The following is a 72089-nucleotide window of genomic DNA, read 5'->3' as shown; positions in this document are numbered from 1 at the left end:
AGACCGCACAGCAACTCCTTCCGTGGAACGAGGGGCATGGGGGAGTGCGGGTGGCAGGGGTGTATGGACAGTTGCAGGTGGCTGGGGGAGCAGGGGGGGCGGAATGGAAAGGGGGAGGGGGGGTATGCATGGACTGGGTATGTGCAGCCGAAGTGGCCAGGGGAAGGTAAAAAGGTGGCGACAGGACTTGGTAATATGGCCTGAACCCTTGCGAAAGGGGGCGGGCCCGGGGGTTGTTGCGGGGGGGGCATACTGGAACATAGTGGGTGTATTTGAAAATTGGGGGGGGGGGATGGGGGCCAGGGGCATAGAAATATGGGGACCAGCTGGGCTGCTGCGCTGCTAAAGAGTTGAAAGGGGGGGGGGGTTGCTGCACATTAACACCCTCCCAAGGCGAAGGGGTAGGACCCCCGCTCCTAGATGCAGGGGGGGGCATCGGGAAATAATGCGCTGGGAGGGACACTTAGGGCCCTAGATATAATGGACCCTGCAGCTGATCCTACACTACTGGGGGAACCCTGGTGGCTGGAAAGTAATGGTGAGGGTTGAGGAGGAGGAGGCCCCCCTGCTACTGAAGCAGTGGGGGCGGAGGGGGGTGATGCAGGGATGTGCAGGGCTCCCTGTGCGGTGTCCGGGGCTAAAATGGCCGCCACGACCCTGTGGGCGGGGCCAACCGCCGATGCAGGGCGCGGGCTGGCTGTGAACTGTGGGGGGAAAGGCGCTGAGTTGCGGCCGCCCGCGGTGCCGCCGGAGAGCCGGGCGGCCATCAGCTGTGGAGAGGCAGCAGGGGAGGATAGGGAGCGGGGGCCGGCGGAGGGCGCGCATACATGCACGCGAGCGGGTGCGGGATCGCGGCCTGCAGCATGGCGCGACCCGCGCCATGCTGGGGGAGAGGCCGCGAATGTGACCGGCCTGGAAGCCTACATAAAGCGGCGAGGGGGTGGCGCTGAACGGCGAGCCTGGGCACAATGCAATGCAGGGATGAGGGAGGGGGAGTTGGACAGGGGGGGGGATAAAACAAGCAGGGATGAGGTGAAAAAAAAAAAAGGGGGGGGGAGTGGAAAGGAGCTGAAAGGAAAGAAGTAAGGGAAAGAGAAGAATAAAAAGATAGATAGGATGTGAAATAAAAAGAAGAATTGGACAAAAGAAATAAAGCTATATAAGAAACTGTGTGATACTTAGCCAGCCTGTTTGCAGAAACTGGAAAAGAGGAAAATGGCTCCTCTGACCAGGCTATTTATATGGGTACCCTGAACACTCCCACAAATCCTACGATAGGCCTATCTCCCCCAAATGACCACTACCATAACCACACCTTCGCCCAAGCCTTAACCCTTAACTAACTAACAAAACTAAATATCAAACAGGGTGCTTATCTACCCTCAAACTTAATTAAGTATTCGGATGCATGAACAGGCAGAGACAGTGACACCATTTTGGATACCAGTAGTACAGTTCAGTATCATCTATAAAGTTTGTGCACCAACGAAAGGCTGTACAGTGAATTCTGAGCACTCACAGGGACATTGTGCTTTCTATCTATTGAATTTATAGTTGAACCATTTGAGATTCTGCCAACTACAACTGCAACTTGGTATATTTAGTTTAACTACCTCTAACACATAGAGGGAGCAGGTTGGCATTCATATGTTTAGCATGAGGTTTTATTAGAAGTATACAGTATGTATAGAGTGAACCTAAGCTTATTAATGTGATATCCTGTATGTGTACCTTTTGCATTGCAACAATATTGCATGTTCTAATGTTCATTTAGAATTGTCCTAGTAGAATAGTGATTCAGAGTAATAAACCCCCATTTCTTTATATTGGTCTGGTTTCTGCGCTGGGTTCTGGGGGTTCTCCTGTCTCTCTGCTGTGATAGGAGGAGCCTGAAAGAGGAACTGCACTGATCTACGCCCAAGCAGGTTCCAGAAGAAAAGCAGGTACGATCCACTCACTGACATCCCACCATATTGGGGGTGTTACATTTTGGCGTCTACGAACAGGATCGACCATGGAACTGCAAGAAGGCAACCCAGCTGCAGACGACAACAGGATCAGGGAAATGACTGACAGGGTTGCAGGACTCAACCAGTTGCTCACCGAGATGAGAAAGGAAATAAGAGACCTGAGACAGGAACGGGCTGTAACCAGACGTGAGGAGTGGTGTGCAGAGTGCGAAACCAACCCCAATGGGATGTTTACTGAGAGACCGGAAGACGAGTAATTAATCAGTTCGACGCTCGAGACCTATATGCCGACGATGTAAACGAAGCAGTCACATTGAGTGGAACTGTCGACAGCCCTCAAGAAGAGATGTAGGTCCAATTGCAGTAAGACAGGACCAAGTTACAGTGTCTAATGTACTGTATACTGGTGACGATCAGCGAGCCAGCCCAAGAAGATTTTCAGGTCAAGTCGTATAGTTCAATGTACCACGTGGCTACGGATTTATAAAGCGAATCGACACTAAAAGGAGAGTATACGTGCATTATACTGGCATTCAGAAGGCCAACCAGAAAAAGTGCTTCCGGAGCCTGGAAAGTGGTGAAATGGTTGAGTTTGAATTGGCGAATGGAAAGAAAGGCATAAAAGCCGTTAACGTGACTGCTCCAGGTGGTGTTCCGGTACGAGATAGCAAATTTGCAACAGATCGCAAGCAACATTGGCGTTATCCATGTCATGGAGTTACTCTACTTAATACTCAGCAACATGATCAAAACAGCGATGGTGGAGAAAGGACAAGAGCAGTTGAAAGTGCAACTGATAGATGGAACGATCATCTTCCACAGTCTCACCGGAGGTGTCGGCACCTACCATATCACCAGATGATACCAGCTGAACACAGACAGCAAGAACCCAAAGCCCCAGTGCAGAGTGAATCGTTGGGGAGAACCCCAGAGCAGAGTGAATGCTTGAGACAAACAGACGAACGGCATGTGAAGGAACCTAGTGAAATGGTGCAACTGAGCCTACAGGATGTAGTTAAGCCGCAACCCCCTTCAGAGCCGGAACATGAGAGCAGACTGAAAGTGAAAGATACAGATTCCAGTCTGGCTGACCCCAGTCAAGCAGATTCAAATACCACTGACCAGGAAAGAGACACTAAAGAAGTTATCCACATGGCCACGGCAGAGGGATCGAGACCCCTTAAACTCAATAGTCTAGATTTTCTAATGTCACAGTCTTAATCTAATGTCCCTGTAGAAACCCCTAGTGTAGCTAAAGAGGTTGTGACATATCTTTACCCAGAGAAACATGGCCCAGATAGTAAGTACACCACTATAAGCGGTGAGGAGATCACTTTCATGATGCAGCAGGCTATATGTAGGTCCAGAAAGAGTCACAAAGGTGTGTTACCTGCTCATTGTAGAGTCTAAACTGCTGTTTTCAACTTTGATGTGAATGTTATGTTGTTGATTATGCAGTGATGTTCAAGAGACTATTCTTTGCTGGACTTTGCAAATGTGTTTATTGCGTGAGGACACGCAATATTTAAGCCGGGAGGCATGTGATACCCCCAAACCTGCAGTGTTTTCTCCAGCATGGAAGGGGTTAATGGCCAGGAGTTGGGACCCTGCTGATCCCCTGGAGATGGTTCTGCCAGCCTTAAGGAGGGAAACTAGAGAGAGGCTGTTGGGGGTGGAGCTAGAGAAGCCCAGTGAGTTCTGCACAAGACTGAGAGAGGAGCGTGGCAGGAGCCATGGTGTGTGCTGGAGAGTGCTGTGACTGAGGGCACAGAGAGCAGGGATCAGCAGCTGATCGGGGTGACTGTGAGGAGAAGACCCCTCTCATGTAAGGCAGCAGGACAAGAGAAGCTGACAGGACACATATCTATTAAAGCTGCTGCAGCCCAAAGGAGAGGAGAGAGTGTGCATGCTGCAAAGACAAGTGCTGGCATCTGGACAGGTAGCCCAAGCATTACAGCACATGGCAGGTATAAAGCACCCCAGTAAAGACTGAGATCAGTCAGCACATAGCAGTCTGTGATCTCAGGGCATCCAGCTTACTGCTGTACAGTGAGAGAAGCCTGCAGCAGGATATACAGCAGTAGTGCATAACACAGAACTGTGCAGGATATACAGCAGTAGTGCATAACACAGAACAGGCAGAGACAGTGACACCATTTTTGATACCAGTAGTACAGTTCAGTATCATCTATAAAGTTTGTGCACCAACGAAAGGCTGTACAGTGAATTCTGAGTACTCACAGGGACATTGTGCTTTCTATCTATTGAATTTATAGTTGAACCATTTGAGATTCTGCCAACTACAACTGCAACTTGGTATATTTAGTTTAACTACCTCTAACACATAGAGGGAGCAGGTTGGCATTCATATGTTTAGCATGAGGTTTTATTAGAAGTATACAGTATGTATAGAGTGAACCTAAGCTTATTAATGTGATATCCTGTATGTGTACCTTTTGCATTGTAACAATATTGCATGTTCTAATGTTCATTTAGAATTGTCCTAGTAGAATAGTGATTCAGAGTAATAAACCCCCATTTCTTTATATTGGTCTGGTTTCTGTGCTGGGTTCTGGGGGTTTTCCTGTCTCTCTGCTGTGATAGGAGGAGCCTGAAAGAGGAACTGCACTGATCTACGCCAAAGCAGGTTCCAGAAGAAAAGCAGGTACGATCCACTCACTGACATCCCACCAAATTGGGAATGTTACACACACACCTTGACTGTAATAACATGCTGCACCCCCCAAACTGACATTACAAACATGCTGCACCCCCATCTGCCTAACTGACATTACACACATGCTGCACCACCATCCCCCTGACATTGCGCATAAGCTGCACCCCCTAACTAACATTACACACATGCTGCACCCCCATCCCCCTGACATTGCATACATGCTGCACCCCCTAACTGACATTACACACATGCTGCACCCCCGACATTACACACATGCTGCACCCCCATCCCCCTAACTGACATTGCACACATGCTGCACCCCTGTCTCCCTAACTGACATTGCACACATGCTGCACCCCCGTCGCCCTAACTGACATTGCAGACATGCTGCACCCCAGTCTCCCTAACTGACATTGCACACATGCTGCACCCCCGTCTCCCTAACCGACAATACACACATGCTGCACCCCCATCCCCCTAACTTACAATACACACATGCTGCACCCCCATCCCCCTAACTTACATTACACGCATGCAGCACCCCCATCCCCCTAACTGACATTGCACACATGCTGCACCCCCATCCCCATAACTGACATTACACACATGCAGCACCCCCATCCCCCTAACTGACATTACTCGCATGCAGCACCCCCATCCCCCTAACTGACATTACTCGCATGCTGCAGCCCCATCCCCCTAACTGACATTGCACACATGCTGCACCCCCATCCCCCTGACTGACATTGCACACATGCTGCAGCCCCATCCCCCTAACTGACATTGCACACGTGCTGCAGCCCCATCCCCCTAACTGACATTGCACACGTGCTGCAGCCCCATCCCCCTAACTGACATTACACACATGCAGCACCCCCATCCCCCTAACTGACATTACACACATGCAGCACCCCCATCCCCCTAACTGACATTGCACACATGCTGCAGCCCCATCCCCCTAACTGACATTGCACACATGCTGCACCCCCATCCCCCTAACTGACATTGCACACATGTTGCACCCCCAGCCCCCTAATTGACATTACACACATGCTGCACCCCCATCTCCCTAACTAACATTGCACACATGCTGCACCCCCATCCCCCTGACATTGCTCACATGCTCCACCTCATCCCCCTGACATTACACACATGCTGCACCCCCATCCCCCTGACATTACACACATGCTGCACCCCCATCCCCCTGACATTGCACACATGCTGCACCCCCATCTCCCTGACATTGCACACATGCTGCACCCCCATCTCCCTGACATTGCACACATGCTGCACCCCATCCCCCTAACTGACATTACACACATGCTGCGCCCCCATCCCCCTAACTAACATTGCACACATGCTGCACCCCCATCCCCCTAACTAACATTGCACACATGCAGCACCCCCATCCCCCCAACTAACATTGCACACATGTTGCACCCCCATCCCCCTAACATTGCACACATGCTGAACCCCCTTCCCCCTAACATTGCACACATGCTGCGCCCCCATCCCCCTAACTAACATTGCACACATGTTCCCCCCCATCCCCCTAACTAACATTGCACAAATGCTGCACCCCCATCCCCCTAACTAACATTGCACACATGCAGCACCCCCATCCCCCTGACATTGCACACGCTGCACCCCCATCCCCCTAACTGACATTGCACACATAATGCACCCCCATCCCCCTAACTTTGCATACTGTACACACACCTTGTCAGAAAACTCTGTGCAGAAACTGCAGCTGATTTCCCGGCCCCCTCTTCTCTGGTGCCTGCCTTCTGATGCTCTGGTCTCTTGGGCAGAGCGCAGCAAATACGGAGGAAGAGCCGTGAGTTGTCTGTCACCTCTGCAAAGGACCATGGGAGGAGTGGCCGTGGCTGGGCATGCGCAGTATGCCCTCCTGCAGCCGTGGCCATCTTCCTTGTCCCCTGTAGCCAGTCCAGCTCATTCTGATCTTTGGCTGTCACCCGACTGGGTGACTACTGAGCTGCCCAATCGGAGCTGAGCTCCGATCATGGCAGTGGCAGGACGAGGTGCAGATCCGTGGAATGCCCCTAGGCATTCCAGATGCCCTTGGCATTTGCTTAGAATGCCTATGCCTAGGGCCAGCTCTGCATGTAGTCTTAGGGGTCAATCTAACTAGCCGCAAGGGGTGCGAGTTGCCGGTACAACGGCATTAACACGCCGGCAACTGACCGGCACCTCGCACCCTTCGCGCCCCGCTCTGAGCCCGATTCGCGGAATTTCGCTCGAAGCCCTATGGGGATGTGAACAAAATTTTGCAAATCCAGGCTGCCGTAAAGTGCGGCCATTGCCGCAAAAACTCACACCGGCGAGATCATCTCGGCTAATAAGATCGACCTCTATGAGTAAGAAGGTGTTTCATGTGAGGTTTCAGAAGATGCCTATGTTTGGCTCCAGCTTCTACAACCTGCATTCTAGTGCATGAAACATCAGTAGCAGGACAACCACTCGCTAAGGAAGGTCATGGCCTGAGAATCTTCTTGCCACTGCATGGGGTGTATGGAATGTTGGCAATTTTAAGTTTTTTGGCAGTAATTTTCCCCTTTTTATTAGAGGTAATTTTTTCTTTAAGCATGTGTTTTTTGTATACACAAAGTGGCCCTATACCCACACTCTCTCCATCCTGTCTCCAGTGTGAAATGGCGCCCGATCACGAGGGGGGAACTTTAATATGCAATCCAAACACACGAGATCCGATGCTGAGAAGATGACATTTTGCCTCATTTTGAGATCCAAACATGGTGGGAAGACCCAAGCCCCGACTCGGTTTCACTCATAAGCCCTAAGTTTGGGTGTTCAGATTCCAGGAATCCAAACCTGCACATCTCTAATATGAAGTGATTTTACCATATTACAGCCTGTACTGTTCAGAGTGGAAAGTGAGATAAAGTGCATTATTTTTGTCTGTTAGTGCTTGTATGGTGATTCTATTATTAACATTGCTAATATACTTGTCCTTGTTTTGTAAGATAACATGAAAGAAACACAAACTGTGCTTAGAGTAACACCTGGACAAACTGTTAATAACCTACATCCACTAGGAGGTATAAATAAGTCACTACCTTAGGCTCATGATATTTTACTGGCAGTGACCCCAGAATGTTTCGCCTCTTGGTACTCGCTGCTTTTGTTCTGTTGGGTAAGAGATATTTTGTACTTAATAATATGCACTGGATAACACAAATAACAAAGGTAACAAACCTCTATAATCAATACAGAACTACAAGTTCCATAACACCCTGCTAGATACTTGTACTGTAGTACTACTGCAACTGGAGAAAGCCGCAGATGGTTTTCTTGTTTTTTGTTTTTTTGGGGGTTTTTTAAAGAGAAAACAGGGTATTTTAGTAAATTTTATCTGCACTATAAAGAAGGGTTTATAAAAGAATATACATATTGAAAGTTTATATAAAAGTAATATCTGAATGATGCCGTTTGTTAGATTTAAATGATATCTCCTCGGTAGGAGAGAGGTGGCTTTATGTTTTTCAAATGTTTCAAATTATTTGATTTTACTGGTTGACATCAACTGATGCAAGACACCAGTAAAACCTTGGACAGGGTAGTGGCAGTGCTGGCCTGTCTGGCAAAAGCTCTCAGAAAAAAACCTTCCATTGGCCTCAGCCAATGTGCAGCAAATGATTCCTTTGTGGGGCACTCTTTTATAATAAATGAATTTATATAATTGACATCAGGAAATATACATAATTACAATACAACTTTTAATCAGTTTCCTCTTTAAAGATATTGAGGATTATTTTGACTCTGATTATGAAAATATGATAGAGTCACCCATCAATAAGCACACATAAATATCATATCCATCAATAAGCACACATACAGTATACATCATATCCATCAATAAGCACACATAAATATCATATCCATCCATAAGCACACATACAGTACATATCATATCCATCAATAAGCACACATAAATATCATATCCATCAATAAGCACACATACAGTACATATCATATCCATCAATAAGCACACATAAATATCATATCCATCAATAAGCACACATAAATATCATATCCATCAATAGGCACACATACAGTACATATCATATCCATCAATAAGCACACATAAATATCATATCCATCAATAAGCACACATAAATATCATATCCATCAATAAGCACACATACAGTATACATCATATCCATCAATAAGCACACATACAGTACATATCATATCCATCAATAAGCACACATAAATATCATATCCATCAATAAGCACACATAAATATCATATCCATCAATAAGCAAACATACAGTATACATCATATCCATCAATAAGCACACATACATATCATATCCATCAATAAGCACACATACAGTACACATCATATCCATCAATAAGCACACATAAATATCATATCCATCAATAAGCACACATACAGTATACATCATATCCATCAATAAGCACACATAAATATCATATCCATCAATAAGCACACATACAGTACACATCATATCCATCAATAAGCACACATAAATATCATATCCATCCATAAGCACACATACAGTATACATCATATCCATCAATAAGCACACATAAATATCATATCCATCCATAAGCACACATACAGTACATATCATATCCATCAATAAGCACACATAAATATCATATCCATCCATAAGCACACATACAGTACATATCATATCCATCAATAAGCACACATAAATATCATATCCATCAATAAGCACACATACAGTACATATCATATCCATCAATAAGCACACATAAATATCATATCCATCAATAAGCACACATAAATATCATATTCATCAATAAGCACACATACAGTACATATCATATCCATCAATAAGCACACATAAATATCATATCCATCAATAAGCACACATACAGTACATATCATATCCATCAATAAGCACACATAAATATCATATCCATCAGTAAGCACACATAAATATCATATCCATCAATAGGCACACATACAGTACATATCATATCCATCAATAAGCACACATAAATATCATATCCATCAATAGGCACACATACAGTACATATCATATCCATCAATAAGCACACATAAATATCATATCCATCAATAAGCACACATAAATATATTAGACATTCTGTAATTGTGTATGAAATAATTATCTTGTGGTGAAGACCTGGGAAAGCAGAAGGAACTGGACCTTCACATCGTACCTAACCATTTATCTGTCCTTTTTGTGCCTTTTTGGTTCTTTCTGCCAGCTCATTTATAGCAGTGTTCATGTATTTTCCCCCAATTGTTTTTCCATGAAGTATAAATAATAATCACAGGAGATAGGGGCTGCAACATTGTATACATGACTAGATGTTTCATTTATTTATTATTTATTATCTATTATTTGTTTCTAATATATGATACTGAATTGCTGGCATTTATGGTTGAGAGAAAGACAGCGATAAAACAAACTATCTCTCATATAACTAAAGTATATCGAGAATATATTTGTCCTGTATGTATATACTATATCTGCAACATTTATCAAAACTGTTTTTAGAAGCATTATAATGTTTAAATTATAATTTATGTGTATGTTGGTTGCATATAGAGCTACTACATAAATGAATTAATGAAGAAAGGGAGTGAATGTAGTAACTGCTAAATCTGCCTATTTTACCCATTAGGGGATACATTGTGAATGATTATATGTGATCACAAGGTAATTATATCATACACAATTACAGAATGTCTAATATATTTAAGTGTGCTTTTTGGTGGATATATTTATGTTTGCTTATTGATGGGTGACTCTATCATATTTTTATAATCAGAGTCCTAATAATTCCCAATTTCTTTTAAAGAAGGATCCGATTAAAAGTTATGTTTTAATTATGTTAATTTTCTGATATCAATTATATGGTATTTATGGGTGTTTATTGATGGGTGACTCTGTTATATTTTCACACTCAGAGTCAAAATAATCCCCAATCTCTTTAAAGAGGGAACCGATTAAAATGTATATTGGAATTATGCATATTTCCTGATATCAATTATATCAATTCATTTATTATAAAAGAGTGCCCCACAAAGGAATCACTTGCTGCACATTGGCCGAGGCCAATGGAAGGTTTTTTACTGAGTACTTGATATTCGATTCCAGTGAGCACCTCCAGCTATATACAAAATTTGGTAACTAATTATTAGAATGTACTAAATTGCTGATCTATAAATTGAATTACATTTTTGTACTGTGCAGGATATTATTTGTGTTTCTTGTCAAACTGTCTGGCAAAAGCAAAAACAGAAAAGTGTGAAGAAATCTTCACAACAGGCACTTAGATGGGCACTATTTCCACAGCAGCTGTAATAAATGAGTGTAGTCACACTCAATAGAAGAAATACACAATAGATAGATACAGCGCTTAATAAATGTAATCAAAGTATATTATAATTTATAACCAGATGAAGTGTAATAAAAAAAAATGAATTTAATCTAAATATTAATAAACATATATATGAATATCACATTAATACATATTAAAAACATATAATGACCAACGATGAATGTACTACCCTTACTCCGATTTATTTACATACAATGGATCTGGATTGTTAATAGCTTTTTCCTTTTATGGCTCCTTCACAGTGACAATACAAGGTAATGATGAATTCCAATTAGGATTAGTCTCTAACCAACTCACGATGTATAGCGGTCCAATTCTTTGGTGGAACAGCAATCCTGCTCTATAGTATCCCTTGGAGTGGTGAAACTTTATGGTCCAAAGTTTATAGGAAGTGACTACAAGAGTCCATAAGTCACTTGGGAAATGCCCAAACAGGGGCTGTGTAGTCCACGGAGTCTATTCCAGGAATAAAGCCAGCAGTAGTGCAAATAAAGGTCCAAATGTATCTTCTCAGAGTGGGTGGGTACTCAACAGCTAACGCGTTTCGCTGGGTAACTCCCAGCTTTATCAAAGGTGATTGAATGTATAATTCTCAAGATATTTATACAAGAGCAATATGGCCACTAATTGCAAACACATGAAACCAATTACACTTCATCTGAGTAAATACATTTAAAAAAGAAACATTCTAGCTTTTAAAATAGATTCTAATAATGAGGCAAACCTTATACTAGTGTAAAAGTGTAGGTTTAAACAGTTAGTAAGGGTATTTAGCCCAAATATACCTGTCTACCGGCTCGCGTCTGTCCGCGCTAATCACGTGGTGTAAACATCCAATCACGTGACTCCCGATAACAGGTCACGTGATCACCCGTCCATAAAGCTAGTACACTCCTACGACGTCACTTGTGACGTGTGGACGGCCGGAGGGGGCAGACCACGTGATCGGCCATAAAGACAGGTCACATGTTCTCTCATTCACAGGAATAAAATTATCCTATACCGCCATATCATATGGTGGTCCGGATATAGAGAGCAACTCCACATATTGTTATCTCCAAAATTTAAATCACGCCAGTACCTTTTTTACAGTATATAAATCTCATGAGATTGCAGACATATTTCATCACATGACCATATTTCATCACATGATCGCCATCTCACCATTTTCCTGGTGGTATTTGCCCTTAGTAAGAATGGCGGATTTAGTGTAATACCGCCGACACAATATTCAGAGGAAAGGAATACTCTATTGTTGCTATTTTATAACATTCATATTTATCAAAATGGATTAGTTCTGATAATGATTATAAATCTTTAATACATCATTAGATATACATTATTTATTTTTAAAAATAATTTAAAAAAAACTGAAGTTAAAAATTAAACCCAAATGAAAGGGAGAAAGAAACAAAAAAGAAGAAATGGATCATAGATAAGAAAGAGATATCATTAGAAAATGTAAACCATTATGTCCTCACTATTGGAGGTATATTAGGGTCAAAAAAGGTAATATACATTTTCCAAAAGCACATTATTTAAATTCAAGACATTTATTAATTATCCTATATTGTATATTATAGAACCACATTTAGTTCCACAGATTCGTTTAAGCCATTTGGATGAATTGTATCTAGTTTGAACATCCAAAACATTTCTTGGATACAGAGGCGCTTAAACCTGTCTCCCCCTCTTATGATCGCTGGTATATGTTCCAGTCCTACTAATGTCAGACAGGTCGGATCACCTCTATGTTTTTCATCATAATGTTTGGATACACTGTGGCTCAGGTTCCTATTGAGGATATTCCTACGATGTTTCATGAATTTGGTTTTGATCTTACGAGTGGTTCTCCCTACATAGCGTAAATTACATCCGCATATGAGTAAATACTGTAAATAGAAAACTCGGTGTTACAATTAATAAAACTCCTAATATTTATCCACTCTCCTTCACCACTAGCAGACACCTTAGTGGATTTCTTTACATGTTGGCACGTAGTGCATCTACTGCCTCCACACTTATAGAAGCCTTGAGTAGGTTTCAACCAGGATATATATGAACTACATTCAATGGTTTATTTATATGCATTTTAGATTTTAAATGGCTTGGTGCCAAAATGTTTTTTAAAGACTTATTTTTCTTAAAAATGAAAGTAGGTTTAGCCGTTATGCAACCTTGTAGGATATTATCCTGCTTAAGAATGTTATAGTTATTAAATATTATACGTTTAATTTCCAAATGTATGCTAAATGGTTATCATCGTTCATTTTACTCTGATTTTATTAGTTCTTGGTTGTAAGAGACTTTCTCTCCCTACTATAATTAACTTCCTGGATTTAACCTTAGAGGTAAAGGGAGGTACTCAAAACAGTTGGAACAAATGCGTACCTCCACTATAAAAGTGGACACAATACTACATGGCAAAAGAATATCCCCAAGGGTCAATTTCTCCGTTTCCGGAGAAACTGTACAGATTTGGCTACTTTTGAAGTACAGGCAGAAGCTATGGTGCAATCTTTTTTATCCAGAAAATATCCTAATTTCATTATTCAGAAAGCATTAAATGAAACAAGACTAATCCTAGAGAAAGTCTCTTACAACCAATAACTAATAAAATTCCGAATAAAACGAATAATAATAACCATTTAGCGTTTATCACAACTTACAATAGTCAACATTCGGAAATTAAACGTATAATATTAAATAACTATAACATTCTTAAGCAGGATAATATCCTACAAGGTTGCATACCGGCTAAACCTACTTTCATTTTTAAGAAAAATAAGTCTTTAAAAAACATTTTGGCACCGAGCCATTTAAAATCTAAAATGCATATAAATAAACCATTGAATGTAGTTCATATATATCCTGGTTGAAACCTATTCAAGGCTTCTATAAGTGTGGAGGCAGTAGATGCACTACGTGCCAACATGTAAAGAAATCCACTAAGGAGTCTGCTAGTGGTGAAGGAGAGTGGATAAATATTAGGAGTTTTATTAATTGTAACACCGAGTTTTCTATTTATTTACTCATATGCGGATGTAATTTACGCTATGTAGGGAGAACCACTCGTAAGATCAAAACCAGATTCATGGAACATCGTAGGAATATCCTCAATAGGAACCTGAGCCACAGTGTATCCAAACATTATGATGAAAAACATAGAGGTGATCCGACCTGTCTGACATTAGTAGGACTGGAACATATACTAGCGACCATAAGAGGGGGAGACAGGTTTAAGCGCCTCTGTATCCAAGAAATGTTTTGGATGTTCAAACTAGATACAATTCATCCAAATGGCTTAAACGAATCTGTGGAACTAAATGTGGTTCTATAATATACAATATAGGATGATTAATAAATGTCTTGAATTTAAATAATGTGCTATTGGAAAATGTATATTTCCTTTTTTGACCCTAATATACCTCCAATAGTGAGGACATAATGGTTTACATTTTCTAATGATATCTCTTTCTTATCTATGATACATTTCTTCTTTTTTGTTTCTTTCTCCCTTTCATTTGGGTTTAATTTTTAATTTAAACATTTTTTTCATTATTTTTAAAAATAAATAATGTATATCAGAACGAATCCATCTTGATAAATATTAACGTTATAAGATAGCAACAACAGAGTATTCCTTTCCTCTGTATATTGTGTAAGCAGTATGACACCAAATCCGCCATTCTTTCTAAGGACAAATACCACCAGGAAAATGGTGAGATGGCGATCATGTGATGAAATATGGTCATGTGATGAAATATGTCTGCAATCTCACGAGATTTATATACTGGAGAAAATGTACTGGTGTGATTTAAATTTTGGAGATAACGATATGTGGAGTTGCCCTCTATATCCGGACCACCATATGATATGGTGGTATAGGATAATTTTATTCCTGTAAATGAGAGAACATGTGACCTGTCTTTATGGCCGATCACGTGGTCTGCCCCCTCCGGCCGTCCACACGTCACAAGTGACATCGTAGGAGTGTACTAGCTTTATGGACGGGTGATCACGTGACCTGTTATCGGGAGTCACGTGATCGCATGTTTACACCACGTGATTAGCGCGGTGGACAGACGCGAGCCGGTAGACAGGTATATTTGGGCTAAATACCCTTACTAACTGTTTAAACCTACATTTTTATACTAGTATAAGGTTTGCCTCATTATTAGAATCTATTTTAAAAGTTAGAATTTTTCTTTTTTAAATGTATTTACTCAGATGAAGTGTAATTGGTTTCATGTGTTTGCAATTAGTGGCCATATTGCTCTTGTATAAATATCTTGAGAATTATACATTCAATCACCTTTGATAAAGCTGGGAGTTACCCAGCGAAACGCGTTAGCCGTTGAGTACCCACCCACTCTGAGAAGATACATTTAGACCTTTATTTGCACTACTGCTGGCTTTATTCCTGGAATAGACTCCGTGGACTACACAGCCCCTGTTTGGGCATTTCCCAAGTGACTTATGGACTCTTGTAGTCACTTCCTATAAACTTTGGACCATAAAGTTTCACCACTCCAAGGGATACTATAGAGCGGGATTGCTGTTTCACCAAAGGATTGGACCCCTATACATCGTGAGTTGGTTAGAGACTAATCCTAATTGGAATTCATCATTACCTTGTATTGTCACTGTGAAGCAGCCATAAGAGGAAAAAGCTATTAACAATCCAGATCCATTGTATGTAAATAAATCAGAGTAAGGATAATACATTCATCGTTGGTCATTATATGTTTTTAATATGTATTAATATTGATATTCACATATATGTTTATTAATATTTATATTAAATAATTTTTTTTTATTACACTTCCATCTGGTTATAATATACTTTTATTACATGTATCAAGCGCTTTATCTATCTATTGTGTATGTCTGGCAAAAGCAGCAACAAAGTCACTGTTTTTTTCATCTACCTTGAGACTTAATTCTGAGTTGCATGTAATGCCAATGTTCAGTGCCAGCCCTAGGCATAGGCAAACTAGGCACATGCCTAGGGCATTTGGAATGCCCAGGGGCATTCCAAGCCTAGGGCTGGCTGAGATTTGGGGCAGGCATGGGCACCTGCTGGATGCTGGCTGGGCAGAGACTCTAGCTACTGCTACTGCACAGCGTCTATGATTGGAGCTCAGCTGACAGCTCCAGTCAGGCAGCAACCAGTGGGCAGCAGCGGGACGACCATAGTGCTGGCGGGGTTTTGCGGGGGTCGGGCGCCTGACCTGCACAGGTGCTCTAGCTAGCTTACCGCAATTGGAGCTTCCAGCTCTGATCAGGCAGCTTATGCAGCCAGCAGCAATGGGAGCAGAGACAGTGGGAGCAGCAGGCAAGAACAAAAATGCTCGCTGGAGGAGGCCTGTTGCTCATGCCCAGTTGCAGCTGCTCCTCCTCCCATGGGCTTCTGCGGAGTCTAGAAGGCTGAGCCTGCAGCCTGCCAGCCACCCCCACAAATCGCAGTCAGGATTCAAAACAACTGCACGGGGGATACACAGACAGCCAGTCAGCTTTAAAAAGAAAGTTTTATAAAAATGTTTTGATTAAATTCAGCTCAGCATGTAGTGGGGGTTGCTGAGCAGACTGCTGTAAGGATGCTGGTACTGTGTGCTGGTCAGGCGAGGGGTGATTGGTGATGCTGTGTCCTGTGCTGCTAGGAGAGGGCAGGGGAGTTCTGTATGAGGGGTGCTGGGTGAGGGGAGAGGGGAGCTGTACTGTGATGGGTGAAGGGTGCTGTGCAGTGAGGGGAGGTGGGTGCTGTGAGGGGAAAGCCTGGGGTGCTGTGCTGTGAGGGAGAATGTGTCCTATAGATTGTCAGACGCTTTTCACGAATGAGAGAAGATCAGGAGGCTACGTAATAACGGACAACTGAAGAGGAATTTGAAACAGAGAGAGGAACATCAATAACCTGAAAAGAAGTGTCCTGGGGAAGACAGAAGAAGTATACAGTTGAAGAAAATATGGTGTTTTATTCTAAATTATTTTACACAAGAAAGAAATTGCTGACCTCTTTTCAGGATTCCACGGGGGGGAGGGCACCAATCAAAATCTTGCCTAGGGCACTAATTTGGCTATGGCCAGCCCTGCCAATGTTCACATAGTTTAACTTTTTTTTGCTACTGCGCATGCATACAAATACCTAAAAATACCTATTGTACATGCGTTACACAGAGTTTACGTGCAAAGGTGCTGTTATGATCGAATCAAAATGTCAAAAATGTCTTGGAAAAGTGATAGGTGTTCTTGAGCCATTGGTGAAAGTGGTCATGTACACGCTCAACTGTTCACGGATTGAGAAACTGCACTTCTCATAGAGCTGGTCCAAGATTTGATGACACAACTGGTCTAACGGTTTACCAACCGATATTACAGCGCCTACAGACACTGCCGGTTGTCATTTCAGTCCTTGCACATTTGGATGCACGGATGTACATCAGGTAAGGACTTTGTAGTGGCATTCATATAATGGCCCGTATTCAATTAGTTTCGCCTCCGTGAAAAAGTTTTGAATGCCCGACTTTTCGCCTACATCGCATGTTTTGGACTCAGAAACTTATCGTGCATGTCCCCGCTAAACGCCCTATTCAATTACAAACCAGGCGAAAATGGCAAGCGGCGAATTCAGAACAGGCGGAAAGCGCAGTCAGAATTGGGGAAATCAGCCAGAACCCCCCAAAAAGATGCACTAACATTGGGGATTAATGTAGATGTGTCCGAATAGCCCTAATAAAACTGTTTGGGGTACTGAAGTTGTTTAAAATCCTTGTTATTAGCGTCCTTGTAAAAGTGGTGAAGAATGGCATTAAGCAGTATTTTTTTGGTGAAAAAAAGTAGACCTGTCAAATTTGGGGTACTTGAAAATGGGTGCTAGCATATTTTAAAGTCTCTAAAGTGAAGTTTTAAAAACGTGAAAAACGCACCTGTTGCAAGCACCTGCAATCGTAAAAACACCTGACCCATACTTGTACTACCCCAATAAGTCTATTTCACTAGATGTTATGCTTGTCCCTCCACTTTGTACCTTTTCGCCCCCAAAATGAAAGTTATTTTTTAGGGTGTTCTTAAGTATTTTCCATTTTTTTTACACAGTTGTCCTTTGGGGGGCTGTCCCAAGGGTTTTGCACCCCAAAATAAAAATTTTGCACTTCTTTTCACCTGCTGTTCAGAGGCAAATCTTTTTCGCCTGTTACAGTGCATTGACTTTCCGTGTAGGCTGGAATTGAATTTGGAGATAAGTTCCGACTACACGAAAAGCCGCGATCGGCGATACTTTTTTGCGGGAAACGGCTTTTTGTGTCTAATTGAATACGGCCCAAAGTCGCAAACAGGCGACCGCCAATAGACACAGCTGCACCACATCTCCGCACCCTCCTATGAATCAGGGGGTTGGATTTGGGATCTCTGAGTCAAAATCCCAACGTCGGCATCCCGGCAGGGTTACGATACCGACACCTGTTGGTAGGTATCCTAACTCTTCTCCTACACCTACCCCACCCTCCCCACTGCCTAAGCCTAACCCTCCCCCCCACTGCCTAAAACTTGCTCCCTCCCTGCACCCTAAACCTAACCCTCCCCCTAGCCCCAATACTTACCTTCAGGATGCCAGCGGTCGGAATGCCAGCGGTCTGGATTACGGCGCCACGATTTTGACAGGTGTCAGGATTGTGGCTCTGGTATTCTAAGCGATGGCATCCCATTTGCTTGGATTATAAATACATCCCGAAGCAGGCCCCGGTGCCTAAAATAGTCTTAAAATGGCACTGGAGAAAGGAACAGACGCAGAATAAAACTGCCAGGTACCGGCTACTCAAGGCAAAAGCTCCACTTGGAGAAACATTTATGTGCATGATCCACAGTCACTGGTACAATAGTGTACAGTACTTCAGAAGTCATTCTAACCCAGGCAGCAAGTATATTAATATAGACAACAAGGTTCACACTAGGGATGTGCCCCGGACCAGTTTTGCTGGATTTGGATTTGGCTCTGATTCGTCGTCCGTCTTTGGATTCGCAAAACCTGGGTGGTGACCCACAGCTATACGAGCGTCCAGGAGGACGCTCCATTTTAATGGAGGTGGGCCCTGATTCAGAGTGAGCGCTCTGGTCAGAGCGTCCGGCTCTGAATCAGGGCCTTGATCTACAAGTCCGGCATTCTTTGCAGATTCGCTTTGTTTAATCTCCTCCTTCAATTTCTCCAGCTGATTTTCCAAAAGCCTATTTAGGGGAATCACCTGACTCAAGCTAGCAGTATCAGCACTCACTTCACATGTGGCTACTTCAAATGGTTTGAGCACCTTGCACAAGACAGAAAGTACTCTCCACTGTGCTGGGCTAAGGTACATTCCCCCTCCTCTCCCAATGTCATGGCTTGTTGTATAGCTATGGATTGCTTTTTGCTGTTCCTCCATCCACTGAAGCATATAAAGGGTGGAGTTCCACCTTGTTACCACCTCTTGCTTCAGTTGATGGCAGGGCAAATTAAACTGTTCTTGCTGGTGCTGCAATCTCCTGCATGCTGCTGCTGAATGCCGAAAATGTCCCAAAAATTTTCTTGACACAGACAGCATCTCCTGTAACATCCCTGTCATATTTTTGAATACCCTGCATCGCTAAGTAGATTGTGTGAGCAAAACAGGGGATGTGTTGAAATTCACCCAGCTGTAATGTTTTCACAATATTTTTGGCGTTGTCAGAAATCACAAATTCTGAGGAGAGTCCAAGTGGGGTAAGCCATGTTTCTATGACATCTCTTAGTTTTTCTAAGAGGTTGTCAGCGGTATGCCTTTTATTGAATCCGGTGATACACAGAGTCACATGCCTCTGAATGAGCTGACGTTGTTTATTAGATACTGCGTCTGCTGCTGCTGAAGGCAATTCACTTACACAGTGGGCTGTCACAGTTATGTAATCTTTGGTTTGCCCACTACCCCTTGTCCACATATCTGTGGTAAAGTGGACAGTTGTTACAATGGCATTTTGTAGAGCATTAATTAGGTTCTTCTTACCGTCCTGGTACAGCCGAGGAATGGCTTTTCGGGTAAAATGAAACTGAGATGGAACTTGGTACCAGGGAGACAGGACCTCAATTAACTGTGTAAAACCCACTGCATTAATTGCGGATATTGGATGCAGATCTAATACTAGCATAGCCGTCATGGCGTCAGTGATGCGCTGTGCGACTGGGTGAGAGCTCTCATACTTGCAAAGGATTGTTTAACAGTTAATTGTTTTGTTAAACTACTACTTGTAGTCTTCTTGGTCCACTTCTGGGATGAAGATCCACCCCCAGCAGCAGTGGCAGCAGCAGCAGGCCTAGTGCTCAAGGATTCTTGTGAGGAGTCCTGGAAAGGGGATGAGTCACCTAGTAAATTGGATGCTGGACTACCTCTGATCATTACTGAGGATATTGAGGTTGAAGGTGTTGGCGGTGGAGATTGCAGATGCTGGGATCTAGTAGAGAGAAGGGAGCTAGCTGATGCTGGACTGCTTGTTGTTATTTTTTTTAGCACCAGTTTCTGATGTTATAAAATGCTTGTCATGAGCTTGTTGCAGATGATGTAATAGCATGGAGGTTCTTAGATGCTTAACGTCCCTACCTCTACTTACTGTAGTTCCACAACGGCTACATATGGCTTAACAAATGTTGTCAGGATTTGGGTAAAAATAATGCCAGACATAAGAGGTGGATTTGTTGGTCCTATGCCCAGGCATGACAATGGCCTTCTTCTTATCATGGCCAAGAGCTGCTTCCACCTGTGCCTGACTTACACAAATAACATCCTCATCCTCAATATCTTCATTAGTGCCCACATCAGCTACAGAAATATCCCCCTCATCCTCTTGCAATTCAATGTTGGCATCCTCAGTTTCTATTTCATCAGCAATACTTATGCTGCTCATCCCCACAAATACAGAAGGAGCAGAAACTGTGGAAGGCGGCTCCTCTGAAAGGTCAGGCTCACACATAGCACTCATGGACACACTTAGACTCTCCTCAGGAATTTCTGACATTTGTGTTCCTGAACGCACAGTTTGATCTACTGCCTTAGTGGTTTTCAGTATTTTTACACTTCTTCTAAAAGGTCTTTCATTGTCATCATGAGAGGCAGAAGGTGCATCACCGACAGGTGCAGAACCACCACTAAGAAATAAAGGCCAAGGCCTGAGCCTTTCCTTGCCAATGTGTGTGGTGAATGGTATGTTGCCAATTTTCTGTCTTTCTTCAGTAACCTTTAGAAGTTTTTTTTGTGTTTACCCATGTGAAATCTCAATTTTTTTTATTTCATATACCCTAATTTTTTAAAGCCTCTATGCCCTTGAGCATCATCTTTAGATGATAGTGAATGACTAGTATCATCATCATTACTGGTTCCAGCAGCTGCACTGGTAGCATTTTCTTGCTGCTTCTGCTCTACACGGTTGGTTGTCATGATCCATATTATTGAAAACACACAGAGGGCTACTGCCCAATTAGTCACGGTGCTTATACACACAGAGGGCTACTGTCCAATTAGTCACGGTGCTTATACACACAGAGGGCTACTGCCCAATTAGTCACGGTGCTTATACACACAGAGGGCTACTGTCCAATTAGTCACGGTGCTTATACACACAGAGGGCTACTGCCAAATTAGTCACAGCACTTTCACACACAGCTACTGCCCAAGTAGTCACGGTGCTTATACACACAGAGGGCTACTACCAAATTAGTCACAGCACTTTCACACACAGCTACTGCCCAAGTAGTCACGGTGCTTATTCACACAGAGGGCTACTGCCCAATTAGTCACGGTGCTTATACACACAGAGGGCTACTGCCCAATTAGTCACGGTGCTTATGCACACAGAGGGCTACTGCCCAATTAGTCACGGTGCTTATACACATAGAGGGCTACTGCCCAATTAGTCACGGTGCTTGTATACACAGTGGGCTCATGCCCAAGAAGTCACAGTGTCACAGTGCTTGTATATATAGTGGGCTAAGGCCCAATTACTCACGGTGCTTTTATACACAGAGGGATAATGCACACTGAGTCATGGAGCTTGTATAAAGTGGGCTAAGGACCTGATTCAGCCCCATTCGCTAAGGTGCGATCGCTCGCTGCTGGGTGATTGTTGCTCAGTGCGCATGCATATAATTCGTAGTGCACATGTGTAAACCAGTCATTGCGATGGGGAATCATGTGCTCTTAGCACAAAGCCAGAGCGCTACTTTGAGTGACAGATAGTGCCATTTGTGGGTGGTTACAGGGGAAGGTGCTTGTAAACGGGGAGTGGTTTTGCGGACGCAGGCATGTCAGGCCAGCAAAACGCTGTTTAAAGGGCGTGCATAATTAGCAAAGTGGCGTCATTGTACACGTCACCTGCATGTATTTCAGCCAGCACTGATCGCAGTGCTTGTGGCGGGGTAGGGCTACCTCAAAGGCTGCGAGCAGCTCCCATGGCTCTCAATGTTACCGATTAATCCAACAATTCCAGGAGATGACATGTGTTGTGAGGGGAAAGGGGGCATCTTTATACACAGGCGAGCGCTCAGTGCTGTAGCCCGCTAAGACATAGAGGGCATCCTTACACCACGCAGTGCAAGTGTGGAATATGAATATCCGGCCCCTTTTTGCCAACGAGCGCCCGCATCTTGCGAGCAGGTCTGAATGAGTTCCTAAGGCCCAAGCAATCATGGAGCTTGTATACACAGAGTGCTAAGGCCCACAGAGTCCCGGTGCTTTTATATACAGAGGGCTAAGTCCCACGGAGTCACGGTGCTTTTAATTTATTTTATACGCAGAGGGCTAAGGTCCATGGAGTCACGTTGCTTGTATACATAGAGGGCTAAGGCCCACGGAGTCACGGTGCTTTTAATTTATTTTATACACAGAGGGCTAGGGCCCAAGGAGTCACAGTGCCTGTATACACAGTGGGGTAGAGCATCAAAAAATATGTTGTTTTTTTTTACTTTTAACTTTCTTGAAAGTTTTTTTTACTTTTTTAAACTTTTTTTGTACACACAGCCACTTGTGAGTCATTCTCAACATTTTAATCAGCAGTGTATAGCGCAGTGTGCCCCCTATACAGTCACTTTACCAGCACAGCCACTTGTGAGTCTCTGGACACAGCCACTTAAATAGCAGAGTATAGCGTAGCATACATCAGCATGCAGTGTGCCTCCTATACAGTCACTTTGCCATCACAGCCACTTATGAGTCTCTGGACACAGCCACTTAATTAGCAGAGTATAGCGCAGCATATGTGCAGTGTATCCCTTATACAGTCACTTTGCCAGCACAGCCACTTATCCCTGTCACAGCCAGTACATAAGCAGAGCAGTGCACAGCGTGCGGAGTGTGGAAGTGAATGGCGCCCAGTCCCGGTCTCAGTGCCTTATGTAGAGGCGAACGCTCACCTCTCACGAGAATCTGGCACTCTCGCCTCTTGCGAGGATCCAACGTCAGGAGGCTGAAGTTCAGCCTCGCAGTGGGATCCAAGTCGGCGGGAGCACGCGAGCTGTGCCGATGTTCGGAGCGGTCCGGATTCCACAGAATCCGGACCGCTCATCCCTAGTTCACACTGCAAATGTTTACCAGTAAACAACTGAAGCATCTACCTACCCAGGCGGGGAGTTTGACTTGGGCGGTACACCTGTCAAACCGTAACGCAGGTGTCCTAAGGCGAGCTCAGGGAGGACAGAAACCTCCTGTGGAGCAGAAGAAAAGCAAGTTCCTCATCCTAAAACTTCCCCTCATGTACTCACCAATAGATCAGCTTCAACTTTGTATGTTGAACAAGTGATTGTGCTCAATATTCTATGCAGTACATACATTATATACAATACGCATACAGGGCCTGATTCAGAGCCGCTCGTAAGCGGCCGCTCGTTCGCGCCGAGCGATGTTCGCACATCTGCTCATGCGTATGGGTTGTAATGCGCATGCGCCAACCAGTCAGTGCGGTCGGAAATCGTGTGCTCGCAAAATAGCGAGTGCCTGCTAATTTGAGTGACAGAATGAGGCGTTTGTGGGTGGTAACAGGGGAAGGTGCTTGAAAACGGGGAGTGGAGATCCGAACGCAGGCGTGCCAAACAGTCAAAACGGGCGTTTTAAGGGTGTGCGTAATTAACAAAGCAGCGTCATCGACCACGTCACTTGGTTGTCTTTTAGCCTGAACTGCTCGCATGATTGCGGTAGGAAAATGCTACCACAAGAATAGCGAGCAGTTCATATGCTTTTCGATGAACTCGATTAATCAAATAGATAGCGGAGATGACGTATGATGCGAACGGCCATGGGGCATCTTTACAAAATATCGAGCGCATGTTTCGGACGCTCGCTCAGACATAGAGGCGTCAACAGACCGCAAAGAGCGAGCGCTCAATTTAAATAGCCGGCCCCTTTTTCTGAACGAGCGAGCGCAAATAGCATCCGGCTCTGAATCAGGCCCACAGTACACTCTGGCATCAGTCGAGCCAAACAGCCCCTCTCGGCTCGCAATGTCCCAGGCAGGGGTGTAACTAGATATTTGAAGGCCCAATAGCAAAAGTTTGTAAGGGCCCCAATGTACAACCTAATGGTGAAAAATGTATATAACACATGTAACTTTAAAATGGAGGATGGGCCCCCTCAACTCTGGGCCTCATAGCAGCTGCACCCCTTGTACTTAAGGTAATTATGCCCATGGTCCCAGGTGACATGACTGCGACAAGCGTCCTTTTTTTGCTCAAAGGGCCTGATTCAGAGTTGTACACTAATGCCGGCGCTGCTGAATATGTGTGCACAGCTGCTATGCAAAAATATGCAAATGTTGCAGCTGCCGGGCGATGTATTGAGACCCCCACCTGCGGCTTTGCACACCCAAGCATCAGCATAACATGTTGCAGCATTGCGTATAAAGATGGAGCATGGCCGCATGGCCGCAGATAATTCAATAGTTGCAGTACTGAGTGAGTCTATGGTTCCACAGAATGGCCAAGGGAATTGAGACGCTGGAGCCATGTACCTTGCATAGAGGCTTACAGTCGCAGGGTGAGACACCCCCCCGAAATGGTTGCGACACACCTGCTTTCCTTCTCGGCACTCCCAGTTACATCTCCAAAATACTGCCTGACTGTCAATCACATTGCGAATAAATAGTCACTGCAAGTGACTAGTATTGTACCTTGATGCATGCGCAGTGCAATTTAGACAAATGTGTAGATGGCTGATAATCGCTCAACTTTGGAAACATCGGCATAGCGTACAACTTCAAATCAGGGCCAAAATGTGCATTTTATTTACACAATGAAAACAACTGGAAGCGACAAAACTACTTTCCTAGGCTGCACTGATTCATTTCTTGTGTGACATTTACAGTGCTGCATGCTGGGGGGGGCGCTGTGAGCCCCTCAGCCCGGTGCATAGCCAGTGGGGGGCACGATCAGTGTGTTCGCTCTCCCCACAGGCATAGGAGACTGCTGTGGCTGCTACTTAGCAGCCACGAGCAGTCTCCCAGTGCAGCCCAGCACACAGCAGCGTGTGCTGGGCTGCTTTGATGTAAGAGGGAGGGGGGGGACGGCGCTCCCCCCGCTCCCCTCCCTTCTCGGCGCCTCTGGACATTTGTACATTTGTGTGCAGCTGAGTCTGACTCTGCTATGAAGCAGCAGCCGCAGCTTTTTCTCACGCCAAGTTCCATTGTGCTACATCTACTACTTTGTATGTGTTTAAAACGAATTCCTGTGCAGTTAAAGTCATTGCCCATCATCTGTAGTGCACTAATTCAGCAAGATCGCAACTGCGATTACGCACACAATCGGATGCATTTTAGTGCGCGTGCATGAACACTCCTATGCGATCGGGGCTGTGATCGCAGTGACTACTCAGACCCACTGCAGAGTGATTGACAGGAAGTACCATTTGAGGGAGGTTACAGTGGGGTTGGTTTGCGAAAGAGAGATTCCATGTTGGCGGCACTCGGAATAAATACACAGGCAGGCTGGATTACCAACGTCTCGATACTTTGTGTCGCATTTTCGTCAGGGTGCTGACCCTGACGAAAATGCAAAACAAAGCATTGAAACGTTGGTAATCCAGCCTGCCTGTGTATTTATTCCGAGTGCCGCCAACATGGAATCTCTGCATACAGCATCACATATTAAATTGGCCTACGTAGGGCACCGGTTTATGTAAAGTATATACACTTTTGCTTGATTTGGACTGAGGAGTGCCCCTTCCTATTGTTGTGTGTGTGTATATATATATATATATATATATATACTGTATATATTTACATTATATATCATATATATATATATATATATATATATTTTTTTTTTTATTATTAGTTTTTTTATATGCACACACACAGCCCCACTGAGACAGACTCAGCAGCAGCATGGACAAGCACCTCTCTCTGCCCAGGACGTGCCCACCCCACCCCTCCTCCCCCCTCCTGTCTTCCAGCCTGAGCTGGATAAGTTACCTAGAGACTGGACTCCGTGGAAATCGCGGGGACCGACTGCAAGATGCCGGGTGGTCCGATGGGCTATGGGCTCAGCAGCAACTGACGGTGACTAATGTCAATATGTAGGCGGAGGCAGAGCCGTGATCTGCCCTCACAGCTCTACTCCGCAAAGGACCATGGGAGGAGTGGCCATGGCTGGGTATGAGCAGTATAGCCCTCCCGCGGCCATCTTCCTGGTCTCCGACTCGAGTCCTCCTGTAGACGCCAGAATGAGCTTCTATGCAGAAGCTCATTCTGAGTAACCTGCACTGTGCAGAGCCGTAGAATGCCCCTAGGCATTCCAGTTGCCCTATGCATAAGCTTAGAATGCCTATGCCTAGGGCCGGCTCTGTGCAGGGACATACATTAATTATCCACCGCGATGCCATACACAGCCTGAGCTCTCACTGCCTACTGGAAGGTTAGCAATTTCTGAGACAGATTTTGAGCAAGTGTGTATGAGGCTCCAATTGTACTCAATGTTACTGATGGTTCCACAGATTTGCAAAGTATTACGGATGTGTATAAGGTAAAGTGGGTGTCCTTATGTTTGGCTGCAACGGCATTACGATTGCAATCATTAGCATATTTTCACAATGAGACTGCGTACATAATCGCAGTTGTGATCCTTACTGAATCAGGCCCTTTGTGTGGTGCTTCCCTGCATCATTGATGAGAATAAGTCACAAAATGTAAAGATGGCACTCTATACCTCTCAGAGCGACTCAGTCGCACCAGGTATTTTGCGCCATATAACGTATTGAGGCTAGGGGGTAAATTTACTAAAGTGAGAGTTTTTAGAAGTGAGATTTAGAAGAGATGTTGCCCATGGCAACCAATCAGATTCTACTTAACATTTAACTAGCACCTTCTAGTAGATAATAGCTAGAATCTGATTGGTTGCTATGGGCAACATTACTTCTAAAACTAACTTCTAAAAACCATACTTGTCGACTTTCTGGCTGCTCCTTCCAGGACGGAGCAGCCAGTTCAGCAGGACAGGGGAGGGGGGCGTGGCCGGACAGGTGATGGGCATTTGTCGGCGTTGCAGGGCCACGCAATCGCGTCATTTTGGCCTCACCCTCGCTACCCAATGCCGATAATGCAGGCATTGTGGAGCAGGGGGCGGGGCCAAAATGATGCGATTCAGTGTGAATCGCCTCACCGACCCCCTCCTCTGCAGGGGTTTAACTACTAATTGCGGGGTGGAGGGGTCGGGGGGATTGGCGGCTTCCGGGAGGCTTGCCTGCCTTTCCAGGGGGCCGGGACCTGCGCCCGATTTTCGGGAGGCTCCTGGCCAAGTCGGGAGGGTAGGCAAGCTTGCTAAAAACTTACACTTTTGCAAATGTACCCTTTGATGTATGAGGACACATCTGTACTAGCAACTAGATACAATGTAGCTTTATATTAGCACAAGGTATGTGGCAGAGGCTATATATTCAGTATGATAAAGTATAAAGGTTTTACGATGTGATATAACATGCATATCACAGCCTCTTTAATAGCGGGCCCTAGGTGCCTCAGTCACACAGCAGCAGCAGTGTATCATGTCATTCTGGGGTGGGGATAATTTGTATTATTGGGCAGGAGACAGTCTATGGGCCTGACTCATTATGTAACCCTTTTTCTTACTGGGTCAATAAAATGTGCCTCCACCCAAGCTTTATTTTATAATGATTCTCAAGGGGATGGCTTGGGTCGTCCCCCACCAACACTTTAAGTAATAAGACACTTTCTTATAATGTTAGGGCAACTCACAAAACAAATATTATGACTAAAAGAAATAATAGTTTTTTGTCTGGAACACTTCTCTGCGATTCACCTAGGATTAATAATGGTATCAGACGCACAGACACACCTGCGTTCGCCTGACCACCCCCGTCACTACCCACAAATGGCAATTCCTGTCAATCAACATTGGCAGGGTCTCCGTGCACACTTTGTATGCTGGCCGTCCTCTACCACACCGCAGTTGATGGTTCTCACACGAGCACTGCGGCTAATACGCATGCGCAAAACAAAATAATCGGCCGAGTGCATGCGTTCTCTCACTTGTGTCCCTTACTGAATCAGGCCCTCAGTGAGTGGGTGAGAATAGGGAGTTCGGCATGAGGTGCAGTACAGATTGGAACAGGCGCACTAAATAGATTTGTTTATTATCTGTCCCCAGTACAGGGTGACATAAATCATAGTTATGTCAGGATATCTAGGATCATGTAAGGTTTTAGAAATGGCTGTACAGATGTGTCCTCATACATCTAGCCTCCTTGCACGTTAAACAGCCCTTCTAATCGCACCATGCCCTGGCGCGACTCGGTAGTGCAGAGTGTCTTTTTGTGCAACTTTTTACCTTCAAATATGTCTTATTAACACAGTGATGTGAATAGCTAGCACAAGCAGCTTCAGCTGATATGCAGCATGCCTCTGTCTCTGTGTGTCTGCGGATATATCTGCATGCCAACCGCTACGTTACAGTGTTACAGCTGCTGACACTGTAATATAGCATTTCACATGCAGATGCACCCGTAGAGAACATAGGCATGCTGCATATCATTTTAATCAGCCGAAGCTGCGTGTGCTAGCTATTCACATATAAGACGCACTGAAGGTAAAAAGTCTCACGAAAGATGCTCTGTGCTACCGATGTACACTGGACTCCCGCGTTACATGTGGCACGACTTGTAGTGTATGGAGGATAGATGTATGTGGACACATCTGTATTATATTTTACCTCAGTTTAAAATGATTCTTATCTACCAATTCCCTGTTTTCTATTTAGGTCATTGTCATGAAACCGTTCAAGATGGACGTGTAGTAGGCGGAACTGATGCTACTAAAAATGGTTGGCCATGGCAGGTCAGTGACTATACTAAATGTACTCAGATATCAATGGAACACTTTAGCAAATGTTTACATGCTCTGAATTTCTGTGATTCTAGACTGATTAGACATTTTAGACCACATCACATTGTTGCTTACAGTAAATTAAATGTCACTCCCCCCTTGGTGAAAATGGACCTAAACTGTTTGCACTTTACATCTATCAGGGGTGTACAAAAAATAATATGAAGCTGGGTCAGAGAAATGCAGATACGAGAAACATGGCAACAATGCAGAAAAAAAAATAGAATATAAAAAAAATTAGATAAATGTCTAATTTATCTAATTTATCTAGCCTAGCTGAGTTTACATAAAATATCTAGCCTGCTGAGTTTACATTGTTTAATTGGGTGGGGTATGAAATCCCGGCTGTCGGGAATCGGATGCCGCTGGTCAGAATACAGACAGTGTCATCCCGACAGCCAGAATCCCGACACCCACAGAAACTAATGAATAGTAAGTATTTTCCTAACCACTACCCTAACCCTTCCTCCCCAGTGCCTAACCCTAATGTCCCCCCCAGTGCCTAAACCTAACAGCCCCTTCCCGCACCCTAAACCTAACACCCCCTCCCCGGTGCCTAAACCTAACCTCCCCCCTAATGCCTAAACCTAACCTCCCCCTCCCTGCTCCCTAATCCTAACACTCCCTCTCCAGTGCCTAACCCTAACCCTCCCCCTAATGCCTAACACTAACCGCCGTACCTAACCCTAACCTCCCCCTAACACCCCAATACTTAGCTTCGGGATGCCAATGGCAGTCAGGATTTCGGCGCCGGTATTTAGAACGTCAGCATCGCGCACGCCGGGATCCCGACTACAAAAAAAGCAATGATGTGTATTTTAATTTCATTTACAGAGATTATCTCATTATATTATATGTAAAGACAATCACATAGACCATATAACACATTTATTCATTACCCTTCAATATATGGAGGTTAAATTACATATTGTATATGTTTCCATTACAGCATATGCACATCTCCAGCAGAAGAGCAGTAATATGTCAATTTATATAAAGGCATTTATTTGATATAATGTGAATTGATTATACTGTATTAGTAATGGGTCTTTCCCATATGCAATCAATATACTTAAATATCCATATATACTGTCCTAGATTTCTCTACAGTATCTTGATGGCGGCTTCTGGTATCACACCTGTGGGGGTTCCCTGATCCGTACTAACTTTGTTATGACAGCAGCTCACTGCGTAGACAGGTAACATGTATTTATTAGCGTCCCACTAGCAGGCTTGACATGTTTTTATAATACAAGGTTTGCAAAAATATGAACAACTGTGCAGCTCTGCTGGAAATATGCTGAACATCTGGAAGTTGCTCACTGCCACAGCCATTTTTTTTTTGAAAATCTGCTCCACGTCCCTGGTCACTGGTCACTGGCAATTTATAAATTGTTGTTATTGTTAGCAGCAATATACACCATAGGGAAGTTGTTTTACCTCTACATACAATAAATTGAGATATAAATAGGATAGAGCATTTCCAGTATTACACAATTGTATTTGCTCTGACTAAATATAGCATTGTACAGCCCACTTTGAGAAACAGCATTATGGCAGTACTCAGCAAAAGTTGGGATTGTAGAGTCCTAGCTTCATCTTCTACTATAAAGCGTTTAAAGACAAACTTCTGGCCAATCATTGGAAGCCCATATTACTGTCCTGCCAAAAGAGGATCCCTTCCTATACTCAGGGCCGGCCCAAGCCCAATTTTGTAGGTAAGCGAATATTTTTTTCCGGCACCCCCAGAAGTACTGTTGCGCATGCCAGAGGCATGCGACCGAAAAATATAAAGAGGCGTGGTCTAGTGGGAAAAGCCGTAAACATATCTAAAGCATGTATTGTGCTCCCCCAGGTCTCAAATTGACTCTCCCCACCATATCTTGTATTGTACCCGCCAAATCTTTTATTATTCTCTTCCCGTTTTATATTGTCCTTTACCCCTCTCCATGCCTTGTATTGTGTCCCCTGTGCCATGTATTGTTCTTGCCAACCCCCCCCCCTCTGTCTTATGTTGTCCTTCCCCATGTCTCAATATTGTCCTTCTCCATGTCTCATAGTGCCCTCTGCCCCCTTCATACCTTGTATGGTCTCTCCTTCCTAATGTCTTTTCCACACTCCCTCATGCCAGCTAATTTGACACTGCCTTCAACCCTCTCCGTGCTGCTCTGTCTCTCCCGTCGCTCTCAAGGTACTGCAGAGCCGCGGCAGCATCAAAATGTAACCACTCGGCGCTGCTGCCTGGGTAGTGTCCAGAGGGCGCATATCTGCGCCTGTGGTAGAAGTGGGAGTTCTGAAGTGGGGGTATGGAGTCAGCCTCTGTGTGCGCCATTGGCAAGCACGCAAAAAAATAAGTGTGGCCACGCGTCACAAGGGGCGTGGCCACTCAAAACAGGGTCAGCATTTTCTTAATGTCTCACGCCACCCCAGCTCCTCCTTCCTTTACTTACCCCCTGAACAACTCATACTCTCTGTCCCTCTTTAACTCTGCACTTTTCACTCCCTGCTTCTGGTGAGGCACACAGAGGAGGTGAGGCACACAGAGGTGAGGCACACAGAGGAGGTGAGGGACACAGGGGTGGTGGAGTACACACATTGGGACAGTGAGGAAGAACAACGCACATATGGGGGAAATGAGGGAGGACAGGGGGAGAGGTATGGAGAACAACGCACACAGGGGGACAGGGCGGGAAGACAGTACACACGTGGGTACAGTGAGGGAGGACAGTACACACATGGAGACAATGAAAGGGATAGTACACACGGGGACAGTGAGGGAGTATTGTATACACACAGGGAGTACAAGGAGGGAGGAATGCATGTACACGGGGATAGGGAGGACTGTATATACACAGGGGGCAGGCTTTACATACACAGGGGGACAGGGAGGGGGGACAGCAGCGCCGTAGCTAGACGGCAGTCCACCCTGTGTAGCACTGCCGCCCCTCTCACTCCCTCTCTGCCCCCCTGAGCGCTTACCCTTACTTCCGAGGGGAGGAGGGATGGTGGGATCCTGCGCCGACATTCACTGTGCGGCGCGCACCACTGCCGGAGGTCTCTTCCTGCAGACCTCCAGTGCAGAGAAGTGTGTGGCCGGTGCCACTGGAGGATTCCGCCCTGTGCGGAGGCACCGGCCGCACCACACTCACTACGGCCCTGGGGGACAATGCCTGTACAGTAAGTGATAAGCCTGGGATATACATATACTGTATATGTCACCCTTTTCCTCCTCCTGCTGTGGCTTCTACCAGTCACTCTCCCGCGGCTCCGCTCCATCCTCCGGCTCCTTGTAGTTCTGGCTGAAGTCTATGCGCTGTGGCAGGCAGGCCTGGTTCAAGGATATGGATAGCAGGTGCACATAGGTCTCTGAGCCGTCCAGCCCAACCTCCTGCTTCTCTGCACAGGACGCAAAGAACTCACACCTCTGAGATGCTGAGCCACCGGCTCTGTGTCCCCTGTTGCTCTGCTGCTCGGCTGTCTCTCACCTGCCGGCAGACGTCCGGGTCCATTACCTGATGGGGAACTAGGCTCAACTGGTAGGCATCGATAGGCATGTGAGCGGCGGCAGCAGCATGTGACGTCACATGTTCATCCCGCTGATCCTATCTCTGTGCCAGCATCCACTTTGACTGTCAGTGACCTCTGCGCACTGTGGGATGACCAGGAAAGAGGGGAATCCGTCCCAGACACGGGTTGCCGCCTAGCGCAGTCCATGCAGCACAGGGCGCCAATTAGGACAGGTGAGTAACTCACTGTCCATGACAGCCACGGTGCCCTCCTCAGGCTGGTGCTCTATGTGGCCGCGTACCTGGCATATAGGTCGAGCCGGCCCTGCCTATACTCCAGCTACAGACCCAAATCTATTCTGTATAGATTATAGCCAATTGCCTGAGATGTTATCTGCTTGACTTAATCCATCTTGATCACGTCATGTTTGTCGCTGGCCTTAAGGCCTGAGATAATACTGCAAAAATCATTGACTTAATCCACCATGTCTCTCATAATAAACTTCAGGCCTTTCTTGTGTTTCCAGGTGCTGGGAAGGCCTTTGATCAGGTGAATTGGCAGTTTATGGCCGGAACACATGGGACTGGGTCCTTCCTGCTTGCATAAAATACTGGCTCTTTATAAATCCCCGTCCCCCAGGATCAAGATTAATAGTACCCTTTCAGAACCGGTGACTATAGCTAATGGAACAAGAGCAAAAACAAAAGCCTTGACCAGAACTATTAGTCATTGGTCTGGAGGAAGGGGGGAGGATTCAAGCTGGGTATATTCGCTGACGACTTACTTGCCACTGTCACAAAACCCATCACCTCTCTCCCGATACTTATGGCTGAATTTACAACATTTGGACAGTTGGCCAAGTTTAGGATTAACTACTCGAAATCAGTATGTAACACCCCCAATTTGGTGGGATGTCACTGTGTGGATTGTACCTACTTTTCCTCTGGAACCTGCTTGCGCGTGGATCAGTGCAGTTCCTCTTTTAGGCTCCTCCTATAACAGCAGAGAGACAGGAGTCCCCCCAGAACCCAGCACAGTAATTACACACTTTGAAAGTGACGTTAGTTTTATTGTACAGGAGCACTTTGTCACACTGGTAGTGAATACATTTGAACATGCAAGAATCATTTAATAACCATTACATAGTAATGGTGTTCTTCAAACACTCATTAATGCATTCTATAGTCATCACAGTAATATACTACAATACTTGCTTCTCGTTTACTAACTGATAAATAAGTACCTTAAACTCAACTAACAAAATCTCTATGCATGACAATATGTCCCACAAACAAGTAGTGTTTCAGTATAAAGCATTATTTGCAAATTATCAATATACAGCACAATTTTCCTATTCGTCCTGCGCAGGCTGTCATTGATGGACATGCGGTAAAGGGAGACTGAAGGAATTGTCATATACTGAGATGTAAGCACACTGTAGTCCTCCTTACTTGAGAGAATGTTCAAGTGATACCATGTTAGCAATTTAACTTGTGTAATGTCAACTACACAGACTGGTAATGGGGCAGTATCTCCATGTACTATAGGGGACCAATGCTATATCATCACTGAGTGCTGTCTTGGAACAAAGCAGAGTGCTGGGGTTCAGATCTCACCACAAATATGTTCAGGGCTGGCTGGCAACTTTTAGCCTGGGGGGCAAATGCATGCAGGCGGCCCTGGCAGAGGAGTATCGTGTAGCCAGGGTGCCCGAAGAACGTGCGTGCTACGGCGCCACCCCCCCTCAAGTGTTTCAGGGAGGAGGCGGGTCCATATGGGATTAATGTAAGGTAAAAATAAAGATTAGGGGCAGCCCCCTGTCGTAGTGCCCATATGCAGTGCCCCTGTGTGCCACAGGAGATAACACACTTATGCAGGCCTCCAGTAGTGCCCCCAGTAGTGATCCCCCCCTATGCAGTGCCCCTTGTGCCCCCAGTAGTGGTCCCCCCTGTTCAGTGCCCCTGGTGCCCCCAGTAGTAAGCCCCATATATAGTGCCCCCAATAGTGGTACCCCCTAAGCAGTGCCCCCAGTAGCAGTCCACCCCCCCATGCAGTGCCCCCAATAGTGGTAACCCTTATGCAATGTCCCTTAAATAGTGGCCCCAGTTGTAGTCTCCCCCCTATGCAGTACCCCCAGTATTGCTCTTTATATAGAGCCCCCAGCAGTGGTCCCTCGCAGTGCCTCCAGTGGTATTCCTCTACCCCTATGTAGTGCCCTTAGTAGTAGTTCCCTCCCCCCTAAGCAGTGCCCCTAGTAGTAGTCCCCTCCCCTTGTAGTGCCCCCAGTAGTAGCCCCCCCTTGTAGTGCCCCCAGTAGTAGTAGTCCCCCCCTTGTAGTGTCCCCAGTAGTAGTGGTCCCCCCCCCTTGTAGTGCCCCCAGTAGTAATCCACCCCCCTGGTAGTGCCCCCAGTAGTAATCCCCCCCTGGTAGTGTCACCATAGAAATCCCCCCCCTGGTAGTGCCCCCATAGTAATCCCCCCCCCTTGGTAGTGCCCCCAGTAGCCCCCCCCAGTAGAGAGAGAGACTTAATTAATAAAAAAAATAAAAACACTTACCTGAAACTCCCGCTCCTGGTCCCGACGCTTCCACCGGCTCCTCTTGCCGCTTTGCATTATGGGAGAGACGTCGTCATGACGACGGCTCTCCCATTACCCACTGCGGGAGCTGGAAGATGGCTCCCGCAGTGGGAGCAGCGGCAGCCGATGAGAGTCTGACAGACTCAGCGGCTGCTGATTACAGCAAACACACAGCTGCCGGCTCTGTCCAGTCAGCGCTACACGCGCGGTGCAGTCTATATCACAGTGACACAGACTGCACCGGCCCGCATGACGCTGCGGCCCCGGGGGGCACATGGCACCCTGCCCCCCGGCCCAGCCCGCCACTGGATATGTTGCACTTATTATTATAGATGGCTGGGCTGGAGCTGTCTGGGCTGTCTTTCACAGGCTGGGGCTCACTCTGTCTTTCTCCTGGCTTACCCCAGGTACTGGCAGTGTAGCTCCCTGGTCTGTCCCTTTGCAAGGTGTCCCAGCTCAAAGCCTCCTCACTCAGCTGTTGATACCTACAGACCAGTTCCTGCAGCTCTCTCACACTGCCATTTTCCTGCTGCTTCCAGCCTCTCACCTAGGCGCTCGCTCTGAATCAGGGCCCACCTCCAGTAATATGGAGCGTCCTCCTGGGTGCTCGTATAGCTGTGGGCCACCACCCACAGCATATACGAGCGTGCAGGATGATGGTCGCGATGGTCTTGACCATCGCGACCATCACCACTGCGAGCAACAGCCTGCGGTTGAGGTTTTCAACCGCAAGGCCAGGAGTGATCTTGGCTCTATCAGAGCCAAAATCACTTCCACTGACATCACTAGTGATGTCAGTGGGGCCGGCTTCAGACGGTAGGCGTTCCCTTGGGAACGCCTCCGTCTGGCAGGCACGCCCACCAAAGGGGGCGTGCTGTCAGTCAACATCGACAGCACGCCCCCTTTGATGAGACACTCCGAGCGAAGGAAAATCCTTTGCTCGGCGCGTCTCGCGCATGCGCACGACGGAGCTCCCTCCGTCGCGCGCATGCGCAGTGCAGACCATCGACCCACTTGCGAGCGGACAGCCACTCGCGAGTGGGTCTGAATGAGGGCCCTAGTTTCAGTTTCAGCTCTGCACTGAAGCACACACTGCCCGGTCTCCTGGGTCCTAGAGTCTCTGCTTACTGCACTTCCAGAACATTCCCCAGCACAGTGCAGCATATAAAAGTCCAAGAATTTGGGGGTCCTTATGGGATATCACATACACCCCTGCTAAAATCTTGTGTGTCCTCACGCAGTAAACAAACTTGCAAAGAACAGTCTCTTCTACATTACTGCATGATCACCCAACATAAAATGTATTGCTATTATGTAAAGACAGATATGGACATGCATACAGTAACCTAACATCGTAAGGGCAATACACCTTTGTTGCGTTTTCTAGACCTACATATAGCCTGCTGCAACATGAAAGTTAACTTCTCACCGCTTATAGTGGTGTACTCACTATCTGGGCCATGTTTCTCTGGGTAAAGATATGTCACAACCTCTTTAGCTACACTAACGGTTTCTACATGGACATTAGATTCAGACTGTGACATAACCAAATCTGGGCTATTGGGTTTAAGGGGCCCCGATCCCTCTGCTGTGGCCATGTACATCACTCCTTCAGCGTCCCTTTTCTGGTCAGTGGTACTTGAATCTGCTCGACTGGGGTCAGCCGTAATGGAATCGGTACATTCCACTTTCAGTCTGCTCTCACATACTGACTATGAAGTGGGTTGCAGCCTAACTACATCCTGTAGGCTCGGTTGCACCATTTCACTAGGTTCCTTCACATGCCGTTCGTCTGTTTGCCCCAAGGATTCTCTCTGCTCTGGGGTTCTCCCCAATAATTCACTCTGTACTGGGATGTTGGGATCTTGCTGTCTGTGTTCAGCTGGTATCATCTGGTGATATGGTAGGTGTCGACACCTCCTGTAGGACTGTGGAGGATCATCATTCCGTCTATCAGTTGCACTTTCAACTGCCCTTGTCCTTTCTCCACCATCGCTGTATTGATAATGTTGCTGAGTATTACTTAGAGTATCTCCATGACATGGATAGCGCCAATGTTGCTTGCGATCTGTTACAAATTTGCTGCCTCGTAACGGAACACCACCTGGACCAGTCACGTTAACGGCTTTTATGCCTTTCTTTCCATTCGCCAATTCAAACTCGACCATTTCGCCACTTCTCAGGCTTCGGAAACACTTTTCAGAGATGGTCTTCTTAATGGCTGTTTATTGTACATATACTCTTCTTTTGGTGTCTGTTCTTTTTATGAATCCGTAACCACGTGGTACGCTGAACTACACGACATGACCCAAAAGTCTTCTTGGGCTGATTCGCTTATCGTCAATGGAATACGATACATTAGACACTGTAACTTGGTCCTGTCTTAATGCAATTGGACCTACATCTCTTCTTGAGGGCTGTCAACAGTTCCACTCAATGTGACCACTTCTTCTGCATCGTCGACATATAGGTCTCCCTCGAGCATCGAATTTATTAATTACTTGTCTTTCGGTCTCTCAGGAAAAATCCCATCTGGGTTGGTTTTGCACTCTGCGGTCTGGATACCAGTCCAGACTTAAAAACTTAGGCATTCCATAAATTCTCCTGGCTGGGCAGAACAAATGTTATTATTATGGATGCCGCAGCCTCTACAGCAATCACTTGACATGCTTCCCTGTGGTTCCACCCACGGCGTCTATGCTACGGTGGAGCGAGTGACTCCCACCCAGCCCTGCTGGAAAATCACACAGCAGCCCTGCCTATATAATGTATTTTGCTCCTATACTGCACTTACCTTTTTTGAGCCGGTAATTAACAGTGAAATGTGAAGGAACTTAAATTTTATTTACAAAATTCAACAATATCACTGTAATAATTAAATGCTTTGTTGTTTTCTATAAAAGTTTTTTACATTTTCATTAAATGACCTTCAATTGTTTTCTACAATTTTAGTAGCTCTTCAGGAGGTTTCACTTTAGTAGCTTACACCCCAATAAAGGTTGGCAACACACACTGGAGCCGTAATACACTTAATACTGTATTATAGTTATCAGCAGACACAATAAAGCGGGTAATGAAAGGCAAAACAAACAATATTTTTGGAGCTTGAGTGCGGGAGCATTTGCCATCTTCAGATGGCGAGTGTTCCCGCTACCGGCCATACAGGTCACACACCTCCACCCCTGTTCAGATCCTCCCGCTCTTTTGTACCTGCGCAACCTGTAAGTCACGCATGCGCACTTGTCTCACTGCTCCGAAAGGATCAACTGTCTCCGCGCCGGAGCAATGATGAATTGCTCCGGCGCTTGCATCGAGATGGATTGTTAATTATCGGGGTCCGTTCTGACCCCGATAAATAACATAATGACTAGACCCCTTAATCACACAATAAGTGCAAATAATCCCAGCAATGACTGGATTAATCTATGATCTTCACTGGCCAGTTCTTGCGTTGGTGCACATGAAATGGGGGCAGGAGGTAATTGAGGATTATAATGGCTCAGTATGGACTGAGTGTCTCTATATGTAGACGCAATGGGCAGCTCCATAGCTCCAGTATAGCAACAACTATGGCATTTAGGGCCTGATTCAGCAAGGAATGCAAAGGAGAGAACGTACGCACTTGGCTGATGTTTTTGCACTGCGCATGCGTATGCATCGCACTGCACGAACTAGCGAACTAGCCAGTGCGATCAGGTTAGGGTACGCAGACTACATGCAGTGTGTACGCAGACCCTTCCAATTTTGATTGACAGGAAGTACAGTTTGTGGGTGGTGACGGGGGGTGGTCAGGCGTGCCTGTGTGTTGAGACACCATTATAGGGACCTGCATAATTAAGGCAGTGCGGCAGCATACGCAGCCATAACGTAAGCTGTACACAGGAAGCGGACAAAATCCTGTGGCAGGTCAGGTCAACCGCTATTGTTTACACTATCTTGCGTACTGATCAGGCTGTGAGTAAAGGAAGATGGACGGCTTAATGTGGGGCTGGGCATCTGCATCTTGTGCTGCAGTCTCTGTACGTATGCATTGATTGGCATGTTCTCGCAGCGGCCGGGTGCGTGCGTCTGCTAATGTGCGTTCCTTGCTGAATCAGGCCCTTAGTTTCACGGACAATGTAACTCTGTGGGATATCAGTGCTGCCGACACAACTAGAACACAGGGCCTGATTCAGAGCCTCTCGTAAGCAGCCGCTCGCTCGCTCCGAGCGATGTTTGCACATCTGCGCATGCGTATGGGTCATAATGCGCATGCGCCAACCAGTCATTGCGGTCGGAAATCATGCGCTCGCAAAACAGCGAGGGCCTGCTAATTTGAGTGACAGAATGAGGCATTTGTGGGTGGTAACAGGGGAAAGTGCTTGAAAACGTGGAGTGGAGATCCGAACGCAGGCGTGCCAAACGGGCGTTTAATGGGTGTGCATAATTAACAAAGCAGCGTCATCGACCACGTCACTTGGTTGTCTTTTAGCCTGAATTGCTCGCAGTGATTGTGGGAAGTAAAACCTACCACAAGCACTTCGAGCAGTTCAGACGCCTTTCGATGTACTCGATTAATCTAATAAATAGCGGAGATGACGTATGATGCGAACGGCCAGGGGGCGTCTTTACAAAATAGCGAGCGCATGTTTTGTTCGCTCGCTCAGACATAGAGGCGTCAACAGACCACAAAGAGCGAGCGCTCAATTTAAATAGCCGGCCCCTTTTTCTGAACAACCGTTCGCAAATAGCGTCCGGCTCTGAATCAGGCCCACAGCCTCTTGAGAAGTGCTGCACAGAACTACTGTTCCTTTGTTAGTGGTATTACAGGCTATGGTGCACTTTAAACACACTTAGAGGCAATATAGGGGTCTGTACTTGGGTTTCAACTTGAAAGCAGTAGGATCTCTGGGGGCAGCTTTACTGTAGGCAATGAGTGCTAGACAAGTGTCCCTGTCCTCTATCACACAGTCCTTCAGACACAGAGGGTGCAGTGCTGTAAGTGAAGGGTGAAGCTTTGTCTTAGCTATTAACTCAGCCTGGGCCAGCCCAAGCCTAATTTATTTGGTAAGCAGATATAGATTTTGGCGCCCCCTAGTGAAATAAACCCTCATATTTCGATGTGTGAAATATCAGGAGTACATGGGGGGCCCACATGACAAATAAAAAAACAATAAAAAAAAACACACACACATAAGACACAACATGAAAAAAACAAACACATAGGGCCAAATGTAATAGGGTGAGAGTTTAGAAAATGTGAGAGTTTAGCAGTAATCTCTCACATTGGTTGAGTTTTATCTTCAAAATGGGAAAACATCTGAATGAGATTTTAAATCGTGAGAGTTTTTGAAGTCTAAAAAAACATGCAAGTTCGCTCTGTTACTTTGTTTTTGGACTCTATTACATTGGCAAAGTTTCAAAAGTGTCAGAAACTCTCACTTTTCTAAACTCTCACCCTATTACATTTGGCCCATAGGCTCCGTATGAAAAAAAACAAAAACACATTAACCCCCACGTAAAAGTAAAATATAGACATTGAAGGAAAAAAAAACACACTAGGCCCCCACATGAAAATAATTAAACACAATATAGGCCCCTACATTAAAAATAATTCAATACACACATAGACCACCACAGGAAAATGTATGTGTTATAGGGCCCTTATACAGCAGGACACCCCTTCATGCTAAGCTACAATTATACCAAAAGATACATATTCAGGGAGACAGTGACAGCACTTGGTGACAGTGAGAGGGTGACATAGAGAGGGTGATATCAGTTGGTGACAGAGGGTGACAACAGGGACAACAACAGTTGGTGACAGGGAGAGGGTGATAGCACTGGGTGACATGGAGAGGGTGACAGCAGTGGGTGACAGGGAGAGGGTGATAGCACTGGGTGACAGGGAAAGGGTGATAGCACTGGGTGACATGGAGAGGGTGACAGCACTGGGTGACAGGGAGAGCTTGACAGCACTAGGTGACAGAGAGAGAGTGAAGTCAGGAGAGGGTGACAGGGAAAGGGTAACGACAGGGAGAGGATGACAGCAGTGGGTGACAGGGAGAGGGTGAAAGTAGTGGATGACTGGAAGAGGGTGACAGCACTGGGTGACATGGAGACCGTGATAGCACTGGGTGACAGAGAGGGTGACAGCAGTGAATGACAGGGAGAGAATGACAGAAATGGGTGACATGGAGAGTGTGATGACAGGATGCGGGTGACAGGGAGAGGGTGTAAGCCAGTGGATAACTGATATACAGTATTTAAATTTTCTTACCTGTCCTGGGCCCAGAACTGCAGTAAATGAATGGTGGCTCCTCCTTGGACTTAATGCCAAGGACAGACACGAGATCAGGGGAGGAGCGGGGAGAGAGTGTCCCCTCATCTACTTTCAGCCGGGCACAGACTCTAATAAGCCAGGCTGTGTCACTCTGGGGGGAGGAGCTGAGGACTCAAGAGAGGGGAGGAGAAGAGAGAGCGGTCCCTCCTCCCCCTCCAGCCATGTCTGTACTATCAATCACCAACAGTGTTCAGGCCGCGGCTGTGGCACTTGCTGCAAGTGGTGCAGCGGCATACAGTATAATAAGTCAGTGTGACTTATTGTAATGCCGGCTGCTTTGGGGGACAGCAGCGGGACTCTGGAGATGGCGCCCTTACAGCTAGTTGGTCCCATATGTGGGTGCGTACCTGGCTTAATGGGGCCGGCTGGCCCTGCCCGCTGTAGTCTCTACTGTCACACCAGAGGCTGCACGTTTCTCCAACCAGCACTCTCACTCCACATCCCTCAACAAGCAGCAGTATTCCCCCCAGCTCTCCTTTGTCCCAGGTGCCATCCTACTATCTCTTGCTCTTTTCCTTCTGTGTCTTGTGTTATCTCTCATCTCTTCCTCATATTCTCCGTTATTGTTCTCTCTCTCTCCTCTTCCCCTCTGTTCTGGCTTGTAACCCCCTGGATCCAATCCCATGCCCTCATGCTCTCTACTCTCCAGTTACACCCCACCCCTTGCTGTCTCCACTCACGCAGATTCCTGCGCAGGGGCTTGTGCTGCTGAGGCCACCCATGTATGCTGCGGAGGAGGAGGAGTCCCAGCTGCTTGTCCTACCCACTCCTCCCCCAGCCCGCCCCTTCTACAGCCCAAATCATCACTCCTCCTCTGGCCCGACCCTCATCCATCCCACTTTTCCTCCGGCCCATCACACTGCAATTCTGGCCTGGCCTGGCCCTGTCAGAATAAAAATTGCACTTAACGGAACTGCACAGTGCAGTGGTCCGTGTGTATAGGACAGAGCAGGCAGGGGGGACATCTGGGACAAGGGGGACCAGAGACACGTGCTCCCTAAATCTGGCTGGCCACTGGCGGCAGTCATCTAGCCCTGATTGCTCACTGCAATGTGACGTCACGTCACTCCTTCCCTTGCAACCGCGGTGCAGCTGTGTTACAGTGACACAGTCTGCCCGCGTCCCTCCCTGGGCTCAGCAGCTGCTGGCTTCTGTATAATACATTAGCATGGTAGCAGCCAGGTCGCCCTCCACAATGTAGTTCCCTACTCGGGTGCGTACCATGCGTAATTAAAGAACCGGCCCTGATCTCAGCATATCCTGGTCCAAAGCATCAGTTCAAGTTGGGTACACATGGGAGCTAGTAACACAGACCTATTCAACGTCATTCTGTTGTTCAGTTTGACACGGCTCCTTCTGGTGCCAGTCGCTACAGTAATATCAGCTATGAGCAGCCACTCCTTAGTGTACCTCCGTCAGAGCCCTCATGTCTCTCTGATCCTCAGCATACTCTACCAGTTCTCAACGTTAGCAGCTGGCCGCTCTCCCTGCACCCACGGCATCCTTCATCTCAGTGGTGGCCTGGCTCCCTCAGTGCAGTGTTTGTACCAATACACATGGCCCCTTCACAGCAGCAGCAGCAGCACACCATCACCACAGGTCTGCCCAGCTCAGAGTCTCTCTAGTAGAGATGGCTAGTGAGTGAGTGTCTCAACACAATGACTCGAAACATTCAGATGTTTGAATTCTAGTCACTCAACGATTGGTGATTCAAGATACCCACCTCTCTAGCCTCTCTGTCAGTGGGAGCCTGTCAGTGGCAGCTCCGCCCCCTACACTGCTGATCCGACCTGATCATACTTCTGCACTGAGTCAGGGCAGAAGTATGATCAGATCGGATTAGCAGTGTAGGGGACGGAGCTGTCAGCGACTCATTCGGAGTCGCGCTGCAACTGCCAGGGCTCTGGGGGAGTACACTGGCTCAGGAAAGTCAATGCAGAAGCTTAGTCTGTAATGCTGGGCTGTGGGGGGCTGAGCTGTCAGTGAGTCACTCAGAGTCACTGGCACCCCTGCTTTCTACAGCTCTAAAAAGACACTCCACTGAGTTAAGCCATGTGGTTCAACTCAGTACGGTGAATCGATCTGGCAATCCCTACTATTTAGCACAGCCTGGGCTTTCAAAGCTCCACCCCCAACAACCTCTGTGATTTCCTGTCTTGGGCTTGTATGACTGCCTGCAGGGTGTCGGCAGGATCCTAACTCTCGGCCATTAACCCGCAGATTCCAGGATATCACCTATGACTTGCGGATAGTCAATGGCGTCACAAGGGGGGTGCGGGTCGCACCCGAGTGTCACCCGCCGAGGGGTGACACCAAGGTGCAGACTGACACTCCCCCACAGTGACAGGAGCCGGGTGCTGCACTGTAGTATTAAGTGCAGCACCCGGCCCCTGACACTGTGAGGAAGCCGGCACTGCAACACACGCAAACAGCACCCCCTGCCCCCCCCTCAGTAATATTAAGAAGAACAGGACCACGGGGGATCGGGATCAGGCTGTGAGGCCACACCCCCATCCCGCGAGGCCATGCCCCTTCGCACGAGGCCACGTCCCCTTTTCAGGGTGCGCGCGGCTATGCCGTGCTCAAAACATCCCTCCACACACCATGTGACACAGCGGTGAGGGATGCCACTGTGTATAGTACAAATAAAAATCCCCCCCCCTCCTACCAGAAGGATCTGCAGAGGTTCCCCTGTGGGTTTGTTTGGTGATGAAGGAGACCGATGTGTGGTTGGGATGTGTTATACAAGCCTAAAGCCAGAAGTGGGTTGCAGATGCCTTGGTTTCAGGGCTATTATCAGAAAGAATTGATCAAGGCTGGATAACCCCAAGCACTGGGTCTCAGTGGAAACTATGGACCTTATTCAGAGGCGGCCATACGGTCTACGACCGCACGGCCGCCTCGATGTTTGGCCAGTGCGCATGCGCACGAGGGAGCCGGCTCATAGCGGGTCTCTTTCCAAAGGGGGCGAGCTGTCGATGTTGATCGACAGCTCGCCCCGTTTGGAAGGCGGGCCGGTGGGGTGGCAGCCCAAACGGAGGCGTTCCCATGGGAACGCCTACCGTTTGGGGGAGGCCCCACTGACATCACTAGTGATGTCAGTGGAGAGCTTCTGGCTCTGACAGAGCCAGAAGCTCTCCGGGGCTTACAACAAGTGAGACCCTACCCTAGGGTCTCGTCGTGAGCCCCGATGGTCGCGATGGTCTCTGACCATCGCGACCATCACCCGAGCGGCCGTTAGAGCTGTGGGTGTAAACCCACAGCCTAACGACCGAAACAGAGGCGGGTGGTCAGGATGCAAGCGGCCGCCCAGTTTCTGAGCGACCGCTTGCATCATCCGACCGCCTCTGAATGAGGGCCTAATTCCCTACAGACTACTACTTATGAAATTAGAAAGAAAGAAAGACAGTACTCTCCTTGGTGGGACACTTATCCATCATAAATGAAAGTAAATATAGAGTAATGTGACGTAACTAAAACTTAACTTTTAATATGAATGTATAAAAATATATAAATGGATACTCACATGAAATGCGACAGTAACACAACACACAAACAAAGTAACAAGATTGAGTAAGACTTCTAATTATACCATACCTTGGCTGCCTATCTTACAGAAATTGCACCATTCTACTTTTTTGCCTACACTAGATTGTTGGTGTAGGCTATGCTCCAACATGGATTTCTCATTCTCTTTAACTCCCCTCTCCCCCCTGCTCCATAACTCAGAGTTTGTCCCAGGATTCCAGATCTTACATCTTTTTAAAAGCTTTGCACGATGAAATCTTCACTGCAGTACACGATCTCAGTTATCTATAAACTACTGGTGGAAGGATTGTATGGATCCTTGCCACAATATGTAGACAAATGGAATGGGGACTTGCCTAGTTCATTGGCCAATAGTGAAAGGAGCAAGGTGTTTCATGTAAATCACACCTGCTCTCTCAGTGTTTTGGTGGTGGAGTCTCAAATTAAATTACTTTCCAGGTGGTAGAGGAATCCTGCCCTCCTCCTTAGGTCTTATCCAACAGTCCCAGCTTCATGTTGGAGGTGTAATTCAGGCCTCAGGCACCATCTTCCACCTTTTGTGGTAATGTTCAAAATTGGCACATTCTGGAATAATGTGCTGTCTCTACTTGGTGAGATTTTTTTGGGAGGGGATGGACATCTCGACTGACCCTGGCTCGTGGCTCCTCTCCTATTCTCAAATCCTGAATGTATAAAAAGTCTCTAGTCAAGGGTTTCAATAATGCTGCTAAGGTTCTAATCCCTACTCACTGGCACTTCCCTGTCGCCCCTTCCATTCAGGAATTGGTTCACCGAGTAGATTTTTTCATGTCCATGGATTACATCACTATGACTGCGGCGGACAAATTCTATGAATTTACTGCCACTTAGTTGTCCTCCCTTCTAGACTGTTCCTCTTTCAATGCTGATGCAAGATATTGAGCACCTACAACTACAAATACTATTCCTAGACCACTAGTAGCTTCTCGCTCTTCTTCAGGATTTGCCATTATCCTTTACACTAGGTACATATTCTACCCCCCTACCTACCCATCCTCCCCCTTATTGCCCCTCTGTACTTCCTCTTTTTCTTCTTTTTTTATTCATATTGTATAAGGGTGTTGCAGTTTTTCATATTATGCTGATCAGTTATTGATTTGTGTACATCTCTGCTGGTAGCTACTTTCTTATATGGTGTTGCTGATTATATGGCATATAATTGTCCAGCACAAAGTGTTTTAGTTCTGAAATATTTTAGATCACGCAGTAGATCACCATGTCTTTTAAAATCCTTAATTAGTGCTGCTTTCTTCATCTCAGTTTTTCTCCTGAGGGTAAATCTAAAAAAAGAAAACTGGGTGCGCAGTAGTGAAAGCACTTAGCAACATTTATTCCTCTCACACCAGATTAAAAATCATCTACAAGATATACATCTTGATAAAGTACACGATTTGCACACATGTATACTTAGACATCAGCGCTATCCTGCTTCCACAGTGTCCACGCTTCCAGGTCTCCCACTTTCCCAATAGGTCTGGCGTCGGGGAACTGCGTGTGTGTCAACCGTTTAGTCACGCCCAACCGGTTTCATCATCCAACCGGTTTCTGCTCTCCTGTGACTAACATACACAAGACCAAAGATATAAAAAAGACTCAAATAAAACAACTAAGCACACAAAGTCACAAATACAAATCAATCAGTAATTGTATATAACAACCCCGCCAAATGCCAACAAAACACTCCACTCTCCCAACCTCCTTTATCTATTTCCTTCTCATACCCATCAAATTTTAATATTCACAAACATGGCTTACAGTATATAGGGCTGATAATAACTCGGTGACATCCGACTCCCAATGCATCGGTGTAAGGCACTTGCTGTCGCCTTTCACACTTTTTCATGCTTCAGCTTGCAGACACTCAATGAAAATCGCTGTTGAGTTACGTAGGTACACTCTAATTCACATCAATCATCTCTTACCCCCAAGTCACTGGAAACTCGCCTCAAAGTGTTGCAACTTATAAGTCACCAAAAATAAGCGCTCTATTACATTCTCCAGTTTCTGATATTAGACTTCAGGGGAAATACAAGCTGTCACACTCTCTAGGAAGAGACTACAGGCCAAATGTAATAGGGTGAGAGTTTAGAAAATGTGAGAGTTTTCTCACACTTTTTAAACTTGGCCAATGTAATAGAGTCCGAGAACAAAGCAACAGAGCAAACTTGCATGTTTTTCATACTCAAAAAAACTCTCACGATTTAAAATCTCATCCAGATGTTTTCCCATTTTAAAGATAAAACTCGACCAATGTGAGAGATTACTGCTAAACTCTCACATTTTCTAAACTCTCATCCTATTACATTTGGCCCTACATGTTAAATCCCATTAAACTTACCTTGCTGCCTAGCACTGGTCTATGTACTGATACCTAGGGGTAAATTTACTAAAGTGAGAGTTTTTAGAAGTGAGTTTTAGAAGAGATGCTGCCCATAGCAACCAATCAGATTCTAGCTATTATCTTCTAGAAGGTGCTAGTTAAATGTTAAGTAGAATCTGATTGCTTGCTATGGGCAACATCTCTTCCAAATCTAATTTCTAAAAACTCTCACTTTAGTAAATTTACCCCCTAGAGTACTATGTATACTATTACAAATTATAACATTACTTTCTTTCCGTTAGCCCGAATACTTTCCGTGTTTCTCTCGGAGATCACAATATTTTTGAGAGCGAGAGCACCAGGCAGGTTATCTCTGTGGATAAAGTCATATACCATTCCAGATGGAACAGCAATAACCTGGCAGCTGGGTAAGTCCACTTCTCCTCCACATTCACCATTAGTGTAATTGTTACCCACACTGGATAAATGTACACTTCTACATCTGTATCTTCTACCAGTTCCTTCATTGTTTTTATTCTGTCTAGTCAGGTTCTTGCTCAGTATAGGTTTCATTTGCAATCATCAGACAAAGGGGATAATTCAGAGATGGACGCAATTGCAGTAGTGGCTACACCTGTTTCGGAGCAGCCGCTACTACATCTTTATGGTAATGCCATGGCCGATGGGCATTCTATAAGATGGCCACTGTCTGCGGAGCAATTCTGATGATGTGCGTACAAACACAAACTATCGGTGCACCATCAGCCAGACCATCGGACGTTGCACCTGCCTATGGCAGACATAGAATTTCCAACTGACCATGGTCGCCGATGTCTGACGCCGATCTCTGACACCGACACGCCCGTGACTGATAACCAGTGCCCCAGTTACCAGCCAGAAAAGGCCAGAAAAATTCTCTCCATGCAATTTTGATCTGCATCTCTGTGCAGTAACTATAGCGGTGCATGTGCAGTGTGGCCCGGACGCATGTGCAGAGGAAAACCGTGGCTTCCCTGCATCCACCTCTGAATCACACCCAAAAATATTGCAAACCGTAGTACTTTCAATAACATACAAAAGCTGTTTACCCACAAAGCATCCAAATACATAAGAGAAGATAGTAATAATCACAGAGATTGTACCTTAGCCATATAGGGGTTGATGCAGAGATGCACTTACATCCATTGCGCAGAGCATCTTGCGTGCTTAGAAGACAAGTGCACACAAGGAGAATGCAACTGCATCCTGAATGCATCTACACCTATGACCGGAGTGGTGGAACGATGTGTGAAGGGCCGTTTTCATGTAGGCATAATTTAATAAGGGCGTATTCACAGAAAAAAGTCCCGTGCAGACCAGCATGCAAGTGTATAGACATCTGTTAGAAGGCATGTCTTTTGTAAATTAGTATAGGGCAGTACTTGTACATCCACAACCGCTGTAGGGTTTCCTAGGGTTGCAAAAACAGACAAATCTCAGGTGCACAACTCCAAATTATTATTAATATATAAATGCAATAGAATTTTGCAATCAATAGAGGTTTTTAGCATAATCTTGGCCAAGGTTATGGGCCTACCCACCGTATCCAGGTAACCTCTCTAGGGTAGGTCCCTAACATACTAGGATTCAAATCCAGAGCGCAGGACACCTCCAAACTGGCCCAGCTAAGCCATCCCAGGGCACCGCCATAGTAAGAAAAGTGCAGTGTGAAAGAGATAGTTAAGAGCTTAAGCAAGTTGTTGTATTTTTTACTTGTCTTATGTTCCGTGCAGCTTTGACATTGCAGTCCTTCGTCTGGCATCAGAAGCTGTCCTGAACACGGCCGTACAGCTGGCTCAACTTCCCAGCGATGGGGTTATCCTGCCGCATGATCACCCCTGCATCGTTTCAGGGTGGGGCTACACTGACAGTAAGTTTTCACATTTTAATAGGGAAATTGTGGCATAATTCTAAATACTTGGGAAATTTACTGCAGGATTTTAAATGGGGGAGGAAACTTAACTAAAAGTCTAGATACACCCCTGATTCCGACACATTTGGGCCTGGCTCAGAGTCACACGCAATGATCACAGAGTTGAGTAATGTTTTTCTACTCTGTGTGCGCAACAATCTCCTATGGTGCAGGCGTTACACAGAGTGTACACACAAAGTCGCTGCTGCGATTGAGACACACAGCATAAGAGATGTCTTGGAGAAGTGCTGTGTGTTCCTGGGTGGTGACTGAGAGGTGGCTAAACAGAAGCACGAGATGGTGGGTCGTATGGATGTGTTATAGGCGCTTGTTACATTACAGTGCAGACTGTGCGCTTGCTACATTACAGTGCAGACTGTGCGCTTGCTACATTACAGTGCAGACTGTGCGCTTGCTACATTACAGTGCAGACTGAGCGCTTGCTACATTACAGTGCAGACTGAGCGCTTGCTACATTACAGTGCAGACTGAGCGCTTGCTACATTACAGTGCAGACTGTGCGCTTGCTACATTACAGTGCAGACTGAGCGCTTGTTACATTACAGTGCAGACTGTGCGCTTGTTACATTACAGTGCAGACTGTGCGCTTGCTACATTACAGTGCAGACTGTGCGCTTGCTACATTACAGTGCAGACTGTGCGCTTGTTACATTACAGTGCAGACTGTGCGCTTGCTACATTACAGTGCAGACTGTGCGCTTGCTACATTACAGTGCAGACTGTGCGCTTGTTACATTACAGTGCAGACTGAGCGCTTGTTACATTACAGTGCAGACTGTGCGCTTGTTACATTACAGTGCAGACTGTGCGCTTGTTACATTACAGTGCAGACTGTGCGCTTGTTACATTACAGTGCAGACTGAGCGCTTGCTACATTACAGTGCTGCTTGGAAATGAAGCTGCGGTGTGCATTATAGAGACAAGTTGGAATATCAGCGGTGGTGCCTCTGAACTATCTCACGGCGGAGGCTTCATTTGGCCACTGACATCTAATAGGGAGGATGCTCCCTGGCTGCCGCTAGAGACCCCTATGCTTGGCGGGACCTTTGCAAGACAGCACAACAATAATTCACCTGGAGATGGTACAAGTATCCATCCATCTGTTTTAGTTCTGTGAGCGATAGCTTTTTCTTTTTGTGAGTACTCAGTTTTTAAAGTTTTAAACCTTGATATATTTAGATATAATTGATATATGTCTGGAAGTCTTTCACTGATAACTAATGCTGCTACTATTGCACTGGACTTTCCACACATTTTGTTCAGTGTAGTTATATAGTTTATATATTGCTCTTTTTCGCTTCATAATTTATTGAGTCTGTAGGGTTATGTTTACAATAGATGTAATATTGTTTTGAACTATTATATTATGGTTTTATCATATGTTACTAGTGTCTGTTTCTATTTTTACCCTTCATAAAAATAAATACACAATTGATAAATAACAAATATACTTGTTTATTTATTTATATACATCAGCGCAGAATACTAGTTTGCTAACGGTATAAGAGATGTCTTGGAGAAGTGCTGGGTGTTCCTGGGAGGTGGCTAAACAGAAGCACGGAGATGGTGGGTTATATGGGCATGTTAGTGGCGTGTTATTGGAGTGTTATGGGCGTGTCACTGAAGTGTTTGTGCACACAGAGACTCAATTATTCACTTTGGAGGCCATACTCAGGTGACAAATCTGCAGCTGCCATAGGGCTGATGCAAGTTTTGATAGTGCGACCGATGGTGGCGTCTATAGCTGCAGTCAGGGGCGCCGAGAGGGAGAGGTACAAATTACCCGGGCCCGGGTTTGCTGGAGGGGTCCGGCGCCGCTCACCCCCCTTCTTACATCACACAGCAGCTCAGCACACACTGCTGTGTGCTGGGCTGCCCTGGAGACTGCTCGCGGCTGCTAAGAAGCAGCCACAGCAGTCTCCTACAGTATGCCTGTGGGGGGCGCGATCAGTTATGCGCCAAGCTGAGGGTGCTCACTGCGACCCCCATCGCCAGAGCTTCGCGCCGCTGCAAAACTTTTTTTTACCTACGGGGGCATGGCCATGCCTCCCGCGGTTAGACCATGCCCCCTTTTTTTATCGGGGCCCCGCGCGGCTCTTGACAGGCCTGGCTGCAGCAGTCGGTATTACAGCGTGATTAGTGCCTGGAGTCTACTGGACCTGTCAGTGTGCCATGGCGGCCGGAGAGAGAGGAGGGGCCCCCGGATGGTAAGTGAACACGGGTACCCTCCTCTATAAATACGCCCCTGCGTGTATGGGTCTGGCAGTGGGCGACTCAGTTCTTGCACATTCATATGCACTGATGTACACCAGGGAAGGATTTTATAGCTGCATTTGCATAAAGATGGAGACAAGCGAATCAGGCCCCTTATGTGTTTAATTTGTGTAAAATAATAAAAAAAAAATTATTATCATTTTCAAGTGCAGACTTTATTATGAAATCCTTTGTCTAGAATTCAGTTTTGCGGCCTTGGAAAGTGGGATTAAAGCCGAAGCAAGAACCACAAACATTTTTTGGTGGTACTTCCCAAACAAAATCCACACATTTGTTTATAGTTCACTTTCTTGCAATTTCAAAAGTGTGCTGCATATTGAGCGAAGAAAAGTCAATTGGATTTTCCTAGTAATGGACTGAATATAAAGAATCACAAAACATTATCTCATTTGTCAGACTGATTATATTAATTCTCAATACTGCAATCTGGGTCTGATTCACTACTATACGCAACTGCGTATGCAATAGCGATTATGCACGCAGTTCAACTGCGATAGTATGCTAATACACTGCAATCTCAATGTCCTCGCAGCACTGCACAAGGACGCCCACTTTACTTACCACACATACGTACTGTTTAGCAAGACTGCGAAACCATCTGTCGAGTATACAATCGAGTATAATCGCAGCCTCACGCACACTTGCACAAGCCCTGAACTTAGGGCCTGATTCAGACCCACTTGCGAGCGGCTGTCCGCTCGCAAGTGGGTCGATGGTCTGCACTGAGCATGCGCACGACGGAGGGAGCTCCGTCGTGCGCATGCACCAGACGCGACGAGTGAAGGAAAGTCCTTCGCTCGTTGTGTCTGATCAAAGGGGGCGTGCTGTCGATGTTGATTGACAGCACGCCCCCTTTGGTGGGCGTGCCGGGGGCGTGCCTCCCTGACGGGGGCGTTCCCAAGGGAACGCCTACCGTCAGAAGCTGGCCCACTGACATCACTAGTGATGTCAGTGGGAGTGATTTTGGCTCTGATAGAGCCAAAATCACTCCGGGCCTTGCGGTTGAAAACCTCAACCGCAGGCTCCGGCTCGCAGTTTCGATGGTCGCGATGGTCACGACCATCGCGGCCATCAAACTGCACGCTCGTATAGGCTGTGGGTGGTGACCCACAGCTATACGAGCGTCCAGGAGGACGCTCCATTTTTATGGAGGGCGGCCCTCATTCAGAGCGTGCGCTCTGCTCAGAGCGTACGGCTCTGAATGAGGGCCTTACTCAGAAATTTCTAACAACCACGCACACTGTCAAGCTTCAGGCTGCACAGACCATCGCATTGACTAATTTATGCACGCCCCTGCCACGGCGTTGAAATGCACTGGCACGTCTACGGTCACCCGACTACCCTTAGTCACCACCCACAAATGGCACGTCCTGTCAATCACTCTGCGATGGGTCTGCGTAGCCCCTGGCTAGTTCGCGCACTGAGATGCATGCTCAGAACCAGGGGTGTATCAATAATGGGTGCAGGGCGTGCGGTGCACCCTGCCCCCATACTTTGTATTACTTACCTCTCTCCGAAGTCCCGCGTCGTGTCTCCTAGCGCTGTTCAAACCCTGGAAAATGGCCGCCGTGACCATTTTTCCGGCGTTTTGCGCAAGCACTGTGAGGAAATCGCCGGGAAAATGGAGGCCGCACCATTTCCACGGCGATCTGCACATGCGCAATAGACCCTGGGCACACTCTAGTGCCCAGAGTCTATTGATTCTGCAGGAGCCGGCCAGCTGTGTCAGTCGGCTGCTGGTCAGCGGAGTGAGAGGAGGGGGCCCGTGTCAGGGGATGCACACTGGCCTCCTCCTCTCTAAAGACACCTCTGTACAGAACGCAACAATCGGCCGATTACGTGTGTAATCGCAGTTCCGTACGTTAGTGAATCAGGCCCTCTGCACTCTAATGACTTTCACACCTGTTTTGTAATAAACATAAAAACTTTATTGCAGTGCTTAATTATTGAATACCTTGCACATCTACATTCTACAGCAAATGGCTCCGTTTCCCCTGTTCTCCAGGAGGCCCCACTACCCGTGGTAGCTCATGAAACCTGTTCCACCAACTCTTTTTGGGGAAATACAGTCAAGACCACCATGGTGTGTGCTGGTGGCAATGGAATCCAGTCTGGATGCTTTGTAAGTTGGTTTTTATTATATTTAATCATCTTTCCAATCAGCTAACTACAGATGTGTCCTTATACACTATTGCAGCAGTCACACCAAACAATCCTTCTCAGTGCATTAGGTCCTGTATGACCACTTGCAGCGAGTGTTTTTCTTTGTCCTGCAGATGACCGGAGCACAGCCATCAGATGACCAAATCACAGAGGAGCTCACAGAGGGTAAGTGTAAGCTGAGCAGGGGAGCGGGGGGCATCATGCGGGGGGCGGGGGATGAGGGCTGGCACCACATGCACGGTCACACTGTTAGGGTATTTTTTGCGAAAAGTACCCTAAATAGTGTGCGGAGAGGATTAGCAGGACAGTGCTTTCTAGCAAGCTCTATCCCTTCATGCAATATTTGATACGCAATGTATTCACATATCGTATTGCAAATCTTGTTGATTTTATCACATCACATTCGCATATGAAATGTGGATTGTGATAAATAGGGCCCTTTGTGATATACACATATATAGGAGTGGACTCTTCCCTGGGTACAGTCCCTGGTATAAGCATTGGTTCCTAGCAATGACACTATAATGCTAATCTGCTGTACAGCTTACAGTACATCCGGGTTCAGTTTACATCCCGGCATCACTGAAAATCCTGATCGTCCCCAGGTAAGTATTCTCTAACTTATTCTACCCCCTAACCCTACCTTAGGGGTGCCTAACCCTAACCTCCCCTGGGGGTGCCTAACCTTAACCCCCACTTCCCCTAGCCTAAACCTAACCTCCCAGGGGGGTGCCTAACCCTAAGTCCCCCCCGGGAACCTTAAACCTAACCCTCCCCCCCTGCGGCTGTCCACGCCCGTCGCCCGGCTTACCTTTGATCGGTAAGCCGGGTGTCGGGCGCCCGGCGTAGGGAAAATGACAGGCGTCGGGATTCCGACGCTTGTCATTTAACCCTTGCCGGGATTATACAGTTGGGAAGCCGGCGCTCGGGATTCCGTCCATCGGCTTCCCGACTGTTTCCCCTTATATCCTCCTCTCCCTGCCAGCACCTATATAAGTATTAGGGTATTATTCATCAACACTAAAATAAAGATTTGGACATTTTCCTTAATTACCGTTATTTTAGTATTCATTAACACTTAATACAGGAGATATCACTGATATCTCCTGTGTTAAGTCCGTCTGCGTTAATTTCCACACTCCCAAATACATTAGTATGGGAATGTAGAATTATGCTACTCATAGAATTCCGAAAATTAGGTATTTTCGTAATTTGATGGTGTTACTATCCGCCACTCTCAGGAGGAGTATAGCAGGATATACTTACCTGCTGTCAGCTGGGCAGGTCCTCCTCCGGCTCCCTCCATCGCTCTGGCTGCTGCGCTTTGTGTTCTCCCCAGGCCCGCTGAGAGCCGCGGCGGGCCCGGGTAATAGGGGGCGTGGCCTAATTGCGGGAGGCGTGGCCACGCCCCTTCCCGAAAAAAAAAAAGATTTGCAGCGCTGGGGAGGGGGCGCTCTGGGCCCCCTCAGCCCTACTCAAAGCCAGGGGTGGCGCGATCAGTGTGATCGCTCCCCCCACAGGCATAGGAGACTCCTGTGGCTGCTGCTCAGCAGCCACGAGCAGTCTCCACTGCAGCTCAGCACACGCTGTGTGCTGGGCTGCTCTGAGGGAGGGGGAGCGGCGCCGGATCCGGGGCCCCGCCAGGCCCCTCAGGAAGCCCGGGCCCCGGTAATCTGTACCCGCCCCCCCCTTCTCGGCGCCCCTGGTTCTCCCCTCCGCAATGCTGCTGCTGCTGCCAGGTAACGTCTCCCCTCTGTTCCCCGGTGACACTTGTAACTGCTTCTTCAATCAACTGCACTTACAAGTACCACCAGGGAACGGAAAGGAGACGCTACCCGATGGCGGCAGCAGTATTGCAGCGGGGAGTACATGTTAAAGTTTAAAAAGAACCATACATTTTAAAAAAGAAAAATCTTCAGACGGGGGTTCAGGGGTCCGCGGCTGCAGCCTGTGTACCAGGCGCCCAGGTAGGTGGGAGAGGGAAGCAGAGCGAAGGAGGGGACACACACACACAGAATTATCGCAGCTATAATCACTGCTGTGCATGCCTTTTGTGAACATAACGGCGCATGCGCAGCACTGATTACAGCTGCGGTAAGGTAGAGCAGATACGGGAAAAGTATCTATTTTCTGAAAAGCTGTCATCACAAAAATGACAGCTTTTCGGAATAGATAGTTATGGAGAGGAGGAATGATGAATTCCTCCGGTAATTAGGTAGAACTCCATGCGATTTCTAAAGATAATTATCATCGAGTTTTTAGTTATGATGAATTGGCCACTGAAGCTCTTCGAATGGATCACTTATAGTTATAATACTGTATATAATAAAACTACATTGTGAGCATTCATGTTGAGGAGTATGTGCATGGCATATGACATTATGGGGTACATTACTAGGCACTATGGATGTGCAGATCCCTGTCTAAATACCCCCAACCCCAATGCAGCAGTCTGTATTAGGAGCAGGGGGTCATTAGACGGTTCTGCCTTAGGGGAAGGTGGTTATTAGATATGGGTCTGCATTGGGGGGTGGTCATTAAACAAGGATCTGCATTAGGATCGGGGGGGAATTAGACATGAGTCCGCATTAAGGATGGGGGAGGTAATTAGACAGGGATCTTCATTTCGGCTGGTGGAGGTCAGTAGACAGGGGTCTGCATTGTGGTGGGGGGTAATTAGACAGGAATCTGCCTTAGGGGTTAAGGATCATTAGATAATTCGGGGTGGGAGTCATTAGACATGCATCAGACCCTCCAATTGTACTAGAATTGGGCGACGATGCTCTTTCTGACATAGGGCTCCAAAATATCTAGTTACAGCTCGGTGAGTCTGAATCCTGAAGCTGTTGTTTCATATAGAGGCTAAAGGTAATTGTACCATTGTTCCCCATCCCCTGCAGTGCCTACACTGAACGATTAGTCGTTCAGTGTAGGCACCCTCCATCATCCCCAAAAATGGTCAATCTGTCGTTATCGGCAGATTAACTGGCATGTTCGGGCGATGATTGATGTCGGAAACGACCAGCGGAAGCACGCATCGCTTGTAGTTTCCGACATTGGCATGCCTGATTTGTGCCTGATTAACTAGCGATTGAACAATAACGATGTCGTTATCGTTCAATTGCTCTGTTTAATCGGTTAGTGTGTTGCATATCAATTTAATCAATGCAGTCTCATGAAGTGGCATGTTGCATCCGATTGCGACTAAGGCGCATTTTTCAGGCATAAAAGATGTGAAAAAGACACTTGGCACACAAGACCCATGAAGTCCCACCACCAACTCTGATTGACCAGCTGCCCAGTGACTAATAGAGCAAAGATGATCATCGTTGGGCAAAATCATTAATGGTCTCGATAGTCCCCCTACTGGTGGTTACACACCATCAAGATTAACCACAGACTGTACCATCAATGGTTAACCCAACAATGACCATCCCTACTTAGAACAAGGATGGCCAAACTACAGCCTGAGGACAAATGTAGACCACCCCTTGCTGAAATCCAGCCCCCATCCAAGATTCCTCATCCAGGAAGAATTTTAGAAAGACAGACACCTGACACCACCAGGCCCAACAGCTAGGAACCTATTATCCGGTACATGTCGGGTCACCTAAGTCTGCTTCCGGCTCTACCTTCTGCTTTATATGGACCCACCCTCCTTCCCCTTGGTCCCTCTCCCATACTTACCCCGTTCCCGGAGTGTGATGGATCCTCCTCCTAGGCTAGGCCTGTCCTGTCTCCCTAGCAGTGGGAGACATTGAGGCGCGCTAGTACTGCGCAGTAAGGACAGACCTTAGAGCATTATTATATAAATATTATTTTATTATAATTACATATTATACTAATTATATTTTCACAAGAATATAATTGCTTTAAAAGATCTTTTAGAATTATCATTTGTATAGGTTAATATTTATGGGGATGGGCTGCATTAAGAACACAATATTTGACTACATTTATAATTGCTGGTTGAAAATAATTGGTATTAAACAATTACTCAGGTTGTCATTCGTGAAGCCCAATTCATGACAATAATGATTCAGTGAATTTACAAAATTCTTCGAAACTGTAACTCAGAGTATAAACTAAATATAAACGTGTACTCTGAGCTTTGCCAGAGCTTTGCATAATTTACAAAATATGTCCATTATTTACTTCATTATATTACCTGTTAACATTTTTATTTTCTAATGTAGGAGATCTCTTGTATAGACAGGCATGAGAATGTGTGGGAGAACAATTACATGTGGTATTTGGAGCATCACCAATCATCAATGACCACAATGTCTATGGCAGCAACAACTTAAAATATTGCCATGAGGTTAGCTGCTGTCCATAGATATTGCCCTAATGAAATGTAGTTACTCCTGATAATGTATTAAATGGGAGGAACCATACTGCTGTAGTTTTGATAATGTACAGTATATATTGAATTCTTGCATGAATAATAGAGCTGTAGTCAGCTGATCATTCTAAGCCCCTCTATGTTATTTCAGGGTGATTCTGGCGGTCCTCTCAACTGCCCAGCTGCTGGTGGCTATGAAGTGCACGGTGTGACCAGTTTTGTATCATCACTTGGATGCAATGTCTTCCAAAAGCCAACAGTTTTCACCAGAGTGTCTGCATATATTGATTGGATCACTGAAGTAAGATACCAATTCACAAGTGTTACAAAATATGCGTTTTCTTTTAACTATAGCAAAAGGGGATTTTTAAAATATCTAATGATACGGTTGCATTATAGCTTTGCAATTAAGGTTATTGCAATAATATAGTTATAATAATATGGAAATTGATATAGAAAGCAATATAGATATGCTCTTTTATTTCCATTAAAATGAAAATACATGAAGGAGACAAAGCCTAAATAGAACAGGTCACACTCTCTTCCTGCTGATGAGGGTCTTTATTAGCACCCGTTAGAGAAGAGGCAACTGTGAAATTACAAATACTCCACTCTGTCCTTTAGGGGCATATTTATTAACATTAGTTTTACTAAAATAATTTGGAAACTGGTGTTTTCACACCCAATTCACATTATTTTAGTATCACATAAATTTATTTTCATGAAAAACTACTCCAATCCCTTCAATTCACATATTTTTAGTAAGCAGATAGCATTGCCTGTACTTGTAATGGGAAATGTGATCTGCTAAAATGTACTAAATATATATTGTGAAAAAATACCAGGGGATACTGTGATAATGACGTCACCTTCAGATGGAGTTTTTCCCACAGTTCCCAGCTCCTGCTCTGCTCTGACAGGCAAAGCACAGCTGGGAGCCGGCCCCTGTGATCAGCTTTGTGGTCTAAATCACTGCAAAAAAAAAAGTAAGAAAACCCCACTTACCTGCATCCAGGGATCGTTGATCTGTGCTCCGGTGAGGTCCTCTGGGGCTCCTGTCAGCTGGTCTCCGGGCTCCTGCACTGACTGGAAGCAGAGACCAGCTGACCGAAGTCCCAGAGAGAGGACCTCACAGGAGCACCAATCACCAGGCAGGTAAGTGTAAGCTAGGGGGGAATCCATGAGGGGGGGGGGGCTCTGTTGCAGGGGGGGGAGCAGTTGTGAAAAGTATGTGAAGTGGATACGTAGGGACAGAGCTTTATTGCTAGCTTTGTCCCTGCATGCGATCTTTGATACATCTTTCTGATGTATCCAAATATTGCATTGCGATATTGGGCGAATTCATTACAGCCAATCCGCATCTCAGATGAGCCAAATATACCCCTTAGTCCCTACAATAGGCCATGTGTATTTATTTGTACAGAGGTGAATTCATTAAGGCACCTTTTTATCACAGGGCCTGATTCAGATCCGCATGCAATGCCGATATTTACACAGTTTGATTGTTAGCCATTGTGTATGCTTGAAAGCTGCATGTCGCAAGCGCAAGTTTTGCAATTATGCTCACACAGAGGATTCACTTGCAAAGTGAGCAATAGGTAGTCAATGTTTGGGGAGGTAGGGGGGGGTGGTTAGAAAAACGCTGGCTTGCCGGACCGTTTAAACGCCACTTCAGAGCGTGCATAAATTAGCTGCTGTGTACAGGAGAGTTCTCTGGAGGCATACTGTGTCTGCGGCACCTTAGACTTACTCAGAAGGCTGATGGCCCTGACAGGGCTACCATTAGAAATTGTGGAGCCCGGGACTTACAAAATATGCAGGGCCCTCACTCCCCCTTCCCCCGGTACCACTAAGTCTCATGAGTCAAGACTTACCTTATCGTCTTGAAGAATGATCCTTCCTTCTGGCTTCATCTCCAGGTCTGGCTGGCACTGCTCCTCACACGCTGCAGCTCCTCTGACCTCGGCAGCGTGGCATGATGTCATGACGTCATGTGCGCCGTCTCCAAAGGAAAAAGAAATTAATGAACAAGGGTAGAGGCAAACGCAAGATTTTCTGAGAGGGGGGGGTTCTAATTTACACACACATATATACAGTCTAACACATACATACAGACCCATACATGCATATCTAAAACGCATACATATGATACAGTACTTATTACTCAATGATGCAACAGCAGGATGCTAATGTGGCCGGGATCCTCGCTTCATTAGGCTCTGCCCCCTCGACAACGTCGCGATTCGCGGGTGTATGGGGGCGGGCCTTAGAGCATTGGCTCCGCCCCCATTGCGGTAATGGATTAAACTTTGAAGAGGGGAATCGGCCCATGGGAAGGGTGGGGATGTATTGTGGGCTGTGCATTGGGGTAGGAGCGGGTGCAGGCCCCCTCCCATTCTGCCATTGTCCGGGCCCGGGACTCCAGTCCTGGGCCCTGATTTGCATTCTACGTTTCTGGCTTTGTGCATGAGCATTGGAACTGAGATGCTTTCAGAGGGCGTCTCTAAGCACTGGATGGCGGGGGAATCATTAGCATATTTTTGCAATTCTGATCCGTGATATATTGCAGCTGCGATAGCATTTGCGTGTGGATTTGAATCAGGCCGACAATTCAGATACAGTACGCCAACAACTGCTAACGTGATCTGGTGTAGAAATTGAAGCATAATTAGTAGAGATGTGAGCGGACCCCCGTGTTTTGGTTTTGGCAAAACCACCCTGAAGTGTTTTTGATTCAGTTTTGGTTTTCGTAGTAATAATAATAGTAATAATAATAATAATAATAATAATAAAAAATTGATTATTGATAAAAACAGCTAAAATCATGTAACTTGGAACTGTTTTGTTCCTACAGTATTATTAACATCAGTAGCATTAATTTTCATGGGTTTTTTTTACCAATTTTGGCTCCAGAAATCACGAGGGAGGGACTTATTTACAATCAAAAGTATGCGAGATCTGGTTGTTAGATCCGAGATCCGACTTGTGGGAAGATCTGAGCCAGGACTCGGTTCCACTCAGACCCTCAAAATGATCTGAGCCGGGACTCTGTTCCACTGGGAACCCCAACTGAACTACTCATCTGTAATAATTAGAAGGGGCACAATTCTAAAATGTCTGGAACACATGGTCAAGTTTATAATACGGAGATCCTTTTAAGCATATTGCCCAATTATTTTAGCCTAAATTGACCCTCATCTTTGTCTCCTACTCAGTTCTATTCTTAAATTCCTAAACGTTTCAACGCTTAATGATATGCTTAGAATTTCTTTACAGTATTGCAAGTGTGCTCGCTGTCATGTAAACACGAGAAAACCTCTGACTAATTGTTTATTTCTTTTAGAATATCAATGCTAACTAATCACAATGGAAAAAATATAGATCCAGAAGAAGCAGAAATGGCGATTCAAAAAAAGTTGAACAAAAATTGTTGAGTTTCAAAAATGTTCAATAAACTGAATTTATTGACTCCCTGACTTTTCTTGTTGTATTATATACAAAGTTGTGATTAAACTGATTCATGGTAATGGTAATAGAAAAGGTAATATATAGCAATATTAAACAACTTAAATTTCAAAAGTATTTTATACACCAAGCAAATATTAGTTAATCTCTTGATTCATTATCATTATTTATCTCCTAAAACATATGTAGTTTGTCCTTTAAGGATTACAAACTCCTGACACTAGACAATTTGTACAGTAATCCATGTACAAAAGTAAAAACAATAAATGTAAAGATTTATGCAAATCTCTTATGGTAAATTGCACTATGAAACAAAACAAGAGATATGGTAAGAACTTACCTTTGTTATCTCTGTTTCTACGAAGTCCATAGGGTCCACAGGGTTGACCTTGGGGTATAGCTGGATCTGGATCCACGGGCACCACGCAGTTAAAGCTTTGCTGCTCCCAGGATGCACTTGGGTCCGTCCTCCTCTATACCCCGCCCCGGCCACAGGCACCTCAGTTGGTAAGCAGCTAAGGCCGGAGGAGGAGACTAAACAGAGAGAAGGAAGACTGGAACACACAAGAAACCATACTCACAGAAATGGGAGACGGAAAACCGGTGACCAGCCACACAGCCCATTTGAAGCCAGGTGCGTCAGGGCGGGCGCCCTGTGGACCCTATGGACTTCGTAGAAACAGAGATAACAAAGGTAAGTTCTTACCATATCTCTTGTTTTCTATTTCAGGGTCCATAGGGGGTCCACAGGGTTGACCTTGGGGATGTCCCAAAGCAGTTCAACTAAGGGCGGGGACGCTCCTGTGCTGAAAGGAGTACCCGGCGCCCAAAAGATGCATCCTGAGAGGCGAAGGTGTCAAACGCATAAAACCTCAAAAACGTCTGAATTGAAGACCAAGTAGCCGCCTTACACAGCTGAACAGCGGAGGCGCCACGTCTAGCAGCCCAAGAGGGACCCACAGAACGAGTGGAATGAGCCTTAACAGAGGCTGGCACAGGTAAACCCTCCTGCGCATAAGCCTCACAAATAACTGAACGAAGCCAACGGGCTAACGTTTGCTTGTTGGCAGGCCAACCCCTCTTGTGAAAACCGAAGAGGACAAACAAAGAATCCGACTTCCTAACCGAAGCAGTCCGGTCCACATAGATTCTAAGTGCCCGGACCACATCCAAGGAAGCCTCACCAGCAGAAAGATCAGGTGACTGAAAAGCTGGCACAACAAGTTCCTGATTAATGTGGAACTTTGAAACCACTTTGGGCAAAAACTCAGGACGCGTGCGGAGCACTGCCCTGTCCTGGTGAAAAATCAGAAAAGGAGGGCGACAGGAAAGCGCCCCCAATTCTGAAACCCTCCTGGCCGAAGCAATTGCCAGGAGAAAAATGGTCTTAAACGTCAGCCACTTGAGCTCCACCGACTCAAGCGGCTCAAAAGGAGGACCCTGCAAGACCCTCAGTACCACCGTCAAGTCCCACGGAGCCACCGGAGGCACGAAGGGAGGCTGGATCCTGAGAACACCTTGGAAAAAGGTGTAAACATCTGGCAGTGTAGCAATCCGTCGCTGAAACCACACGGACAAAGCAGACACATGAACCTTCAGAGAGGCCAGGCGTAAGCCGAGGTCCAAACCCGATTGAAGAAATTCCAAGATTCTGGAAACCCGGAACACCTGCGGATCATAGTTTCTGGATTCACACCACTGAAAATAAGTGCGCCACACCCTGTGGTAAATCCGCGCGGAAGCAGGCTTGTGTGCCCTAAGCATGGTACCAATCACTGAACTGGAGAAACCCCTAGACCTCAAGACGGCTGTCTCAAGAGCCACGCCGTCAAAGACAGCCGACCCAGATCCGGGTAAAGGCAGGGCCCCTGAGACAACAGGTCCCGACGCTGAGGAAGAAGGTACGGAGCGTCGATGGAGAGGCACCTCAGATCGGAGTACCAAGGACGTCTGGGCCACGCCGGAGCCACCAGCACGAGCGTGCCGCCGTCCTGCTTGAATTTCCGCAGAACCCGAGGAAGTAAGGATATCGGAGGAAACAGATACGCCAGGTGAAACGTCCATTTCACCGACAGAGCGTCTACCAGACAGGCGCCTGCATCTCTTGTCCTTGACCCGTAAACGGGCAACTTGTGATTGTGACGGGAGGCCATCAAGTCCAGCTCCGGCAGCCCCCACCTGTCCACGAGTAGCTGAAACACCTCTGGGTGAAGCGACCATTCCCCGGGATGCACATTGTGACGGCTGAGGAAGTCCGCCTCCCAATTGAGGACTCCGGGAATGAAGACTGCCGAGATCGCTGGAACGTGACACTCCGCCCAAGCAAGAATGCGAGACACCTCCGACATTGCTGCCCGACTGCGAGTTCCCCCTTGGTGGTTGATGTACGCCACCGTGGTGGCGTTGTCGGACTGCACCTGAACCGCCCTTCCGTGAAGAGCGGGGCCGGACGACTGCAGGGCCCTGTACACAGCCCGCAGTTCCAGGATGTTGATGGGGAGAAGTGCTTCTTCCGCGGACCAACGACCCTGAAGCGATAATGAGCCGGTCACTGCCCCCCAACCCCGAAGACTGGCATCCGTCGTGAGCAGGACCCAGTCCGGGATCCAAAAGGGGCGCCCCTCGACCAGATGCGCCGTCTGAAGCCACCAAGCCAAAGACTGCCGAACCTCCGCGGACAACACCAGCATCTGAGAGCGGATCCGGTGAGGTAACCCGTTCCATTCCGATAGAATCAGCCCCTGCAGGGGCCGGGAATGGAACTGGGCAAATTCCACCATGTCGAATGTCGACACCATGGACCCCAGAACTCTCATAGCTGAATGGACCGACAGGCGGCAACTGCTCAGGCAACTGTGTATCCGCAGCTGCAGGGAGGAGACCTTCTCTGGAGTCAGGAAAATCCGCTGCTGACGAGAATCCAGCAGGGCTCCCAAATGAGCCATCCGCTGTGACGAAATCAGGGAGGACTTCTTCCAGTTTATCAACCACCCGTGTGCTTGAAGACAAGCAATGGTCAGGTGGAGATGTCGAAGAAGCACCTCCGGGGAGCTCGCCAGCAACAGAAGATCGTCCAGGTACGGCAACAGACGTAGACTCTGACCCCGAAGGTGGGCAGCCATAACCGCCATCACCTTGGTGAACACCCTCGGAGCCGTGGAAAGGCCAAAAGGCAACGCCCGAAATTGGTAGTGATGGTTCAGGATAGCAAACCTCAGATACCGCTGATGTGCCGGTGCTATGGGCACATGGAGATAGGCGTCCTGGATATCGAGGGAGACCATATAATCCCCGGGTTCCATCGCCAGAATGATGGAACGTAACGTTTCCATCCTGAACCTGGGAACTCTGAGGTATCTGTTCAGAGACTTCAAATTCAGGATAGGGCGATGAGAACCATTGGGTTTCTGTACCAGAAACAGAGTAGAATAGTACCCCGTCCCGCGCTGAGACTGCGGAACGGGAACAATGACCCCTGCTTGTAGCAAGGATTCTATAGCTACCTGAATCTGACCAGCTTTGGTCTTGTCCAGAGAAGGACTCGTACAGAAAAACTGGTGGGGCGGCCTGAACCGAAAAGACAGGGCGTACCCCTGAGAGACTACTTCTCGAACCCAGGCATCCGTGGTGGTATTGTGCCAACACTGGGCGAATTGGAGAAGTCGGCCTCCAACTCTGGGGTCCCCCAGAGAGAGGCCCGTCCCATCAGGCAGCAGGCTTATCCTCCTGCTTGGAAGAAGGGCGCCGAGCACTCCATGCCTGCTTCTTGGGCTTGGGTGCGGCCTTGGTCACCGAATGTCTCGGGAAGGACTGGCCCTTGGCCTTACCCTGAACCCGAAAGGACCGAAAGGCAGAGCTCCTCACTTTAGCCGGCGCAGAGGCCGAAGGGAGAAAAGCCGACTTGGACTTAGCCAAAGTATCCACTATTCTGTCCAAATCCGGAACAAATAGTAAATCACCATTAAAAGGCAAGGCATCCAGACCCTTTTTTGAATCTGCATCAGCCCTCCAGGACCTCAGCCACAGGGAGCGCCGAGCAGACACCGCTGCAGCCGACACCCTAGAAGTGAGCAGGCTGGCATCCAAAGACGCTTCCCCAATATAGGAAGCTGCATCCCGCATCTGTCCCACTAACGCTCTCTGGATATCCGGAGCCTCATCAGGAAAGGTATCCTCCAAGGCATTGGCCCATGCCTCAATGGCTTTAGCCACCCAGGAGATAGCCATGGACGGGCGAGCCACCGCCCCGGAAAGAGAATAAATGGACTTTAAACAAGTCTCCACCTTCCTGTCCGTGGGATCCTTCAAAGAGGAGATAGACGGCAATGGCAGCGTCGCGCTTTTGATCAAGCGGGTAACGTGGGAATCCACCGCCGGCGGAGTTTCCCATTTCCTGCAATGAGCTTCAGGAAAAGGATAGTTCGCCGCCAACCTCTTCTGTGGATGGAACCTCTTACTAGGTAATTGCCAGGCCGCCGCCATATGATCCGATAATTGATCAGACAGGGGGAACACAGTTGAGGTCACCTTGGCCTTTTTCGACCTAGGAGCCGGCGCATCATCCTCAACATGTAGGATAGCCCGCACCGCCCTAACTAAGGCTGGAACATTAATGGAGGACTTAGCTTCCACCTCCTGCCCCATGACATCAGAGTCAGAGTCCTCATGGATTTCTCCATCATCTGAGGACACTTCCGAGTCCGACAACTGCGCAGCTAGTGAACTCACAACCGGACGTTTAGACACCCTTGGTGGCACATCACCTTGCAACATGGACTGAAACGCCGAGGATGAAGCCGCCAGACTCTGTACGGAGCTGGATAGAACATCCACCCAAGGCGGAGGAGTCGTCGGAGCAAAACTCTGCAAAGGCACTACAGACTGACGCGTCCCTGGGGAAGACTGCACATACACAGGCAGTCCCGAGTAAGGACCCACAGTCTGGGCCCCGGGGGAAGACCGCAACATTTGTGGAACCCTCGTGGAATGGGGGATGGTGGGCTGCGGTAACGCCCTAGAAGGGACCGCTGATGGGACCGATAACCGGTCCGCAATAGACGCCAGCACCTGTGAAAACATCGCCCAAGGAGGGTCCTGTGATACAGGGGGGTTGGAGGGGCCCGGTACCAGCTGGCACCGCCCGCACAGACCATCCTGAGATAAGTCCTCCCCATCAACTCCAGCAGCACAGCGTCTGCAGGAAAATAGCACAGGAGCCACAGAGCGCTCAGTCTCCTCATCAGACATGATACCGTAAATCACAAGAAATAGGTATCACCAGAGGAATTACGGTTTTAACACCTGCGCACTCACCAGTATGCGACACAACAGCCCAGATATGGTACTGTGTAGCACACAACAGTATGTGACTGACCCCACAAATACGTGTTTTATATAAGTGAGGGTCTCAGAAAAACGCCCTTCCCCCACACACCTGCCGGGCCGTAGGAGAAGGAAAGGGATAGTTATAAGCTGACAGTAATGGAGAATAAGTCACAGACAGGCAGCACTAGCAATAGTCACATACAATGCAGAAAAGTTAGTACTCACTGCACCTTCCGCTACAATCAACCGCCCAGATTCAGTGTCTGGGAGGGCTATAGCGCTGTGTACACTGTCCTTTAGCAGGGGAGAGGTACACAGGGGGACCGGTCCACTTGATACCGCCTGGGAGTCTGCGATGTGCCAGTAAAGATGGCCGCCGGAGACCTCAGAGGAGGAGTGGCCGAGAGATAAGAGCAGCTCAGCGACGCCAGACTCCTAGTTGAAAGGCGCGCTGAGCTGAGGGGAGGAGCCGCTAGACAGGGAAGGCTGCCTCCCCTGGCTAGCAATTAACCCCCGGGTTGCCGGTCCCGCTACCAGCCTGATACCCTGGTGGTCTAGCGTACACGCGGGGTATTCCTCAATTGAGGGGGAGCCCGCCGCCGCCGCTAGCGCCTCCGGTCTGTCCCCAGAGACCGGAGGCTCCTGACTGCATTGAAGTATCCGCGGCCCGCCGCACGCGGCGACCCGCGGCTTACCTGATCCCCGTCGCGTCCGGCAGCAGTCAAGGGAGTCCCCATAGCCCGGCTAGTACAGGCTCTGGGGTCCCGCCGCGATCCCCAGAGCTGTACTGGCGTCGCGGCGCCAGCGGGGAGAAGGAGTGGCAGCATGGACGTCCTAAAGGACAGTCTGATGCTGCCGCTCTAACAGTGTAAAAAAAGTAGAAAAAAATAAAAAATTTCTCTTTTAAAATAAAGCTTAGGGGCTGCTCCTGCAGCCCCACTGCGACAGGGTGACCCGACTCCGGCCGGGCACCAACTAAAACTGAGGTGCCTGTGGCCGGGGCGGGGTATAGAGGAGGACGGACCCAAGTGCATCCTGGGAGCAGCAAAGCTTTAACTGCGTGGTGCCCGTGGATCCAGATCCAGCTATACCCCAAGGTCAACCCTGTGGACCCCCTATGGACCCTGAAGTAGAAAGGGAAATACACAATTAATGCTGTGTAGTCATGCAGTATTTAAATCAAAACATTAGTTTAGGAAGTTGGTACTTTGTTTTTACCGTTTGCACTGCAGTAATAATTTCCTACATGTGTTGATGCCACTTTGCAGATACATTGCTGTATATTTCTGGTTTCCTTCTGTATAATTCACACAGGCATTATATCAGCCAGTTGTTTATATATGACACAAAAGTGTTCTATGCTAACGACAGTATAGAAAAAAACACAAACCACTCCGCCTGTATGATATCCAGGTATCCGGTCAGTTGATCAACATTAACCATAGGTACTTCAGAGACACTTTTTATACTGCTTACTCCCTGAGCCCATGGTCTACATCACAGACATGTTTATGCTGCTTACTTCCTGAACAAATGGTCTACATAAAAGACACGTTTATGTTGCTTCCTCCGTGAGCCTGTGGTTTATATCACAACCAGTTTTATGCTGCTTACTCCCAGAGCCCAAGGTCTACACAGATACGTTTATGCTGCTTACTCCCTGAGCCTGTGGTTTACATAAAAAACACGTTTTATACTGCTTTCGCCATGAGCCCGTGGTCTACATCACAGACACGTTTATGCTGCTTTCTCCCTGAGCCCGTGGTCTACATCACAGACAAGTTTATGCTGCTTTCTCCCTGAGCCCATGGTCTACATCACAGACACGTTTATGTTGCTTTGTCCCTGAGCCCGTGGTCTACATCACAGACAAGTTTATGCTGCTTTCTCCCTGAGCCCATGGTCTACATCACAGACACGTTTATGTTGCTTTCTCCCTGAGCCCATGGTCTATATCATAGATACGTTTATGCTGCTTATTCCGTGAGCCTGTGGGTTATATCACAACCCGTTTTATGCTGCTTACTCCCTGAGCCCAAGGTCTACATCATAGATACGTTTATGCTACTTACTCCCTGAGCCTGTGGTTTACATCAAAAACACGTTTTATTCTGCTTACTCCATGAGCCCGAGGTCTTCATCACTGACTCGTTAAGCTGCTTACTCCCTGAGCCTGTGGTCTACATCAAAAACACGTTTTATACTGCTTACGCCATGAGCCCGTGGTCTACATCACAGACACATTTATGCTGCTTTCTCCCTGAGCCCGTGGTCTACATCACAGACGAGTTTATGCTGCTTTCTCCCTGAGCCCATGGTCTACATCACAGACATGTTTATGCTGCTTTCTCCCTGAGCCCATGGTCTATATCATAGATACGTTTATGCTGCTTATTCCGTGAGCCTGTGGGTTATATCACAACCCGTTTTATGGTGCTTACTCCCTGAGCCCAAGGTCTACATCATAGATACGTTTATGCTACTTACTCCCTGAGTCTGTGGTTTACATCAAAAACACGTTTTATTCTGCTTACTCCATGAGCCCGAGGTCTACATCAAAAACACATTTTATACTGCTTACTCCATGAGCCAATTGTCTACATCATAGACACATTTATGCTGCTTACTTCCTAAGCCTGTTGTCTACATCAAAAACACGTTTTATGCAGCTTACTCCATGAGCCCATAGTCTACATAACAGACATGTTTATGCTGCTTACTCCCTGAGCCTGTGGTTTATATCACAACACGCTTTATGCTGCTTACTCCTGGAGTCAGTTGTCTACATCATAGACACATTTATGCTGCTTACTTCCCAAGCCTGTGGTCTACATCAAAAACACGTCATATGCAGCTTACTCCATGAGACTGTGGTCTACATCACAGAAACATTTATAGTGCTTACTCCCTGAACCTATGGTCTACATAACAGAAACGTTTATGCTGCTTACTCCCTGAGCCTATGGTCTACATAACAGAAACGTTTATGCTGCTTACTCCCTGAGCCTATGGTCTACATAACAGAAACGTTTATGCTGCTTACTCCCTGAGCCTATGGTCTACATCACAGACACGTTTATGCTACTTTCTCCCTGAGCCCGAGGTCTACATCACAGATATGTTTATGCTGCTTACTCCCTCAGCCTGTGGTTTACATCAAAAACACGTTTTATACTGCTTACTCCATGAGCCTGTGGTATACATCACAGACACGTTTATGCTGCTTACTCCCTGAGCCCGTTTATGCTGCTTACTCCCTGATCCCATGGTCTACATCACAGACACATTTATGCTGCTTACGTCCTCAGCCCATTTATGCTGCTTACCCCCTGATCCCATGGTCCACATCACAGACACATTTATGCTGCTTACTCCCTGAGCCCGTGGCCCACATCACAGACACATTTATGCTGCTTACATCTTGAGCCTGTGGTTTACATCAAAAACACGTTTTATGCTGCTTACTCTTTGAGCCCATGGTCTACATCACAGACACGTTTATGCTGCTTACTCCCTGAGCCCTGGTCTACATCAGACACGTTTATGCTGCTTAATCCCTGAGCCCGTGGTCTACATCACAGACACGTTTATGCTGCTTACACCCAGAGCCCGTTTATGCTGCTTACTCCCTGAGCTCGTGGTCTACATCGCAGACAAGTTTATGCAGCCTTCTCCCTGAGCCCATGGTCTACATCACAGACATGTTTATGCTGCTTACTCCCTTAAACTGGCCACACATATAAAGATAATCTATTCAACCAGCCAACTAGTTGATTGGTTGGAATGAAAATCTGGTAAAGTATGAAAGCAAATGACAATCAGTAATTTGCTCCCAAAAGCTGGAAAATAGACAAAAACTGTTGTTTGAACAAATTGTTTAGATCAAACATTTAACAAATTTGTCTGAACGACCATTTTCATCTGTTTTCTACCATTTAGGAGCAAATTGCTGATCATCATTTACTACCATATGTTACCAGATTTTCATTCCAAAAAATCAACTAGTTGGCTGGTTGGACAGATAATCTTTAGATGTGTGGCCTAGCTTTAGCCCGTTTATGCTGCTTACTCCCTGATCCCATGGTCCACATCACAGACACGTTTATACTGCTTACTTCCTGAGCCCGTGGTTCACATCACAGACACATTTATGCTGCTTACTCCCTGAGCCCGTGGTTTACATCAAAAACACATTTTATGATGCTTACTCCATGAGCTCATGGTCTACATCATAGACACGTTTATGCTGCTTACTCCCAGAGCCCGTGGTCTACATCACAGATACGTTTATGCTGCTTACTTCCTGAGCCCATGGTCTACATGTCATCTTGGGTAGATTATGGATGCGGCCCGTATTTAGGGAATTGACGTGACCTATTCCTGAGGCGCGGAGTCTATTGTGCCGGCGGTTTTCACCAGGGACCCTCGCAAGAAGGTATGGACTTGGCTGCATCCGACACACAGGTCACGGCCCACAGGATAGGTTACCCTATACAGGTGCTGGGAAACTCTGGATGGAGCGTAGGGAATATTCAGCGTAGTCAACAAGCCGAGTCAGGACCAAATAGTCAATAAGGTACCAGGGAGCAGACGAAAATCAGGTCACAGGGAATAGCCGAGGTCAGAACCAGATATAAACGCAGTACCAAGGATCAGGCAAATCGGAGTCACAGGCAAGCCAAATGTCGGGAACGTTTAGAGGATATACACTGGAACGCTGGAGTAACTAGACGGGGGGCTAGAGGTACACGTGCACCGGGTGCTGGAATGCAGGGGTTGAACAAGGGATGGCTCATGGTGGCTTGGGGGCTGGAGAGTCAGAAAA

At 46.7% G+C, this 72089-nt stretch overlaps 1 protein-coding gene and 1 pseudogene across 1 annotated transcript; both read left to right on the top strand.

Moving 5' to 3' along the window:
- The first annotated feature begins 2014 nt into the window (after positions 1-2014).
- On the top strand, positions 2015-3191 carry LOC148534673 (uncharacterized; annotated as a pseudogene).
- Positions 3192-21198: 18007 nt separating this feature from the next.
- Positions 21199-61513, top strand: LOC148534672 (chymotrypsin-like elastase family member 1). Its single transcript, XM_088465870.1, has 8 exons — positions 21199-21251; positions 29303-29379; positions 30526-30626; positions 48023-48148; positions 49493-49629; positions 53943-54088; positions 58626-58775; positions 61388-61513. Exons 1-8 carry the CDS (start codon positions 21236-21238, stop codon positions 61511-61513), a joined length of 879 nt encoding a protein of 292 aa, XP_088321996.1. The 5' UTR covers positions 21199-21235.
- Positions 61514-72089: the final 10576 nt, after the last annotated feature.

The sequence above is a fragment of the Taudactylus pleione genome, unplaced genomic scaffold (assembly GCF_031769625.1).
Source record: "Taudactylus pleione unplaced genomic scaffold, aTauple2 ptg000065l, whole genome shotgun sequence".
NCBI classification, from domain to species: Eukaryota; Metazoa; Chordata; class Amphibia; order Anura; family Myobatrachidae; genus Taudactylus; species Taudactylus pleione.
Note: the sequence above shows the minus strand (reverse complement) of the source record. Positions and strands in the feature narration are given on the sequence as shown.

Excerpts from the sequence above, each read along its gene's own strand:
- LOC148534672 (XM_088465870.1), top strand. Across the intron at positions 48,149-49,492 it reads AGCAATAACCTGGCAGCTGG|CTTTGACATTGCAGTCCTTC; the intron begins GTAAGTCCACTT and ends TGTTCCGTGCAG. Across the intron at positions 58,776-61,387 it reads ATATTGATTGGATCACTGAA|AAATCACGAGGGAGGGACTT; the intron begins GTAAGATACCAA and ends TTTTGGCTCCAG.